This window comes from Myotis lucifugus, unplaced genomic scaffold, assembly GCF_000147115.1.
Source record: "Myotis lucifugus unplaced genomic scaffold, Myoluc2.0 scaffold_21, whole genome shotgun sequence".
Taxonomy (NCBI): domain Eukaryota; kingdom Metazoa; phylum Chordata; class Mammalia; order Chiroptera; family Vespertilionidae; genus Myotis; species Myotis lucifugus.
The window spans coordinates 830,261-895,014 of record NW_005871069.1 but is presented as its reverse complement, the minus strand read 5'-3'; the positions used below and the strand labels follow the sequence as shown (position 1 = coordinate 895,014).

The 64,754-nt window shown below is 42.8% G+C and overlaps 3 protein-coding genes across 8 annotated transcripts in view; all 3 read right to left on the bottom strand.

Moving 5' to 3' along the window:
- Window positions 1-7,911: 7,911 nt before the first annotated feature.
- On the bottom strand, window positions 7,912-37,326 carry LOC102426776 (leukocyte elastase inhibitor-like). Of its 4 annotated transcripts, XM_014453124.2 has the most exons (8): window positions 17,120-17,138; window positions 16,493-16,566; window positions 15,750-15,924; window positions 13,447-13,584; window positions 12,800-12,917; window positions 10,098-10,240; window positions 9,846-10,013; window positions 7,913-8,429 (listed from the first exon to the last, which is right to left on the bottom strand). In XM_014453124.2, the coding sequence occupies exons 3-8, from the start codon at window positions 15,915-15,917 to the stop codon at window positions 8,022-8,024; spliced, it is 1,143 nt and encodes a 380-aa protein (XP_014308610.1). In that variant the 5' UTR covers window positions 15,918-15,924; window positions 16,493-16,566; window positions 17,120-17,138; the 3' UTR covers window positions 7,913-8,021. The 4 variants fall into 4 exon arrangements, with proteins under 4 accessions (XP_014308611.1, XP_014308610.1, XP_014308612.1 ...); XM_014453125.2 differs by lacking the exons at window positions 16,493-16,566; window positions 17,120-17,138 and adding an exon at window positions 37,305-37,326 and having other exon boundaries at window positions 7,912-8,429; XM_014453126.2 differs by lacking the exon at window positions 16,493-16,566.
- LOC102426469 (leukocyte elastase inhibitor-like) lies at window positions 27,170-37,429 on the bottom strand. Of its 3 annotated transcripts, XM_014453128.1 has the most exons (8): window positions 37,305-37,336; window positions 36,688-36,761; window positions 35,944-36,118; window positions 33,406-33,543; window positions 32,745-32,862; window positions 30,189-30,331; window positions 29,936-30,103; window positions 27,170-28,112 (listed from the first exon to the last, which is right to left on the bottom strand). In XM_014453128.1, exons 3-8 carry the CDS (start codon window positions 36,109-36,111, stop codon window positions 27,705-27,707), a joined length of 1,143 nt encoding a protein of 380 aa, XP_014308614.1. In that variant the 5' UTR covers window positions 36,112-36,118; window positions 36,688-36,761; window positions 37,305-37,336; the 3' UTR covers window positions 27,170-27,704. The 3 variants fall into 3 exon arrangements, with proteins under 3 accessions (XP_014308614.1, XP_014308613.1, XP_023607166.1); XM_014453127.2 differs by lacking the exon at window positions 36,688-36,761 and having other exon boundaries at window positions 37,305-37,429; XM_023751398.1 differs by lacking the exon at window positions 36,688-36,761 and having other exon boundaries at window positions 35,944-36,138; window positions 37,305-37,341.
- Window positions 37,430-45,147: 7,718 nt separating this feature from the next.
- LOC102428762 (leukocyte elastase inhibitor-like) overlaps window positions 45,148-64,754 on the bottom strand; it is a 20,360-nt gene continuing 753 nt past the window's right edge. The window contains 7 exon segments of the mRNA XM_023751367.1: window positions 45,148-45,708; window positions 45,710-46,048; window positions 47,274-47,443; window positions 47,749-47,889; window positions 51,102-51,219; window positions 51,756-51,893; window positions 63,669-63,850. Coding sequence (XP_023607135.1) covers window positions 45,646-45,708; window positions 45,710-46,048; window positions 47,274-47,443; window positions 47,749-47,889; window positions 51,102-51,219; window positions 51,756-51,893; window positions 63,669-63,850 — 1,151 coding nt within the window. The 3' untranslated portion in view covers window positions 45,148-45,645.

Here is a 64,754-nt window from a genome sequence, read left to right as displayed (position 1 = left end):
ATCTTTTGTGTGAGGGTTCACACCTGGTAATAACAAAGTGGGGATGCTCTAGAATGGCAGTCCTGCCGTTGGAGACATTGTCTCAGGTGTCACCCTTCCTTGGGGGGCTGGTCTACCTCAACTGTCCTGCAGCTTGCCTTTTCTTTCTCTTCATGATCTGTTCTACAAAACTGAAGTTCTTACAATTTTTTTGGTTCAATTTACATTAAAAATGTCAAATGTTTAGGAACAAATCTAACAAAAAATATGTGTGTGTGTGTGTGTGTGTGTGTCCTGCTAAGAAATCATTCTCTCCACAAGTACATGAAGATATCTTTTCTAATAAAGAGGGTATATGCAAATTGACTGTCACACTATAATAGTCAAGGTGGCTGCGCCCAGAGCGAAGGCAGGGATTCCGTAACACAAGATGGCTGTACCCACAGTGGAGGTCTAGTTCTTATAACGAGCCTTACTGAGCAATCATCAGGGACCTGAGTTTGCGTGGCAATGGGCCGGGACAAGGGGCCTGAGGCTGCACCTCCTACCTGGTGGGGCTTGATAGCAGACATCAGGCCATGCCCTCCTCCTGGCAGGGCTTGACGGGAGACCTCAGGCCACACCCCCTGCCCCGGGACTGGGCCAGGGGACCTCGGGCCATGCCCCACACCCCGGCACCAGGCAGTGGGGCCTGAGTCCCCAATCTTGCCTGGCAGGACTTGACAGGGGAACTCAGGCGGGGCCCACCGCCCGGTGGGGCTTAATGGGGACCTCAGGCCATGCCCACCACCCTGTGGAGCTTGACGGGCGACCACAGGCCGCGCCCTTACCAGAGGGCGGGGCCAGGGAACCTTAGGACTTGCACCCTCCTGGCGGGGCTTGATCGGTGACCTCAGGCTGCATCCCATGTCCCAGGCCAGGGGACCTGAAGATGAAACCCCCACCTTGGTCCTTGGCCCGGTGATCTGAGGTCACACCACCCTCTCAGCAAGGATTTATAGGGTAGGGCTGTCCGGGTCAGGATCTAGCCCAGTGTCCGTGGGACTGGCCGGGTCTGGATCTAGCCTAATGGGGGTGGGCCGGCCCGGTCTGGGTCTCCCATGATTTGGATGCACATTTGGGTGGGTAGGGACTGACTCTGATTTCCGTAGCATGCCCCAAACTCAGACAGGAGGAAGATTTTCATATACATTTTACTAATCTTCTTTCATCTCTGACACTTCTATTATCGAGAAAGGGCAAATAGAAATACTAAAATATTTCCTCTAATTAATTCCCTTAATATGTGCACAATTTTCTTGCACCAGGTCACTAGCATTTTTATATTTTCTTCTAAAAGCTTACTGTTTTTCTTTCACAATTAAGTCTACTGTTCATCTGATTGGTTTAATGCAGAAATCAACTTTAACATTTTTTTCATATGGTTCCCAAAGGTTCCAGAACAATTTATTGAAAATTTCCTCCCTTCACTTCAAACTTTGGAGACCACATTTGTCAGAAATATGATGGCCATAGGATTTATTATTCAAATTGATTGGATTTTGAGAGTAAAAAAGGGGCATTGCTAATTATTGGAGTAGAACAAGAGACTTAAACAGGCTGTTTTGAGCAAACTGGGATGATGCTCATCAGAAAGCAGGGTTTATATTCCCTGGGATCTCTGTTTTATTCCATTTCTAACCATCTTTGCACAAAAACCCACTTTATCTTATTTCCACAGCTTTAGAATAAGTTGTTATTCTATTAAGTATGTCCTCTCATCTGATTCTTCAAGATTGTCTTTGATATTCTTGGCCTTTTACATTATTATATAAGTACTATTGGCCCCATGCACAAAATTCATACACATTAAAAGGGAATTAAGTAGAGGAAATATTTTAATATTGATATTTGCCCTTTATAATAGAAGTGTCAGAGATGAAATAAAATTAGTAAAATGTATATGAAAATCTCCCTCCTGTCAGAGTCTGGAGCATGCTGCAGGACCTAGAGTCAAGTTCCCACCACCCGCATGTGCTTAGAAAACACAAGAGACCCAGACCCGGCGGGCCCCACACCCATTGGATAAAACCCAGACTCAGCCAGCCCCACCCCTTGTCAAGCTACTCTGGGCAGAGAGCAAAACCTCAGGTCCCCCATCCTGGCACCACGTGGGGGTGCAGTCTCAGGTCCCCTGTCAATCCCTGTCAAGCAGAGGGCATGGCCTGATTTTCCAGGCTGGCCACACCATCATGGGTTGAGTGTCCCCACTGGGGGGCTTAGCCAGCCTGAAAATGGCCCTCAGTCCCTCATCCAGACTGGCCAGGCACCCCAGCAGGACCTCCCACCCTGAAGGGCTGTGGCCATCCTGAAAACTGCCATCAGCTACTCACCCAGGCTGGCCAGGAAGCCCAGTTGGGACCCCTACCCTGAAGGGGTTGTGGCCAGCCGGCAAACTGCCATCTACCACTCACACAGACTAGCGAGGCAGCCCAGCAGGACCTCCCCCACCTGAAGGGAGTGTGGCCAGCCTAAAAATGGCCCTCAGCCTCTCACTCATGCTGGCCATGTACTCCTATATAATAAAAGGGTAATATGCAAATTGACCCATCAGCACAACGACTGGGAATGACTGGTCACTATGACACACACTGAACACCAGAGGAAGATGGTCAATACAGGAACTGCCCCCTGGTGGTAAGTGTGCTCCCACAGAGGGAGCTCTGCTCACCCACAAGCCAGGTTGACGACTGCCAGTACAGCGGTCATGGTGGGAGCCTCTCCCGACTCCTCAGAAGCACTAAGGATGTCCGACAGCAGCTTAGGCCTACTCCCCGAAGGCTAGTGGACATTCCCTGAAGGCTCCCAGGCAGCTAGAGGAATGTCTAACTACCAGTTTAGGACCTATTCCCCAGGGAGCGGACCTAAGTCAGCAGGTGGTCATCCCCTGAGGCATTCCAGACTGCGAGAGGGCACAGGTCAGGCTGAGGGACCCCCCCCCCAAGTGCACAAATTTTTGTGCACTGGGCCTCTAGTCTATATATATAAAAGCTTAAGTGACCATTACCACTGGATAACTGGATGATCGGACCACTGGCTGGTAACTATGATGCACACTGACCACCAGGGGGCAGACTGACCTGGTGGTCAGTTCACTCACAAAGCCAAACTTATGTGGCTGGCCAACCTCCCACAGTACCTCCCTGCTTCTGGTCCCAATTGGGACTGGGTCAGACGGCTCCAATTGGCCAGGAGAGACCCCACCTATGCAGGAATTTATGCACTGGACATCTATCTAGTCTAATATAATTGTACAGATATGTGATACCTACCTTTGTGATATGTTTTAAGAATCATGTTGTTAGGCAAGATTGTTGTAGAGCAATCATCATAAAGTGCACTTACACACACCTAGATAGTACAGTGTAATCTGGGTTTCAGCAGTGTGATATATCCTATTTTTCCAAAGCTAAAACTCTGGACAGAATTTAACTGTAAAAAGAAGCATGGGATTAAGTCCAGCACAAGAGAAAATTATTCAATCAAGAAACACAACTCAAAATGTATGCGGCTGCTGCCATTGTAATATTTCATACTGTTTTAAGCACATTGTTTTTTCATAAATAGAAAAGTTATCCACTCTAAAATAATGATAAAAGTTATACTATAATAACTAAATTTACTATCATTATCAAATACAATGTACTGTGCTTAATTGTATATGCTACACTTTTTTCTATGACTGGCAGTGCAGTAAGTTTGTTTATACCAGTGTCACCACATAAGTAATGCCTTGCACTATAGTGCTATGGTGTCTACAATCACCAGACAATAGGAAATTTTCAGCTCCATTATGATCATGTGGGACCACCAAGATAGATGCACTCTGCTGTTGACCAAAATGTCATTAAGCAGCTAGTGATGGTAATTGTACTTTTATTCTCATCATGGAAAATTCAAGGACTCCAGAAATGTTACCTCTATTTTTCTTCCCCAACATCTTTGGTATAATTTATTTTAATTTTGTGTATGTTTGAAATTCTGCAGACATTATTACTATTGTTTTATACAGTCAATATTTATTTGAATTTATATTTAAATATTTTCTTGCTCTTATTCTTTCCCTACAACTCTTATGTTCCTTTTGCATAAATAACATTCTCTAGAATTTTTTTAAGTCTCTCTCAGTTTTTGTTTGAGTGAATAAATCTTAGGGAATATTTTTCCTGGGTATAGAATAATTCTGGATTGGCTGGAGTTTTGGTCGATGTTGTTACAGCATGTTAAATCAGTCTGTAATCTCTGGTTCACATAATTTCTGTTCATTTATATATTGTCCTTCTAACTATTGCTCCTCTAGAGGGTACTTTGTCTTTTTATATCTTTCATGATCATCTCTTTGGTTTTCTGTAGTTTCAGTGGAATGTGAGTAGAGATGGATTTCTTTGTAGTATTATGCTTGGTGGTTGAGTAGGATTTCTAAAATCTGTGAATTGATGTTTTAACAAATATGTTTTAGAATACACATTTTGAATGTTAGATCTTTATATACTATTCTGCGCCATATTGCCTCTTGACTCTTTTCCTGTTAAACATCTTCTTACTGACTATTTTAATTATTCTTATCCTTCGTTTTATATTTTCCATTCTTTTGTCTTTCTAGGCTTTATTCATTATAGTTGTCTTTTCTAGAAGAAATTATGGGTAATTTTTTCTGGTCTGACAATTCACTTTTTTCTATTTAAATTTTTGATAAATTTATCTATTTAGTTTTTCCTGTATTATATTTTTGAGTTATATAGTTCGATTTTATTTCTGATCTTTTGTTTTTAAATATATTTTATTGATTTTTTACAGAGAGGAAGGGAGAGAGATAGAGAGCCAGAACATCGATGAGAGACAAACACCAATCAGCCGCCTCCTGCACATCTCCCAAAGGAGATGTGCCCGCAACCGAGGTACATGCCCCTGACCGGAATCAAACCTGGGACCCTTCAGTCCGCAGGCCGACGCTCTATCCACTGAGCCAAACCGGTTTCGGCATATTTCTGATCTTTTTTAAAGAAATATTTTTATTTTTTTTATTTTTTTTTTTAATATATTTTATTGATTTTTTACAGAGAGGAAGGGAGAGAGATAGAGAGTCAGAAACATCGATGAGAGAGAAACATCGATCAGCTGCCTCCTGCACATCTCCTACTGGGGATGTGCCCGCAACCCAGGTACATGCCCTTGACCGGAATCGAACCTGGGACCCTTCAGTCCGCAGGCCGACGCTCTATCCACTGAGCCAAACCGGTTTCGGCAAAAGAAATATTTTTAAAATAATTTCAGAGAGAGTGGGAGAGGGAGAGAGAAATAGAAACATCAATGATGAGAGAGAATCATTGATTGGCTGCCTTCTGCACACCCTCAACAGGGGTCGAGCCCATAACCCAGGCATGTGCCCTGACTGGGAATCGAACCGTGACCTCCTGGTTCATAGGTCAGTGCTCAACCACTGAGACATACCTGGCTGGGCTCTATTTCATTTTTACTCAAAAATGCAGTATCTTTTAAATTTTTAGTTATCTGCTGAGATGGTTAACCTTGGTTTTTATCAACTTAATAAAACAGTGTTGTTTTATAATTTGTGTGTGATTATTGCAATATTTAGAGCCCCTGTACTTGTTTGCATTATCTGTTTTTTCGTGCTGATTTTTTTTCATGTTGTCATAGCTACTCACCCATCCCACTTATCTTTGATTATCTGTGAAATAGGGTACTTAGAAAAGCTGACTCTGAAAATAACTAGTGGCCCGGTGCACAGATTCGTGCACATTGAAAGGGAAATAATTAGAAGAAATACTTTAATATTGCTATTTGGCCTTTCACCGTCAGCACTTGGGAGCTGGGCAGTGCTCCTTTGTTCCCCACCTCAACTGGTCACACCAGCCTTGGACTGGTGCTGCCCACTCACTGCTCCACCCTCCCACCATGGTCCTGCTCTTTCTCGAGTTGGAGCCCATTGGGGCAGCAGCCCCTCCACTGCTGCCTGCTGCCAGCACCACATGGCCAATGCCCACCATGATCCATGCCGCCCCCTGGTGGTAAGCACACGCCATAGTGAGCGGTCAAACTCCTGGTCTCCCTGTTGAACTCCCAGTCCTGAACTACCTCTAGAGGGGACAATATGCATATTTGACTTTTATTATGTAGGATTTGAGGAGTAAGGGTAATCTTCCCCTAGGGATGATTTTTGTTTGCATCTTCCATATGTCTCTGGATAGTAGCGAACCAGAATAGATGTAATCCAATCCCAGGGACTGGAATTGGGGGGGACTGTCCAAGTGCTTACATCAGGGCTACATTCTGAGCTGCTGCAGTCATACTCCTAGAGTGTAGTTCTAATGTTGCCATGTGAAAGCACAGGGTCACAATGGGGCCCCCATACTTGACAGGCCAAAATTCTGCCTGCCTAACCGTGAACATCATCAAAATCCCTGCTTCATGCCCTATAACCTCAGTTGGATTGGGAAATGACCCTGGGGTAAAGGTGGCCCCAGTTTCCATAGTCACCAATTTACCCAGGATTGCTGAGTACTTCATAATCATGGCAGCTCCCTTGCCTTTGGGCTCAGGGTTGCTTGGTTTGGTGTTTTGGTTGTGTTAAAAGGTCTGAGTTACCTAGTTCACATTGCAGTAAAGAATTAGATGTTCTCCAAGTAAAATATTTATTGAATTCTAGTTTCTGCTCTGATATTTACTACTTTTTTCAACCTTCAATAATTTATTTGTAGTCCATGAGCCTGCACCCTTATATATAAAAAGGATTTGAGCAGAGTAGCATGGGGCCCTGCAGTTTGGTTTCTACCTGATTAGCACAATTTACTCTAAATCACTGTGTAGATTTTAGCATAAGATCCCTAAGAGAACTATTAAATAATGCAGTGACTTGGTTTTTTTGTTTTTCCTATACATGAGAGAACCTTCAAAATTGAAGCTGCCAGTAAGCATATTAAAGGAAAAAAGGAAGGAAAGCTTGCCAACAGATTTGTTAAAATCTTCTATTTCTTTCATGGAGTCACTGACTATCATCATGGATGTCAGTATTGTCAGTCCAAGAACCCCATTAGTCCTCTCTTTTCTGAGATCAGATAGAAACAACTAGAGGACTGAGATCAGTCTGGCTAGCAGAATCTTAGGAAATGTTATTAGACAGCCCACCAGCTTTGTGGGAGCAAGAAAATGCAGCATTTCAAGCCCCATTCCAAGGAGTGCATTTGACTAAGGTTTATATTGATCACAGAGGCCCTCCCCCATCCAGCATTGCATAAAGCCATCCCATTGCTATCAGTATCTGGACTAGATGATGGAAATCAAGAGCTTTTATCAGAAAACACACAAGAAGCTGGTAACAGTGTGATCTTTGCACCCCCACCTAGTTTAATAGTCTCTCCTACTTCACTTCTCTTTTGTAGTTTCATGGCATCTTTTAAGGTAAGACACTTACTTCTTCACTCCTTGTGATCCCAAACAAACTACAAACCAGGTAGATAAAGGATAATAAGCTCTTTAATTGTTTGAAGTCAGAGGAACTATAATAGAATACTAATCCTGTGAAACAAAGGGTCAGAAACACGGGCCAAGTCAAATTTATCTTCATAATCCAACCCTTAATTGGGCTGCTCTCCTATATTTCACTTGAATGTCAGTTTTTAAGCCTCCCTTCAACAATGACTGTATCTCTATCATAGCTTCCAGAAGTCTATTTGTGAAACAAATTACAGTACTGTAATTTTTCTCATGGCTTTCAATAGAGTACAGCAATTTCTTAGTTTACTACACTGTCAAGAGTCTACATATCTGCTTGGTGCATTCAAAAGCAATCACTCAATTTTTCAATATAAAGAAAAGAATATAGATACCTCTGCCAAAGTTAATGGGTGTAAGCAGCCAACAGAGCTGACATTAGAAAGGAAGTTACAGATTTTTTGGGGGGTGGTAGATTTATTGTAGAAGATATATAATTTTCATATATTTTTGAAAGGGCCAGTGACAGCTCTGAGCTCGACCTTGGGTTTCTAAGGGGAAGAAAGTCTGCCTAAGAACAGGATGTTAGTTGAGGGATTGTGTCGAATGAAAAAAATGAATGGATGGTCTGCCACAAAATTTTCAGTTTTTGGCATACGCACACAAACCACTGAAATTTCTTCTTCGGTAGCCGCCGCTGCCTCTGTGCCTTCCTCATTAACTTCCACAAAAGACTTGTGGATAATTTCTGATACAAAAAGATCTCTGGCTCTTGACATGCCAGACAGATCAGCAGTGCTATCAAAGAGATCCTCTATACCCAGGCTGGTCAGGTGAGAGTTGAGGTTGTAGCTCTCTTCCAGCTTGAACCTGGGTAGGTGGACTTTGACTTGAATGGAACGCAGATTCTCAGGTTTGGTCCACTCATGCAGTTTTTCCAGGGTCACTTGTTCTTCGATCTGAAATGAGAAAGGGCAAAAGAAGAAGTGAGAACTCTTCCACGTAAGCAAGGCAATACACATTATTTACATGAATGGATTCATCTTATCAGTTCCTAATCAGTTTCCTTCATGTTTTGTACCAAAATAGATTCCATTTGGAGGATTTCATTTCTTTTCAGCAATTGGTGAGAATAGAACAGAGCTGTGGTCCAAGCCATCTAGTGCCCAAGTAACAGGGACTTTGGATATCAGAGGCTTCAACTACCCATCCATCCACCCAACCATACACCCACCCAGGCTTTCTTAAACCCCTACCACACTGGATTACTGTGATAGGCCATAATGGCTGTTAAAGCTTTAACTGGTTGATTGATGCAAGGTAAAACTCAAAAGTTTTCTTCTATTTCTTCTATTCTGAACCCTACTGATCACTGTGGTTATTTGTGAACTCACTGTGCTGAAGTAATCTCTAATAGATTTAGCTTGTGGGTAAAAAAAGAAAAGAGACAAGTTCCTCATCTAAAATTGGAAGAGGGTTAATAATAGTATCTACCTTACAGCATTGTTGTGAGCATTAAATGACTTAATGTATGCAAAGCACTTGGCACACAGTACTAGTAAGAGTCACAAGATTGTCAGCTATTATCATTACCATATTACTACTGCTATTAGACTAGAATGGACCCATCATTCCCCTTGTTCTACTGATGCAAATTATCTCTTTTATGAGGCTGGAGAATTTCTCTTTATAATCAGAGAAGAGACAAATATGAAAATACGATTAAAAGAAGGAACATACTGATTTTATTACATACTTTATACATGTCAATAATTAATATTGGACCTCTTCCTGATAACAAGTTTGGTTAGGGAGAGGGTAGAGATAAACCACACAGCAGGCTAGAGACACTAAAGAAAACAATAATCTTCACAGTTTTGCCTAGTCCTAGCCTGAAAAGAAATGTCTTTGCCTTTAACCAAAGTTCCTTTGAGTAAATAGGCTTAACTTTCAAGCTAGTGTGTCATATGCTTCTTTTCTACCACGTAGCTGTGAGAAATTTAATTCACAATCTATATGAATTGTGATGAGAAGGAGCAGTGTAATAATGGGATCTCATTGTACAAGGTGAAGCTACCCAGTATAAATGTTTTGAGATTTTTAATTTTAATAAATTTGTTTCAATAAAACAATTCTAATTTTACTGCACTTTCCTCTAAAGTTTATTTAAGAAAATTCCTGTGAGCTGCCACTGACATGTTAAATTTAATATAGACTCTTATGTACCCACCACAACTGTTCACTGACAGTCCCTGCAAAGTTAATCTTAGGGCTTCAGAGTAGCAAACATTGATGACCTACTGCCACAGAACATACACACACTCTGAACTGATCTGTTAGAAGGAAACGTGAAGCATGGGTGTGGGAGCCGTTACCTTCTTCAGACCTGTGGCCTCGTCCTCGATGTCATCTGGCAGCAGGATGACCATGCTGAGGTCTCTGCCTTTGTAAGGCAGCTCCAGCACCCGGCACTTAAGGTCCTCGATGTAGCCAAATGGAAATGTGCTTTTCTGATACATCATTTTCACTGTTTTTGTGTCTTTCTGAACAGTTGGAAAAACCAAGTCACTCACATTATTATCTGCATTCTCGTAGAGCAAAGGAAATTTAAAATTACTTCACCTTACCTTATTCAATCTGAACGGTGTATCAGTTGTGGCCTCTTTACAGAATATCTTCTGCCAGTTTCTATTGAAATAGATGGCATTAACTAGCACAAGTTTGGTCATATTATCAACCATGCCTGCAGCCAACAATTCTGGAATTTTCCCTAAAGAAATAAGGTAAGTGTTTTTTTTTTTTTAAAAAATTCACATATTTGTATCCTATTCTTGAACTGCATTTAAATGCAACTCAAATTCATACTTTTTATTTAATACCCATTAAGGTGTTAAGTTAGGGAAGCCCTACCAGTATGTCTTGACTGTAAATAAACCAACTAAAGGGTTTAAAAGCTAAAAACAGGACAATCTTTTCTGCATTGTATGAAAAACAATGAGCCTTCTTTTGTGAATGGCTATTCTTTGGCAGGCATAAAAAATGTTTTCTCATGAAAACGATCTATACTAATAAAAGGGTAATAAGCTAATTAGACCGAATATCTTCCAGATGACCTTGCGGACGTTCTTTGCTACGAAACCATGGTGGCAGGGCTGAGGCAGAGGCAGTTAGTCGTGATCAGGCAAGCAGAGGAGAGCAGTTAGGTGATCAGGACAGAAGGGGAGAGCAGTTAGTGGGCTCAGAATGGCAGGGGAGAGAAGTTAGGGAGATTTTGCCAGCAGGGGAGAGGAGTTAGGAGGATCAGGCCAGCAGATCAGAGCAGTTAGGAGGATCAGGCCAGCAGGGCAGAGCAGTTATGGGGATCAGGCCAGCAGGGGAGAGCAGTTAGGGAGATGAGGCGGCAGGAAACAGTAGTTAGGGCGATCAGGCCAGCAGGCAGGTCAGCAGTTAGGAGCCAGTAGTCCCGGATTTCAAGAAGGATATCCGAATGCTGCAGGGATCTGGCCTAAATCAGCAGTTGGATATCTCCTGAGGGGTCCTGGATTGAAGATGGTACAGGCCAGGCTGAGGGACCCTACCCCATGCACCTATTTGATACACAGGCTTCTAGTTGTTAAATAAGTCACTTCTTCAAAGCCTCCAAGTGGAAGCTGCTCTCATAGAAAATATTTTAACAGATATCTGAAGGCTAGGACAGTTACTTTTCTGAAACAGAAGTTCCCATGTGACTGCGGCATGGCCATGAAGAATGCCTTGGATGGGAGACAGGTGTTGGGTAGGTGCCTTGATTCAGACCTAAACAAGGTTAGAGAGAGTGGTGGTGGAGAAACAGATGAGATGGAGCCATCCCTGACAGCTTGGACAAGACATTTGCCAAAATACTTATGGCCACAGCAATCTGTGTCACAAGTATGAGAATATTAGAGGCCCGATGCATTACATTTGTGCCAGGGGCTCAGCCTCTGCCACCACGGCTTCATCCTGAAGGTCGTCTAGGAGGTGTCCAGTCTAATTACATATTATGCTTTTATTATTATAGACTAGAGGTCCAGTGCATGAAATTTGTTCACTTGGTGGGGGCTGGGGGGCCCTCAGCCTGGCCTGCACCCTCTCGTAGTCTGAGAGCCCTCGGGTTATGTCTGACTGGTGGCTTAGAGACCACTGACCTTCGGTGGGGAACAGGCCTAAGTCATCATTGGGACATCCCTAGCACTGCTGATGAGGAGGGAAAGGCTCCCGCTACCACTGCTGTGCTTGCCAGCTGTGAGCCCGGCTTCTGGCTGAGTGGCATTCCCCCTGTTGGAGTGCACTGAACACTAAGGGGAAGCTCCTGGGTTGAGCAGGTTCGGGCCTAAAGTGGCTCTCCGACATTCTCTGAGTGGTCCCAGATTGTAAGAGGGTGTAGGCCAGGATAAGGGCCCTCACAGGTGCATGATTGTGGCCAGGAGTGATGTGGGAGGTTGGCCAGCTGGGAAGGGACTGTGAGAGGGTGCGAGGACATGTCTGGCCCATCTCACTCGGTCCCGATTGGCCAGACCCCAGGAGCAAGCTAACCTACTGGTCGGAGTGTCTATCCCCTGGTGGTCAGTGCACATCATAGCGACTGGTTGACCCATTGACAGTCTTCCCCCTGGTGAACAGTGCACGTCATAGCAAGTGGTTGAGTTGCCTTAGCATATCATTAGTATATTGCCCTCTGATTGTTTGAACAGACAACCGAACAGATAACCTGACACTTAGCATATTAGGCTTTTATTATATAGGATTCTTTTCCATAATCTGGGCCAGAATGGATTTTCCTCAAAGCTTCATCTTTTTTATCCTACATTCAATGTTACTTTTAATTTTAAAATGTGGCTTTGTGAATTTATGGGGGAGATATTTAGCTACTTCAGTGAAAGCCTTTTGAAGTTCCCACTTTGAGGAATTTCCACATTTAAAAGCTGTCTGGGATTCCCTAACTGGTTTGGCTCAGTGGATAGAGCATCTGCCTGCAGACTGAAAGGTCCCAGGTTCGATTCCCGTCAAGGATATGTACCTTGGTTGGGGGCACATCCCCAGTAGGAGGTGTTACTTTTAATTTTAACATGTGGTTTGGTGAATTTATGGGGAAAATATTTAGCTGCTTCTGTGAAAGCATGTTGAACTTCCTACTATATATTCTAAAAAGAAAAGAGCTGTCTGGCACTGGGCACTGGCAAAGTTTAGCCCCAGTAAGAGGGTGAGGGCAGAGGAAAAGGGCAGGGAATCATCTGCAGGTTGGGAAAGTGGAAGGAGGAAAGGAATGGCCAGTGTGTAATGAATGCCTACATTCGGCCCACTCTCTCACCTTCAGTCTGCCCTTTGACCCACTCGTTTATCACCTTTCTTGCATCTTCAGAGGCTCGCTGAAAATCTACACTGGCCAGTTCAGCACCATACATTTTCTGGGTTGAAGCTAAGAACTCCTGTTAAAGACAAAAATGGTAAAATAAACCCAAAACACAAATAAGTCCTACTACATACAGAGATGGTTTTCTAAAATCCTTAAAAGCAGTAGAAATTGTCCTAAAAGACATAAATTTCATTGTAACAAAAAAATTCTAACCCTTATACTTTTTGCATTATGGTAAAAAACAAATAACACTAAATTTACCACCTTAATCATTTTAAGTGTACAGTTCAGTAGTTTTGGTGTCACATAAAATTTACCAATTCTTTTCTGATCTTTGGCTAACATTTACATAAATAAGTGTACACTGGTTGTTCTTGGAAGTGAATTATGGAATTCACGCTTGCTTTAGTAACACAGCCAGGGTCAGTCTTTTCCTGTGAAGATTATCAAATGAAATCAGATCCTTAATGGGTATACTGCCATATGTTTAAATTCTGTATCATATTTCTGAATGTATATAAAAATGAAAACTGAGTTCTATGACTTGATTGTGCTGTCTGCACTTTTTCGTGAGTTTTAGAATGTGAAGGTAAAGTACTCACCGGGAGGAACTCATAGGTTTTCTCTCCATATAACCGATTAGCAAGTTTCAGAATATAGGGAGCTCCACGCTTGTTGATATCAGCATTCAGACTCTGAAAACTTGAATGAATCTCCTTAACTGCATCGAAGTGAAGAGTCTAAAATAGAGAAAACATTCCTTCTATAGGAATTTATTTTGAAACGGATTCCTTGACATTTGCTTCTATCAAATAAGTTAATGCTTTTATTATTAATTATCAATAATCCCCAGCCCAATACTTTATTAAACTTTCATTGGAGAACAAAAGAATAGAGAATCTAAAATTAATAGCTTTTTGAGACATAATTACATTAGAAGCTCTTTTTATACCATTTTTATAGTTATAGTCCCATGAATTTAAGTGGTTAATAGGTAAAATATTTATCTAAGTCAGCTTTTTCTCCAGAAAAAATCATAACTGGTATATTCATATATAAATTCTGTATCAAATAGAGTTTTACTGAAAGTTCTCAGAAATTAACAGTAAAATTAAGAATCATCCCCTATGTGGGAGCACAAAGATATTACAGAATTGAGGGGGTTTTTAAATCATACTATCAGCATCAGGAACTTATAAATAACTCCTAAATCCTTATTTCAACACAAAACGAATAAACCTACACAATGTAGAAAGTCCACTTACACACCAAGATATGGAATGTTTGCACAGTTACTATGATAGATCTGCTTTAATAGAAAAACAGGGGAAAACTTAAAACGACTTTTTGCTGAGGTAATACAGTCCCCTGATAAACCTCAAAATAGAAGCTGACTTTATCCTGCAGGAAGCTACTAACTATTATTACCAGGGGATAAAATTAAAAGTGGTTTTTGAAATAGAAAAATGCTTTCATGTCTGCAGCAGAAAAGACCATTGGATTTTCATAAAATTCAATATAATAAAGAGGTAGTATGAAAATTGACCATCATGTCCTCGCACAAGATGCCTGCCCCCATGTGGTCACAAGTTGGCCACACCCAAGTAGTCACAGGATTGTTATGCCCATGTTGTCACAAGATGGCCTGCAAGGGAGGGTAGTAGGGGGCGTACTGGCCAGCAGGGTAGGGAAGTTGAGAATGATATGACTGGCAGGGGAGGGGAGTTAGGGGCGACCAGGTCAGCAGGGAAGGGCAGTTGGGGAGAGACCAGGCCTGAGTAGGAGGGCAGTTAAGGGCGATTGAGCCCACAAGGGAAGGAACAGCGGGGCAATCAGGCTGGCTGGGAAGCAGTTAGGAATCAAAAAGTCTGGGAGGCTGAAGTTGTTAGAGGAAATCAGGCAGGAAGGAAGGCTAGCAGTTGGGAGGCAGCAGTCTCCTATTGTAAGAGGGATTTTCCCTGTGGGATGGGCTAACCCAGGATTTGGACATAACCTGAGGGGTCCCTGATTGGAGAGGATGCAGGCTGGGCTGAGGGACAAACCCCACCCCGCAACCCCCCAGTGCATGAGTTTTGTGCACCGGGTTCTAGTGTGGAAGTAAAATATTTGCAGTTAGAACAGATGGATAAACTTGAATCCAAAGCAGGACCTTCCCCAGTAACTGGCACCTTGTAAACTTTCCCTTATGTCAAGGAGAGTGGGAGTTCCCCTCTAAGAATTCAGCAAAGACCATATAGCACAGTGGTGCTCCCCACACCCATGAAGGCCAGGTGGAAGGCCAGGCATTACTGCTTCTTCTCCCTGTAACAGGGACCTGCCATACCACCCAGGGCTTGCCCCTGTCCCTACAGCCACCACACCTCACTTTTTTCCTCTGCTTCAGGCCCCCCTACCCACACAGGCACTTGTTCCAGGCACATGACTAGTTCTCCACAATATAACCGCATGATCTCCTCTTCCCTTAAAAAGGCAACACCACCAACTTCCTCCATAACCTGTGTTATTTTGTGCTGAAAGGTAACATTACATAGCAGATATCTATTAATGAGTAGCGGATTACCTTGGTTGCGGGCACATTCCCAGTGTGAGATGTGCAGGAGGCAGCTGGTCGATGTTTCTCTCTCATCGATGTTTCTAACTCTCTATCCCTCTCCCTTCCTCTCTGTAAAAAATCAATAAAATATATTTAAAAAAAACAAACAAAAAAAACAAAAAACTCAATCATGAGTGAAAGCCTGCATATAAATGAACTGCTCTTGGGGCTTTTCTGAAAGTCTGGCCTCATCGTGTGTAGATGTGGAACACACAAGCACAGTGTTTAAAACTCCCTGTAAGAGCTCAAAGGCACAGCTTTTTAGGAGGGACTTTCAGGGAACCCAGACACCTTTTGTTAGTTTCTGCTGACCTTGGACATCTGTGCCTCGGTAGTGCCTCTGGCCCCCAGAAAGACCATGGCCAGCGCTGAGGAAATGCTCATGGGGGAGATGAAGATGTTCCCAGAGGGGTTGTTGTCCTTCAGGGTGCGGAAGAGGTCCACTGCGAACTGGGTGTTGGCCAAGCTCAGCTGCTCCATGGTGAGGCTACAACACAGGACAGAGGCCTAGCACACCAGCAAATATGGCAACGACATTTCTCCACGTCTCCCTCGCCCTGAAACACCCAGAAACTTGTACTTCCTTTTCTTTTTCCAGGAGGGCAAGAGCACTGTCTCATGAGCACACAGGTGGGAACTGAACAAGGATCTATCAGCGACCCAGGACCAGGACCCAGGGAGCCGAGAGGGCTCTGACTTGCAGACTCAGCAGCCAGCACTGGGCCTTTCCTACTCAGCTGGGGAGCACACACAGTTCCCACCCTTTACCTGAAATGATAATTTTCTATTAGAAAATCATAGCTACCTACTCCGCATTAAAGCAAATTTCAGCACAGTGGTAGATTTTCCTCATTTTCAAGATTCAGTTGCTAACGTTTAGAGAGGTGAGGTGTCCCAAGTCCTGAGGCTGCTATAGGATGTGAGAGTTTGAAAACCCAGCACAGGCCTTAGGGTCGCGGTGCAGCCCACCAGCAGCAGGGGACAAGCATCCTCTCTGACACCCACCCCTCAGGTGCAGGTGACTGGCCTTCCACCTCAGCTCAGAAGCTGCTTACCAATCCTGACTCCTCTCAGAGCTTGTTTCCACAGAGATGGGCAAGGAAGAATAATAGTGGTGCTAGCTGCTTCCCTGTCAGTAATACATTGAATTATTACTGTTGTTACTGGAAAGTAACCTCTAGGATCACATTCGCCTCCCCTGGATTTTTCCCTTCCTCCCTCCCTCCCTCACTCCCTCCCTCCCTCCTTCCCTCCCTCCCTCCCTTCCTGTTCAGCATTGAAAAGCTATACCCCCTTGGGCTGCCTAAAAACTGTCACAAACTGCTCAGGGAGGCAGGGAGTTGAGAAAGGAATAAAAATATTATGATCTCAGGCTTGGTTCTGGATTCAGGCCAAAGGACTAGTCCAGTCCATCACAGGCCAGCTGGCCCTCTCACCCCCACCCCCCTCGCATTAGGGTGTTGGGTGGAGGATTTTTCCAGTGTTGCTCCCACTCAGATGAGCAGTGTAGGTAGCAATCCCAGGGGTGCAGGCAGCCATCCCAGGGAAAGGAAAGGGGTGCTGGTACCCAGGCCACTGATGGCCAGGGCGGAGCCAGAAGTAGGCAGCTGGCAAATCCCAGCCCTGGGCAGCCCCACTGGTTCAGTCCCACTTCCCTAATGGGCCTGGTGCCCAGATCTCACCCTTTGCTGGCTGCTCCTGGGAGGGGCTGTGGATCTGAAGATGCTGCAGCCTCAAACACCCCCCTTATATAGTCTCTAAGATGGGTGCAGCTTGGGAGGGGCTCAGGATCTGATGATCCTTATATAGTCCCTGAGGTGGGTGCAGCAGGAGGAGGAACCGGGCGTTGGCCAGAGGGGTTGGGTTAGGGGGAGAGAAGGGTGGGGCTGAGGCAGGGTGCTGTGGCAGAGCTGCAGAAGGAATAGGTGGGGCAGCAGGGTGGGGCAGCAGGGCAGGCACAGCCAGTAGAAGCCTAGAGGGGGATTACTCAGGAGATGAGCACCTTTTTGAGTCTGGGCAAACTCAGATGTCTGGCAAGGACCTGATGGCCTAGGTCTTGCCTAAGTGTGAGTCACTGAGGTGACATAATGTATCACCTCTGACAGTGCAAATCAGTCCCTCTGAATCTCATTTATATGCTCCAAAATGGTTTTGTTTTCCTGTGTTTTTGTTTTTGTTTTGTGGGGTGCAGAGGGACCTCCAGTATAAGATAAAACAGTCCTGTCAGCTGATGGTCGTTGGTGCCAGTGCAGTGCCACCAGGATTCCCCAATTTAGGGTGCAGTGAAGAAGGACACTTTATTCAGTGCAAACAGTTCAATTGTGATACAGCTCAGTTACTAGCATGAAGCAGCAGGTGGCAAGGTGGCCCTGTCTGGCTAGTCAGCTCTGCTCTGGTCTGCTCCACCTGCTCCATTCCCATCTCCCTCTTCCTGTTTCTCCAGGAAACAATCTTGAGTGGAAAGAGAAAGTGTGCCCCCAGAGCCAGAAAGAAGCTGGCTTAGAGAGAAGTCCCCACCCCTGGTCTCTGATTGGTCCATCCTCATGCAAAGGAAGACTCCAAGTCCTCAAAGTTTCATTGCTCCAGAAAGCACTGTCCTGATTGGTCGGAATGGAGCTGCTCTGATTGGTTAGTGAAAATGCTGATAAGGATAGAAGTGCACAGTTCCAATTAAATGGGGAAAGCCTCAGTCTTAAAGATTGAAATATATTTTCGGGATTCCTTTCTATGGGCTGGCTCAGATGCAGGAACACAGTGCAGGCAGGCAGTTCAGTGCAGTCTTCTCCTTGAAGTGCCCTCCTCCCATAGCAATGGCTACAAGGGTCTGTCTTAAATTTGAGTCTATTTAGCCAGCAGGAGTCCTTCTTGGTAGTTATCCTCCAGGGTCCCCAGTTCCAAACAACCTTGATGTCACTATCTTTAGAGACCAAAATGAATTTACCCCAGTATTCTTCTCACGGTGATGGCTACACCACAATTTCTGTGGGTTCTTTGTTTGTTTCCTACTTTAAATGCCTGGGAATGTAACTTCACCAAAATTAATAGTAGTTGAGGGTCTCAAATAATTCTGCATTCATGAAACTAGTCCCCTGTTTTCTTACAAATCTCAACATGAAACAGCAACAAATAAAAAGTCCTATTTTGTGTGTGTGTGTGTGTGTGTGTGTTAGTATGGATAATAGAGTGTGAAAGGGATTGTAGATTTTTGTTTGTTTGTTTTTTACTCTGAGAACTTGTTTATCATGAAAAGAGTCAAGGAAGATCCAATAATGAGTGACAAAAATATTCTCCATAGATTTCTTTAAGCAAGGAAGAGTCTAATAGCCCTGACAAGTTTGGCTCAGTGGATGGAGTGTCGCCCTGCGGACTGAAGGGTGCCAGGTTTGATTCCAGTCAAGGGCATGTACCTTGGTTGCGAGCACATCCCCAGTGGGGAGAGTGCAGGAGGCGGCTGATTGATGTTTCTCTCTCATTGATGTTTCTAACTCTCTATCCCTCTCCCTTCCTCTCTGTAAAAAATCAATAAAATATTTTTTAAAAAAAGAAAGAGTTTAATAACGAAGATTTTAGACTGATTTACAGTTTATAAAATAAAGAAACAAACACTTATTGAAAGCCAGTTATTGCTAAATTCAAGTAGTTTGTTCAGATCTGGTAAGCTCTCCACCATTTCTCACAGAACCAGAGCACCAACACTGGCTTCTTCAAAGAGGTCAATGTGAGAAAGTCAGGAAAGAGAGGCTGCTCCAAGAAGTTGTTAAAGTAAAATCTGAGACACATTAGTTGAAGAAAAAAGTTTTCTGAATTTTATTTTTTCTCCTGCCATGCTGTATTTGTGCTTAATGGGAGTTAGCAATCTGGGTTAAATAGAAAACAAAGCCATTTGTATACTGTATATAAGGTTCAGAGAAAATTGATCATTATACATTAATCAAGCAATACATTTACTGTCTAAGTTTGAGGCAAAGTAACTGTTCTGCCAAATAACATTGGAGTGTTCTCCTTGTGAATTTAAAATATAAATGACCACAATCAAAGCTCAGAGATACTTACACACTCAGGAAGGTACAGTGTTTGGTATATCTACCAAATGAGCACATGCTTACCCGAGCTCCAAGCAGGAATGTCTCCCCAGAATGAAATGTGTGTGAGCACGTGCACCTGCAGACATGTACAAGAATGTGCATAGCAACGTGCTGTGTATTAGACCCACATTTGGAAAACGCATAAATGCCCATCAGTAGAACAGACTAATAAATACAGAAGAATAATATACAGTAATAAAAATAAGCAAACTACAGCAATGCACAGCAACACGGTTACATCTCACAGCTGCACTGTTGAATGAAAGAACAGACACAGGAAGCTGTGTGGTTTGGTTATACAAAGTTCAACAACAGGCAGAACTAACCCTTAGGGTTTGAAGTCAGGGGAGAGTTCTCTTTGGAGAGCAAGGGGCATTGTACTAACTGTATTTTCTTATTTTCTGTGTTCTCCATGCTCTGGTAGTTGGGGCCTTGATCTGCTAATTCCTAGAGATAGCGAATGGCTCCCTGATGCCTCTGTGAGTGTACCTTTGATATAAATTCAGTGACCACACTCTCAAATATCTTCTTTATCAAACTCTTAGAGGCCAAGTCCATAGTCACCCTACTCGAAACTATCCCCGCACAGGTACCAAACCACTAGAGACTGCTTTTTATAGACAGCTCATAGCCCAAAATTATTTACACCGCCTAATTTAAACCTAGTGAACCTATCCTGCCTTGCCCATTACTACCTGCAAGAATTCCAGAAGGCTTCGCCTTCACCCCTGCGTGCCTCCTGGCAGACTAGGTGCTTCCCAGGTCCCATGTGGTGTGGTGCCAAATGCTTCCTATTTCTAGGGATCTGTACCAGTTAATAATGAGGATTTTATAATTAAAGAAAACACCATAGTTTCGAGAGAAACAACAAAAGTGCTTTATTCAATGCAACATCCATCACTAGCTACACATTTCCCCCATCTTTCAGGAAATTTGTGGATACCGTCCCAATAGAACTCATCTTGTTTTGAGGCAAACCATCAGGGATCCAATTTTCCACTTCTTCGTATGTTTTGAAGTGCTGTTCAGAAAGTGCATGTGCCATGGATCAGAACAAGTGGTAATTTGAAGGAGCAAGGTCTGGTGAATATGGTGGTGGGTTAATACTTCCCAGGCAAGATCTTTTAACGTGTCTTTAACTGGTTTTGAAGTGTGTGATGGTGCTTTATCATGCAGCAAATTACTTTGCCGTGTCTTCTGGCCCATTCTGGTCCTTTCACGATCAAAGTGTGGTTCAAATTGATTATTTGTTGTTGGTAGCAATCAGTATTAACGGTTTCACCTGGTTTTAGAAGCTCATAATACACCATACCTTCCTGATCCCACCAACACAGAGCATTGTCTTCTTTCTGCAGCTATTTGGCCTTGCAGTCCATGTTGACAGTTGACCTGGATCTACCCATGATTTTGTGCATTTGGGAATTTCAAAATAAATCCACTTTTCATTGACAGTCACAATTCAATGAAAAAAGACTTTCTTTTGTGCCATTGAAGCAACCTTTTACTGATGACTTTTTGGTTTTCCATTTGTCTTTTGTTCAGTTTATGTGGCACCCATTTTCCTTCCTTTAAAGTCTTTCCCATTGCTTGTAAACGATCGGAAATTGTTGAGCAATGTTTAATCTTTCTGCAAGTTGTTTTTGAGTTTGACATGCATCTTCATCCAATGATTTTTGCAATTGTTGGTCTTCAAACTTTTTTGGTTGACCTGGACGTTCTTTGTCTTTCCCATTGAAACCATCACTTTTAAAGCATTTAAACCAGCGTTCACAAGTATCTTGAGATGGAACATGTTCACCATAAGCTTCCCGAAGTGTATGATAACTTTTTTTTCAAAATAAAGTAATGAATTAAAACATACCACAAATGCTCTTTTTTGGCATGAAATTCTTTAAGCTTAAAAATATCTATGATGTTTAACACCTTCATCAAATTTGACATATGAAGTTTTGAAGCTTGCTGTCAATACAACAACATAGCATACATATCAAATCACAAATATATCAACATATGTGTAACTCCATCTATTGAAAAAAATCTGCATTATTACTGGTACACCTAGTAGGTAACCTAAGGCTGTGATTCTGGTATATAAAAATTCTGAAAATATTTGGAAACCAGTTCTCCCAAACTGTGACTTCACAAAGTCTGGCTGCCTTCCATATGTATTTTTTAGTGGTAGCCTGTGTCATCTGACGGGCATTGGTGCCAAGTCAATTACAACAGGATTCGCCAATATGTGTGAAGTGAACAAGGAAGCTTTATTATGACACAGCACTGTAAAGTGAGCACATCTTCAAGGGCCAGGCAGCCCTCTCCCTGTAGGTAGACAGCTCTGCTCTGCACCTCACTTGTTTGCTCCTTTTGTTGTTGTTTTAATTCGAGCCCTTTTTAGTAGGTATCTTTTGTCTCAGGGTTCACTCCTGGGAAATAACAAAGTGGGAAATGCTCTAGAATGGCAGTCCTGCCTTTGGGGACATTGTCTCAGGTGTCACCCTTCCTTGGGGGCTGGTCTACCTCAACTGTCCTGAAGCTTGTCTGTCCATTCTCTTCACGATCTGTTCTGCAGAACTGAAGTTCTTACAATTTTTTTGGTTCAATTTACATTAAAAATGTCAAATGTTTATGAACAAGTCTAACAAAAACTGTGTGTGTGTGTGTGTGTGTGTGTGTCCTGCTAAGAAATCATTCTCTCCACAAGTACATGAAGATATCTTATCTAATAAAGAGGTTATGTGCAAATTGACTGTCACACCATAATGGTCAAGGCTGCGCCCATAGCCAAGGCAGGGATTCCGTAACACAAGAGGACTGTACCCACAGTGGAGGTCCAGTTCCTATAACGAGCCTTACTGAGCAATCAGCAGGGACCTGAGGCTGTGTGGCAATGGGCCGGGACAAGGGGCCTGACGCTGCACCCCCTGCCTGGTGAGGCTTGACAGGGGACATCAGGCCATGCCCCCCACCTGGCAGGGCTTGACGGGAGACCTCAAGCCACACCCCCTCCCCAGGACTAGGCCGAGGGACCTCAGGCCATGCCCCACACCTCGGCACGAGACAGTGGGGCCTGAGTCTGCACTCCCACCTGGCGGGGCTTGACAGGGCAACTCAGGCGGTGCCCACCGCCCAGTGGGGCTTGACAGGGAAACTCAGGCTGCATCCCCACCATGGGGCCGGGCCAGGAAACCTCAGGACATGCACCCCACCCTGGGCTGTAGACCTTAGGCTATGCACCCTCCTGGTGGGGCTTTATCGGTGACCTTAGACTGCACCCCATGGCCTTGGCTAGGAGACCTCAAGATGCACCCCTCACCCTGGTACTGGGCCAAGTGATCTGATGTAGCACCACCCACTCGGCATGGCTTTACAGGGGTGGGGCCGGCCGGGTCAGGATCTAGCCCAATGGGGCTGGGGCTGGCCGGTTTGGGTCTTGTGCGATTTGGAGGCACATGTGGGTTGGCAGGGACTTGAATCTGATTCCTGTAGCTCGCCCCAGACTCTGACAGGAGAAAGATTTTCATGTACATTTTACTAATTTTCTTTCATCTCTGACAGTTCTATTATAGAGAAAGGGCAAATAGCAATATTAAAATATTTCATCTAATTTATTCCCTTTAAATGTGCATGAATTTTGTGCACCAGGACACTAGCATTTTTTTTAATATATTTTATTGATTTTTTACAGAGAGGAAGGGAGAGAGATAGAGAGTTAGAAACATTGATGAGAGAGAAACATCGATCAGCCGCCTCCTGCACATCTCCTACTGGGGATGTGCCCGCAACCCAGGTACATGCCCTTGGCCGGAATTGAACCTGGGACCTTTCAGTCTGCAGGCCGACGCTCTATCCACTGAGCCAAACCGGTTTCGGCAACACTAGCATTTTTATATCTTCTTTTAAAAGCTTACTGTTTTGCTTTCACAATTAAGTCTACTGTCCATCTGATTGGTTTAATGCAGAAATCAATTTTAACAATTTTCCATATGGTTCCCAAAGGTTCCAGAACAATTTATTGAAAATTTCCTCCCTTCACTTCCAACTTTGAAGTACCACATTTGTCAGATATATGATGGCCATAGGATTTATTATTTAAATTGATTACATTTTGAGAGTAAAAGAGGGCATTGCTAATAATTTCAGTAGAACAAGAGACTTAAACAGGCTGTTTTGAGCAAACTGGGATGATGCTCATCAGAAAGCAGGGTTCATATTCCTGGGCTCTCTCTTTTGTTCCATTTCTAATCATCTTTGCACAAGAACCCACTTTATCTTATTTCCACAGCTTTAGAATAAGTTGTTATTCTATAAAGTATGTCCTTTCATCTGATTCTTCAATATTGTCTTGGATATTCTCCGCCTTTTACCTTGTTATATAAGTACTAGTGGCCCCATGCAGAAAATTTGTGCACATTAAAAGGAAATTAATTAGAGGAAATCTTTTAATATTGGTAGTTCCCCTTTCTCTATAATAGAAGTGGCAGAGATGAAAGAAAATTAGTAAAATGTATATGAAAATCTCCCTCCTGTCAGAGTCTGGGGCATGCTGCAGGACCTAGAGTCAAGTTCCCACCACCCGCACGCGCTTAGAAAACACAAGAGACCCAGACCCGGCCGGCCCCACCCCCATTGGATAAGACCCAGACTCAGCCAACCACACCTCCTGTCAAGCTACTCCAGGCAGAGAGCAAAACTTCAGGTCCCCCATACTGGCACCAGGTTGGGGGCGCAGTCTCAGGTCCCCTGTCAAACCCTGTTGAGCGGGGGCATAGCCTGATTTTCCCAGGCCTGGCTCAGGAGTGAGCTTGGGGTCACAGCCTGAGGTTCCCGGTCAAGCACCACGGGGCAAGGGGCACGGCCTGATGTCCCTTCTGTTTGGTCGTGATGTTACAGCATTCCGGCTATTTTACATATCCCTCTATTATATAGATAGATTAGAATCACTTGCCATGTTTCAGCAAATAAAAAACAAAACAAAGAAAACCTGATTTTTAATTGAAATTGCATTGATTATGTAGATCAATTGACATTTCAATAATGAATCATGACCATGGTATAGCTTTCCATTTATTCAGATCTACTTTATTTTCTCTCAATAATTATTACAGTTTTCTGTATAGAATTTCTATATTTTGATGAATTTTTCCCTAGGCATTTGAACATTTTTTACATCATTATAAATGCCTTTTAAAATTTTTTTAAAATTTTGTAACTCACAGAAATACAAATTAGCTATGTAACTTGCACTTGTAACCAGAAATGCCTTACTTAACTCACTTTTAAGTTCTAAAAATTAAGACTGTAGATGAAAATATTCATCTGAAATATTATAAGATTTGCTCTGACTTTCAAATTTTTATATATTTTGTTTTTCTTGCGTTACCATATGAGCTAGGATCTTCATTAAATTTTGAATAAGTGATGGCAACATACATTCTTATCTTGTTAAATTGCTAACTAATTTATCCTTTAACTTTATTCTTTTTTACATATAATTTTGAAGGCTTATTATTGGGTGCATACAAATTTAGAATTGTTATATTTTCCTAGGGATCTGAATCTTATTACAATATGAAGTGTTTGTCTTTATCACTAGAACAGGAAAACCTACTTTACCTAATAATCACAGCTACAACTACTGTTATGGTTAGTACTTGCATCATATATCTTTCCATTCTTTTTTCCTAATTCTATTTTTTTATGTTATAGATATATTTTCTGTAGACACCATACAATATTTTTTCAATCTAGCCTAACCATTTTTGTCTTTAAACTGAAATATTTAGTCATTTCACATTTATTTTTGAAGAATATATCTTTATTGATTTCACAGAAAGAGGGAGAACAAGAAGGAGAGAGATAGAAACACCAATGATGAGAAAATCATTGATCAGCTGCCTCCTGCAGACCCCCTACTGGGGCTCAAGCCCACAACCCAGGCAAGTGCCCTTGACTGGAAACGAACACAGAACCTTTAAGTCCACAGGCCAATATGCTATCCACTTAGCCAAACTAGATAAAGCTAGTCATTTCACATTTAAATAATTACTGAAATATTTGGGATTTAATGTGATATTTTGCTATTTGTCATTCTTGTTCTGTGTATCTTTTTTCTTTCCCCTTTTTTGGATTGGTTGTATAATTTTCTTTGTTTTTTTCTTTTTTCTCTTTGGTTTATTATGGAAGTTATAAACCCTTTCACTATTCTTCTTTTGGTTACTTAGTACGAAATGCATCCTTAACTTATCAAAATCTATATATATAAAAACTTAAATGACCATTACTACTGGACAACTGGATGATCGGACTACTGGCCGGTAACTATGACGTGCACTGACCACCAGGGGGCAGACTGACCTGGTGGTCAGTTCACTCACACAGCCAACCTCCTGTGGCTGGCCAACCTCTCTCAGTCCCTCCCTGCTTCTGGTCCCAATTGGGATTGGGTGAGAAGGCTCCAATTGGCAGAGAGGGATCCAACCCATGCATGAATTTGTGCACTGGGCATCTAGTCTAATATAATTGTACAGATACGTGATACCTACCTTTGAGCTATGTTTTAAGAATCATGTTGTTAGGAAAGTTGGTTGTAGTGCAAACATCATAAAGTGCACATACACAAACCTAGACAGTACAGCCTAATCAGGATTTCAGCAGTGTGGTATATCCTATTGTTTCTAAGATAAAACTCTGTACAGCATTTTACTGTAAAAAACAGCATGAGATTAAGTCCAGCACAAGAGAAAATGATTCAATCAAGAAACACAATAAACACAAAATGTATGCGGCTGCTGCCATTGTAACATTCCATACTGTTTTAAGCACATTGTTCTTTCATAAATAGAAAAATTACCCAGTCTAAAATAATGATAAAAGTTATAATATAATAACTACACTTACTTCCATTATCAAATATCATGTACTGTGCATAATTGTATATGCTACACTTTTTTCTATGGCTGGCAGTTCAGTAAGTTTGTTTATACCAGAGTCACCACAAACCTGTAAGTAATGCCTTGCACTCTAGTGCTATGGTGTCTACAATCACCAGGCAATAGGAAATTTTCAGCTCCATTATGATCTTATGGGACCACCAAGGTAGATGCACTCTGTTGTTGACCAAAATGTCATTAAGCAGCTAGTGATGGTAATTGTACTTTTATTCTCTTCACAGAAAATGCAAGGACTCCAGAAATGTTACCCCTATTTTTCTTCCCCAACACCTATGGTATCCTTTATTTTAATTTTGTGTATGTTTGAAATTCTGCAGACATTATTACTATTGTTTTATACAGTCAATATTTATTTAAATTTATATTTAAATTTTTTCTTGCTCTTGTTCTTTTCCTACAACTCTTATGTTCCTTTTGCATAATTAATATTCTCTAGAATTTTTTTAAGACTCTCTCAGTTTTTGTTCGTCTGAATATATCTTAAGGAATATTTTTCCTGGGTATCGAAGAATTCTGGACTGGCAGGAGTTTTGGGTGATATTTTTTCAGCATGTTAAATCAGTCTGTAATCTCTGGTTCTCATATTTAATAGTCTCTCCTACTTCACTTCTCTTTTTGTAGTTCCATGGCATCTTTTAAGATAAGACAAATACTTCTTCACTCCTTGGGATCCCACACAAACTACAAACCAGACAGATAAAGAAAATAAACTCTTTAATTGTTTGACATCAGAGGGGCTATAATAGAATACTAATTCTGTAGAACAAAGGGTCAGAAACACTGGCCAAGGCAAATTTATCTTCATAATCCAACCCTTAATTGGGCTGCTCTCCTATATTTCAATTGAATGTCTGCTTTTAACCTTCCCTTCAACAATGACTGTCTTCTATCATAGCTTCCAGAAGTCTATCTGTGAAATAAATTACAGTACTATAATTTTTCTCATGGCTATCAAGAGAGTACAGCAGTTTCTTCGTTTACTACACTGTCAAGAGTTTATGTATCTGCTTGGTGCATTCAAAAGCAATCACTAAATTTTTCCATATAAAGAAAGGAAAATAGATACCTATGCCAAAGTTAATGGGTGTAAACAGCCAACAGAGGTGACAATACAAAGGAAGTTACAGATTTTTTGGGGGGTGGTATTTTATTGTAGATGATATATAATTTTGATATATCTTTGAAAGGGCCAGTGATACAGCTCTGAGCTCGACCTTGGGTTTCCACATTCTCTAAGGGGAAGAAAGTCTGCCTAAGAACAGGATGTTAGTTGAGGGATTGTGTCGAATGAAAAAAATGAATGGATGGTCGGCCACAAAATTTTCAACAGTTTCTGGCATAAGCGAGCAACCCAATCCAATTACGGCTGTGGCAGCCGCTGCCTCTGTGCCCTCCTCGTTAACTTCCACAAAAGACTTGTGGATAATTTTTGATATAAAAAGATCTCTGGCTCTTGCCATGCCAGACAGATCAGCCTTGCTATTAAAGAGATCCTCTATACCCAGGCTGACCAGGTGAGAGTTGAGGTCGTAGCTCTCTTCCAGCTTGAACCTGGGCAGGTGGACGTTGACTTTAATGGAACTCAGATTCTCTGGTTTGGTCCACTCATGCAGTTTTTCCAGGGTCACTTGTTCTTCGATCTGAAATGAGAAAGGGCAAAAGAAGAGGTGAGAACTATTCCACATAAGCAAGGCAACATACATTATTTACATGAATGGACTCATTTTATCAGTTGCTAATTAGATTCCTTCATGTTTTGTGCCTAAATAGATTCCACTTGGAGGATTTCATTTCTTTTCAGCAATTGGTGATAACAGAAAAGAGTTGTGGACTAAGCCATCAAGGGCCCAAGTAACAGGGACTTTGGACATCAGATGCTTCAACTACCCATCCATCCACCCACCCAACCATCCATCCACCCAGGCTTTCCTAAACCCCTACCATACAGGATACTGTGATAGGCCATGATGGCTGTTATTACTTTAACTGGTTGATTGGTGCAAGGTAAAATTCAGAAGTTTTCTTCTATTTCTTCTCTTCTGAACCCTACTGATCACTCTGTTTTTCTGTGAACTCACTGTGCTGAAGTAATGTCTAATAGATTTAGCTTGTGGGTAAAAAAAGAAAAGGGACTAGTTCCTCATCTGAAATAGGGAGAGGGTTAATGTAGGGCTTGGCTATAGGGCAAAGCCACAAACAAGTCTCAGCTTAGAGGGCCCAGTCCTGTTAGCATAATTAGGCTTGACATTATCATGCTTCCTAGATTTTATCTGGGTAGCTAATGGGCTGTGGGAGATACAGCAAGTGCTTCCAAAACATGTGAAACTCACAAGAACATTGTAACTATGGTGACCACTACCTTTTTTACCTCTGGCTATAAAATAAAGTCTCAGCTTGCCTCTGGATCTCTCTCTTGTGGCCTCAGCTAGGCACAGGAAGGTCCATTTAGACCCAGCTTATTTTCTTTGTCTGTCATTTCTTCATCCTTCACCACTCTCACTCAGGCTTGTGGAACCCTTGGCTGAGCTGGCTCGGCACAGGTTAATAATAGTACCTACCTTATAGCATTGTTGTGAGCATTAAATGACTTAATGTATGCAAAGCACTTGGCACACAGTACTAGTAAGTGCCACAAGAATGTCAGCTATTATCATTACCATATTACTACTACTATTGGACTAGAATGCACCCATCATTCCACTTGTTCTACTGATGCTGATTATCTCTTTTATGGGGCTTGAGAATTTCTTTTTATAATAAGAGAAAGGACAAATATGAAAATACAATTAAAAGAAGGAACATACTGATTTTAATACACACTTTATACATGTCAATAATTAATATTGGACCTCTTCCTGATAACAGGTTTGGTTAGGGAGAGTGTAGAGAAAAAACACACAGCAGGCTAGAGACACTAAAGAAAAACCATAATTCACAGTTTTGCCTACTTCTAGCCTCACAAGAAATGTCTTCGCCTTTAACTGAAATAAAATAGAAGCATAATACAAAGTTCATATGAGAAAATAAACTTAGCTTTCAAGCTAGTGTGTCATATGGGTCTTTTCTACCACGTAGCTGTGAGAAATTTAATTCACAATCTATATGAATTGAGATGAAAATGAGCAGTGTAATAATGGGGTCTCATAGTAGAAGATGAAGCTATTTAGTATAAATGTTTTGGAATTTTTAATTTTAACAAATTCGTTTCAGTAAAACAATTCTAATTTTTCTGCACTTTCTTCTAAAGTTTATTTAAGAAAATTCCTGTGAGCTGCCATTGACATGTTACATTTAATATAGAGTCTTAGGAGTCCCCACCACAACTGTTCACTGACAGTCCCTGAAAAGTTAATCTTAGGGCTTCAGAGTAGCAAACATTGATGACCTACTACCACACAACATACACACAGTCTGAACCCATCTATCATAAGGAAACATGAAGCATGGGTGTGGGAGCCGTTACCTTCTTCAGACCTGTGGCCTCGTCCTCGATGTCATCTGGCAGCAGGATGACCATGCTGAGGTCCCTGCCTTGGTAAGGCAGCTCCAGCACCCGGCACTTAAGGTCCTCGATGTAGCCAAATGGAAATTTGCTCTTCTGATACATCATTTTCACTGTTTTTGTGTCTTTCTGAACAGTTGAAAAACCAAGTCACTCACAGTATTATCTGCATTTTCTTAGAACAAGGAGCAATTTTATAATTACATCACCTTACCTTATTCAATCTGAACGTTGCATCGGTTGTGGCTGTTTTACTGAATTTCTCCTGCCAGTTTCCTTTGAAATAGATGGCATTAACTAGCACAAGTTTAGTCATATTATTAACGTCGCCTGCAGCCAACAATTCTGGAATTTTCCCTAAAGAAATAAAGTAAGTTTTTTAAAAAAAAAAATTCAGAAATCATCATTCCATTTTTTTAAAATATATATTTTATTGATCTTTTACAGAGAGGAAGAGAGAGGGATAGAGAGTCAGAAACATCGATGAGAGAGAAACATCAATCAGCTGCCTCCTGCACACCTCCTACTGGGGATGTGCCCACAACCAAGGCACATGCCCCGGCCGGAATCGAACCTGGGATCTTTCAGTCCACAGGCCAAACCAGCTAGGGCATCATTCCATTTTTGAACTGCATTGAAATGCAATTCAAACTCATACTTTTTATTTAATTCCCTTTAATGTCTTAAGTTAGGGAAGCTCTGCAAGTATGTTTTGACTGTAAATAAACCAACTAAAGGGTATAAAAGCTAAAAACAGGACAATCTTTTCTGCATTGTATGAAAAATAATGAGCCTTCTTTTGTGAATGGCCATTCTTTGGTAGGCATAAAAATAATGTATAGATCACTGTGGTGGCTGCCACAGTGTATACATACTTCTATACTTGTATAGATCACTGGCCCTTTCAGTGCAGATCATAAATGGGTAATATGCTAATTAGAACAAACATCTTCTGAATGACCTTTCGGACGGCCTTCCAGACAAAGTCATGGTGGCGGGGCCGAGGCAGAAGCAGTTAGGGGGATCAGGCCAGCAGGGGAGAGCAGTTAGGGAGATGAGGTGGCAGGGAAGAGCAGATAGGGCTATCAGGCCAGCAGACAGATGAGCGGTTAGGAGCCAGCAGTCCCAGATTGTGAGAAGGATGTCCAACTGCCACAGGGATCTGGCCTAAACTGGCAGTTGGACATCACCCGAGAGGTCCTGGATTGAAGAGGGTGCAGACAGGGCTGAGGGACTCTACCACCCCCACCACCCCCCATGCATGAATTTCATACACTGGGCCTCTAGTTTTTAAATAAGTCACTTTTTCAAAGCCTCCAAGAGAAAGCTGCTCTCACAGAAAATATTTTAACAGATATCTGAAGGCTAGGACAGTTACTGCTCTGAAACACCAGTTCCCTTGTGACACAGCAAGGCCATGAAGAATGCCTTGGATGGGAGACAGGTATTGGGGAGGTGCCTTGATTCAGACCTTGACTAGGTTAGCAAGAGTGGTGGTGGAGAAGTAGCTGAGATGGAGCCACCTCTGACAGCTTAGACAAGACATTTGCCAAAATACTTATGGCCACAGCAGTTTGTGTCACAAGTATGAGAATATTAAAGACCCAATGCACGAAATCATGCAAGGGGCTCAGCCTCAGCCATCGCGGCTTCATCCTAAAGGTCGCCCAGTAGGGCATCTGGTCTAATTAGCATATTATGCTTCTATTATTATAGACTAGAGGACCAGTACATGAAACTTGTGCACTCGGGGTGAGAGAAGGTCCCTCATCCCGGCCCACACCCTCTCCCATGCTGGGAGTGCTTGGGGGATGTCTGACTTGTGGCTTAGGGACCACCAACTTTCCATGGGGAGCCGGCCTAAGTCGTCAGTGGGACATCCCTAGCACTGCTGGGAGGCGGAAGAGGCTCCTGCTACCATTGTTGTGCTCGCCAGCTGTGAGCCCGGCTTCTGGCTGAGTGGCATTCCCCCTGTTGGAGTGCACTGACCACCAAGGGGAAGCTCCTGGGTTGAGCAGGCTCGTGCCAAAAGTGGATCTCCGACATTCCCTGAGTGGTCCCAGATTGTGAGAGGGTGTAGGCCAGGCTAAGGGACCCCGCTGGTGCATGATCATGGCCAGGAGTGATGAGGGAGGTTGTCCAGCCAGGAAGAGACCGTGGGAGGGTGCAAAGGCATGTCTGGCCCATCTCCCTCAGTCCTGATCGGCCAGAAACCAGCAGCAAGCTAACCTACCAGTCATAGTTCCTATCCCCTGGTGGTCAGTGCACATCATAGTGACTGGTTGACTGGTCGACTATCTGCCCCCCTGGTGGTCAGTGCACGTCATAGAAGCGGTTGAGTGGCCTTAGCATATCATGAGTATATTGCCCTCTGATTGGTTGAATAGACAACTGACCAGATGACCCGACACTTAGCATATTAGGCTTTTATTATATAGGATTCTATTCCATAATCTGGGCCAGGATGGATTTTCCTCAAAGCTTTATCCTTTTTATCCTACATTCAATGTTAGTTTTAATTTTCAAATGTGATTTTGTGAATTTATGGGGAAAATATTTAGCTGCTTCAGTGAAAGCATGTTAAAGTTCCTACTTTGAGGAATTTCCACATGTAAAAGCTGTCGGGCACTGGGCAGTGGCAGAGTTTAGCCCCAGCATGAGGGTGAGGGCAGAGGAAAAGGGCAGGGAATCATCTGCAGGCTGGGAAAGTGGAAGGAGGAAAGGAACGGCCAGTGTGTAATGAATGCCTACATTCGGCCCACTCTCTTACCTTCAGTCTGCCCTTTGACCCACTCGTTTATCACCTTTCTTACATCTTCAAAGGCTCGCTGAAAATCTACACTGGCCAGTTCAGCACCATACATTTCCTGGGTTGAAGCTAAGAACTCCTGTATAAAATAAGAAAGGTAGAAAAACAAACAAACAAAAAACACATGAATAAGTCCTACTACATACAGAAATGGTTTTCTAAATTCCTTAAAGGCAATAGAAATTGTTCTAAAAGACATAAATTTCAATATAACAAAAAAATTCTAACCCTTACACTTTTTGCATTATGGTAAAAAACACATAACACTAAATTTACCACCTTAATCATTTTCAGTGTACAGTTCAGAAGTTTTTCTGTCACATAAAATTAACCAATTCTTTTCTAACTCTTGGCTAACATTTTCATAAATAAGTATACACTGATTATTCTTGGAAGTGAATTATGGAATTCACTCTTGCTTTAGTAACACAGCCAGAGTCAATCTTTTCCTGTGAAGACTGTCAAATGAAATCAAAACATTAATGGGGATATTGCCATCTGTTTAAATTCTGTATCTTTTCTGAATGTTTATAAAAATAAAAACTGACTTCTGTGACTTGATTGTGCTGGAAAATGTCTGCACTGTTTCATGAGTTTTAGCATGTAATTGTAAAGTACTCACAGGGAGGAACTCATAGGTTTTCTCTCCGTATAACCTATTAGCAAGTTTCAGAACATAGGGAGCTCCACGCTTGTTGATATCAGCATTCAGACTCTGAAAACTTGAATGAATCTCCTTAACTGCATCGAAGTGAAGAGTCTAAAACAGAGAAAAGATTCCTTCTATAGGCATTTATTTTGAAACGGATTCCTTGACATTTGCTTCTACCAAATTAAATTAATGCTTTTATTACTAATTATCAATAATTCCCAGCCCAGTACTTTATTAAACTTTCATTGTTGTACAAAAGAATAGAGAATCTAAAATGTATCGGTTTTTAAGACATAATTACATTAGAAGCTCTTTTTCTATCACTTTTTTTATAATTATATTCCCATGAATGTAAGTGGTTAATAGGTTAAATATTTATCTATTTCTGCTTTTTCTCCAAAGAAAATCATAGCAGGTATATTCATATATAAATTCTGCATCAAATATAGTTTTACTGGAAGTTCTTAGAAATAAACAGTAAAATTAAGACTCAATCCCTTTGTGGGAGCACAAAGATATTACAGAATTGAGGGGATTTTTAAACTACACTATCAGCATCAGTAACTTAAAAATAACACCTATAAACTTAACATTCAGCAAAAGTTTAATTTTCATGTTACAAATCAAGAATCCCTTTATGGTTTTATGAGAACTGGGCGGGTTCCTTATTTCAGCACACAAAGAATAAACCTACACAATGTAGAAAGTACAGTTACACACCAAGATACGGAATGTTTGCACAGTTGCTATGATAGATCTGCTTTAATGGAAAAGCAGGGGAACCCTTAAAACTACTTTTTTGCTGAGGCAATTCAGTCCCCTGATAAACCTCAAAATAAAAAGTGGGTTTTGGGAAATATAAAAATGCTTTCATGTCTGCAGTGGTAAAGACCATTGGATTTTCATAAACTTCTATATAATAAAGAGGTAATATGCAAATTGACCATCATGCCCTCGCACAAGAGGGCTACACCCATGTGGTCACAAGATGACAGCCCCCATTTGGTCAAAAGATGGTCGTGCCCATGTCATCACAAGATGGCTGGCAAGGGAGGGCAGTTGAGGGGGCCAGGCCTGCAGGGAAGGAATGTTAGGGGTAACCAGGGCAGTAGGTGAGTGGAGTTAGGGGCGACCCAGCCAGCAGATGAGGGCAGTTGGGGTCGAACAGGCCTGCAGGGGAGGGCTGTTAGGAGTGATTTTGCTGGCAGGGGAGCAGTTAGGCATCGATGAGTCTGGCAGGCAGAAGGGGTAGGGGAAAACAGGCAGAAAGGCAGGCTAACGGTAGATAGCCAAAAGTCACCGATTGTGAGAGGGATTGTCCCTGTGGTATCAGGCCTAAACCAGGATTCAGAAATCCCCTGAGGGGTCCCTGATTGGAGAGGATGAAGGCTAGGCTGAGGAACAACCCCCTAACCCCCAGTGAACAAATTTCGTGTGCCGGCTCTAGTGTGGAAATAAAAGATTTGAAGCTGGAACAGATGGATAAACTTGAATCCAAGGCTGGACCTTCCCCAGTTACTGGCACCATGTAATTGTTCCCCTACTTTCATGGAAAACTGGAGTTCCCCTTTCAGAATTCAACAAAGACCACACAGCACAGTGGTGTGCTCCAAACCCATGATGGCCAGGAGGAAGGCCAGGCATTACTGCTTCTTCTCCCTGTAACAGGGACCTGCCATACCACCCAGGGCTTGGCCATGTCCCTGCAGCCACCACACCTCACTTCTTTCCTCTTTTTTTTAAAAAATATATTTTATGGATTTTTTACAGAGAAGAAGGGAGAGGGTTAGAGAGTTAGAAACATCGATGAGCGAGAAACATCGATCAGCTGCCTCCTGCACACCTCCTACTGGGGATATGCCCGCAACCAAGATACATGCCCTTGGCCAGAATCGAACCTGGGACCTTTCAGACTGCAGGCCGACACTCTATCCACTGAGCCAAACAGGTTAGGGCTCACTTCTTTCCTCTTAATCAGCCCCCCTACCCACACAGGCACTTGTTCCAGGCACATGACTAGGTTTCCACAATATAACAGCATGATCTCCTGTTCCCTCAAAAAGGCAACAACGCCAACTTCCTCCATTCCCTGTGTTATTTTGTGCTGAAAGGTAACATTACATAGCAGGCATCTATTAATGAGTAGCGAGTTGCATGCAAAAGAGAAAGTGAAAAATCTGAAGTGAGAGGAGATGCCTTCAAAGATTTGCCCACTGCAAGAGAAGCAGCACACCTCCCGGCCTTTGTAACTTTCTTCACCGCTGTATCCTCAGCCAAACAGAAAACAGTGCCTGGCGCATAGTATGTGCTCAGTAAAAGCTCAATCATGAGTGACAGCCTGCATATAAATGAACTGCTCTTGGGGCTTTTCTGAAAGTCTGGCCTCATCGTGTGTAGTTGTGGAACACACAAGTACAGTGTTTAAAACTCCCTGTAAGAGCGCAAAGGCACAGCTTTTTAGGAGGGACTTGCAGGGAACCCAGACTCCTTTTGTTAGTTTCTGCTGACCTTGGACATCTGTGCCTTGGTAGTGCCTCTGGCCCCCAGAAAGACCATGGCCAGCGCTGAGGAAATGCTCATGGGGGAGATGAAGATGTTCCCAGAGGGGTTGTTGTCCTTCAGGGTGCGGAAGAGGTCCACTGCGAACCGGGTGTTGGCCAGGCTCAGCTGCTCCATGGTGAGGCTACAACACAGGACAGAGGCCTAGCACACCAGCAAATATGGCAATGACATCTCTCCACGTCTCCCTCGCCCTGAAACACCCAGAAACTTGTACTTCCTTTTCTTTTTCCAGGAGGGCAAGAGCACTGTCTCTTGAGCTCACAGGTGGGAACTGGACAAGGATCCATCAGCGACCCAAGGCCAGGACCCTGGGAGCCGAGAGGGCTCTGACTTGCAAACTCAGCAGCCAACACTGGGCCTTTCCTACTCAGTTGGTGAGCACACACAGTTCCCACCCTTTACCTGAAATGATAATTTTCTATTAGAAAATCATAGCTACCTACTCCTCATTAAAGCAAATTTCAGCAAAGTGATCTATTTTCCTCATTTTCTAGATTCAGTTGCTAACGTTTAGAGAGGTGAAGTGTCCCAAGCCTTGTGGCTGGTATAGGATGTGAGAGCTTGAAAACCCAGCACAGGCCTTAGGGTCGCGGTGCAGCCCACCAGGAGCAGGGGACAAGCATCCTCTCTGACACCCACCCCTCAGGTGCAGGTGACTGGCCTTCCACCTCAGCTCAGAAGCCTGCTTACCAATCCTGACTCCTCTCAGAGCTTGTTTCCAAAGAGATGGGCAAGGAAGAATAATAGTGGTGCTAGCTGCTTCCCTGTCAGTAATACATTGAATTAACACTGTTGTTACTGGAAAGTAACCTCTAGGATCACATTAGCCTCCACTCCCTGCTCCCTTCCTCACTTCTTCCTCCCTCCCTTCTTCCTTCCCTCTATCCCTTCTTCAGCAATGAAAAGCTATGGCCCCATGGGCTGCCTAAAAACTGTCACAAACTGCTCAAGGAAGCAGAAAGTTGAGAAAGAAATAAAAATATTATGATCTCAGGCTTGGCTCTGGCTTCAGGCTAGAGGATGAGTCCAATCCATCTCAGGCCCCCCCGCCCCCCCACACACACACAAAGCCCCACATTGGGGGGTTGGGAAGAGGGTTTTCCCAGTGTTGCCTCCTGCTCATATGAGCAGTGTAGGCAGCAAACCCAAGGTACAGGCAGCAATCCCAGAGAAAGGGCAGAGGCTGCGGGTACCCAGGCCCCTAAAGGCCAGGGCAGAGCCAGGAGTAGGCACCTGGCAGATCCCAGCCCTGGGAGCCCCACTGGTTCAGTCCCACTTCCCTAATGGGCCTGGTGCCCAGATCTTACCCTTTGCTCGCTGCTCCTGGGAGGGGCTTCAGATCTGAAGATGCCCAGCAGCCACAAGCACCGCCCTTATATAGTCCCTGAGATGGGTGCAGCCTGGGAGGGGCTTGGGATCTGATGATGCCTGCAGTGCAAACATGTCCCTGAGGTGGGTGCAGTTCTGGGCCTGCAGGAGGAGGAATGGGGTGGGGTGGGGTGGAGGGAAGGGCGGCACTGGGTGCTGGGTGCTGGGGCACAGTGGAAGAAGGAGCAGGGTGGGTGAGCAGGGCAGGCAGAGCAGGAGTCTGGGCACTTTCAGTAGAATCCTAGATGAGGGTGGATTACTCAGGAGATGAGCAACTTATTGAGTCTAGGTGAACTCAGAGGTCTGGCAAGGACCTGATGGCCTAGTTCTTGCCTAAGTGTGAATCACTGAGATGACATAATGTATCACCTCTTACAGAGCAAACTAGCCCCTCTGAATCTCATTTATATACACCAAAATGATTTTCTTTTCCTGTGTTTTTGTTTTGTGGGGTGGGGAGGAATCTCCACTATAAGATAAAACAGTCCTGTCAGCTGATGGTCATTGGTGCCAGTTCAATGCCACCAGGAATCCCCAATTTAGCATGCAGTGAAGAAGGAAACTTTATCCAGTGCTAACAGTTCTATTGTGATACAGCTCAGTTACTATCATGAAGCAGCAGATGGCACGGTGGCCCTGTCTGGCTAGCCAGCTCTGCTCTGCTCTGGTCTGCTCCACCTGCTCCATTCCCATCTCCCTCTTCCTGTTTCTCCAGGAAACAACCTTGAGTGGAAAGAGAAAGTGGGCTCCCACAGCCAGAAGGAAGCTGGCTTAGAGAGAAGTCCCCACCCCTGGTCTCTGATTGGTCCATCCTCATTCAAAGAAGGACTCCAAGTCCTCAAAGTTTCATTGCTCCAAAAAGCACTGTCCTGATTGGTCGGAATGGAGCTGCTCTGATTGGTTAGTGAAAATGCTGATAAGGATAGAAGTGCATAGTTCCAATTGAATGGAGAAAGCCTCAGTCTTCAAGACTGAAATATATTCTCGGGACTCCTTTCTAAGGGGTAGCTCAGGTGCAGGAACACAGTGCAGGCAGGCAGCTCAGTGCAGTCTTCTCCTTGAAGTGCCCTCCTGGTGAACACCCTCCCCTCTTCATCCCATAGCAATGGCTGCAAGGGTCTGTCTTATAAATTTGAGTCTATTTAGCCAGCAGGAGTCCTTCTTGGTAGGTATCTTTTTTCTAAGGATCCCCAGTTCCAAACAACAACCTTGATGTCACTATCTTTAGAATCCAAAATGAATGTACCCCATATTCTTCTCACAGTGATGGCTATACAGCTATATCTGTGGGTCATTTGTTTCCCACTTTAAATGTATGGGAATTTAACTTCACCAAAAAATTTAGCGGTTGAGGGTCTGAAATAATTCTGCATTCATGAAACTTGTCCCCTGTTTTCTTACAAATCTCAACATGAAACGGCAACAAAGAAAAAGTCCTATTTTGCCCTGACTGGTTTGGCTCACTGGCTAGAGCTTTGGCCTGTGGACTGAAGGGTCCCAAGTTCAATTCCAGTCAAGGGCATGTACCTTGTTTGCGGGCACATCCCCAGTAGGAGGTGTGCAGGAGGCAGCTGATTGATGTTTCTCTCTCATCAATGTTTCTAACTCTCTATCCCTTTGCCTTCCTCTCTGTAAAAGATCAATAAAATATATTTATTTATTTATTTATTTTTCTTTTTTCGTAAGATGGGGAGAGATTTGAGGCCCAATATGGAAAGATAAAGATGAAATATATTTTCACTAATAACAAATAGAATCTATTTTAAATTCATATTTATTTTTCAATTGTGACATTTTTTGAAATTAAATCTTTATTGCTCAGATTATTACAGTTGTTCCTCTTTTTCCCCCCATAGCTCCCCTCCACCTGGTTCCCACCCCACCCTCTGCCCTTACCCCCCTCCCCACTGTCCTCATCCATAGGTGTACGGTTTTTGTCCAGTCTCTTCCCGCATCCCCCACATCCCTTTCCACCCCAAGAATAGTCAGTCCACTCCCTTTCTATGCCCCTGATTCTATTATAATCACCAGTTTATTCTGTTCATCAGATTATTTATTCACTTAATTTTTAGATTCACTTGTTGATAGATTTGTATTTGTTGCTCATAATTTGTATCTTTACCTTTTTCTTCTTCCTCCTCTTCTTAAAGGATACCTTTCAGCATTTCATATAATACTGGTTTGGTGGTGATGAACTCCTTTAGCTTTTCCTTATCTGTGAAGCTCTTTATCTGATCTTCAATTCTGAATGATAGCTTTGCTGGATAAAGTAATCTTGGTTGTAGGTTCTTGGTATTCATCACTTTGAATATTTCGTGTCACTCTCTTCTGGCCTGCAAAGTTTCTGTTGAGAAATCAGCTGACAGTCGTATGGGTACTCCCTTGTAGGTAACTGACTTTTTTTCTTTTGCTGCTTTTAAGATTCTCTCTTTGTCTTTTGCTCTTGGCATTTTAATTATGATGTGTCTTGGTGTGGTCCTCTTTGGATTCCTTTTGTTTGGGGTTCTCTGCGCTTCCTGGACTTGTAAGTCTATTTCTTTCACCTGGTAGGGGAAGTTTTCTGTCATTATTTCTTCAAATAGGTTTTCAGTATCTTGCTCTCTCTCTTCTTCTGGCACCCCCATAATTCGGATGTTGGTATGCTTGAAGTTGTCCCAGAGGCTCCTTACACTATCTTCATATTTTTGGATTCTTTTTTCTTTTTGCTTTTCCGGTTGGGTGTTTTTTGCTTCTTCGTATTTCAAATGTTTCACTTGATTCTTGCGATCCTCTAGTCTGCTGTTGGGAGTCTGTATAATATTCTTTATTTCAGTCAGTGTATGCTTAATTTCTAGTTGGTCCTTTTTCACAACCTCGAGGGTCTCACTAGATTTCTTGAGGGTCTCATTAAGTTTATCTGGGGTCTCACTAGACTTATTGAGGGTCTCACTAAATTTATTGGCATTTTCTAGAAAATTTTTTAAAAACCTTAAAAGTGTGGTTTTGAACTCTATATCCAGTAGTTTGCTTTCCTCCATTTCTGTCATTTGTGTCCTGTTTCTTTGTCTCTGCATTTTTTATGCTTCCCTGTGTTGATAGAGTGGCTTTCTGTGCTAGGTGTCCTATAGGGCCCAGTGGCTCAGCCTCCCCTATTACCTGAGATGGACACTCTTATTGCACCCCCTTGTGGGCTTTGTGCACAGTCTTGTTGTAGTTAAGCCTTGATTGTTGTAGGTATCACTGGGAGGAATTGACCTCCAGGCCAATTGGCTGTGAGAATCAGCTGTGTCTGCAGTGGAGAAGTTCTGTGCTGGAGACACCCCTCCGGGGCAAGACTTGCTTCAGTAGGGCTTTGGTGCTCACTGAGTCTGCCCCCTGAGTGTGTCCTTAATGGATCCCAGGAGCTGCAATCTGGATGGTCCCACTCTCACCACCAGGTACACTGGCTCCTGGATCTCTAAGGAGGTGCTAATCTAGCCTCTGCCTGAGGCTACCCAGCAGTAGCTCAGCTGTGAAGCAATGCAAGTTGCTGTGGGGCCTTGGGCCAGCTGCAGTTTGTTAGGTAATTTTCCAATAGAATATATTTTTTAAAAAAAGAAAGTAAAAGTCCTATTTTGTGTGCGCACTTGTGTGTGTGTGTGTGTGTGTGTCTGTGTGTGTGTGTTACTATGGATAATATAGTGTGAAAGGGATTGTAGATTTTTGTTTGTTTTTTACTCTGAGAAGTTGTTTATCATGAAAAGGATCAAGGAAGGTTCAATAACAAGGGATAAAAATACTCTCCATAGATTTTCTTTTAATCAGGAAGAGTTTAATAATGAAGATTTTAGACTGATTTACAGTTTATTAAATAAAGAAACTAACGCTTATTGAAAGCCACTTATTGCTAAATTCAAGTGGTTTGATCAGATCTGGTAAGCTCTCCACAATTTCTCACAGAACCAGGGCGCCAATCACTGGCTTCTTCAAGGAGGTCAATGTGAGAAAGTCAGGAAAGAGAGGCTGCTCTGAGAAGTTGTTAAATAAAAATCTGAGACACATTGGCTGAAAGCATTTTCCCAAACCTGAAAAGAGATTATTGCTTGGCTGCCAGACAGTTAAAGGGCATCTTAATCTACAGGTTATTGCCTCCTACTGGCCAAACACCTGAAAAGCCCTAGGCTAATTCTCCCATTCTGACAATGCTTGTGTATACCCTTTGAAGTGTATATCTTTGCCTCGCCTCAGGACAAGTGTGTTAATAAAAAGTATGGGGTCCAGAGACAAGGAGATCTTAGACCTGAGAACATAAGATCTTAGAACTTAGCTCCTTTAGCTATGCTCCTCTTACCCCCAAATGCCTTTCAAAATTATGCTTCGTTTTTGGACTCCTATTTAATCTATGCACAGCCTTCTCCAGATTTCCTGAATGCTTCTTAATCTGGGACAAGAACCCCGGCAGAAACATCAATGATGAGAGAGAATCATTGATTGGCTGCCTTCTGCACACCCCCACTGGGGGTAGAGCCCATAACCCAGGCATGTGTCCTGACTGAGAATTGAACTGTGACCTCCTGGTTCATAGGTCAGCGCTTAACCACTGAGCCATATATGGCTGGGCTCTATTTCATTTTTATTCAAATATGCAGTATATTTTAAAATTTTAGTTATCTGCTAAAATATTTAACCTTGGTTTTTATCAACTTGATAACACAGTGTTGTTTATACTTTGTGTGTGATTATTCCAATACTTAGAGCCCTTGTACTTCGGTTTGCATTATCTGTTTTTTCATGCTGATTTTTATTCATGTTGTCATACATAGCTTCTCACCCATCCCACTTATCTTTGATTATGTGTGAAATAGTGTACTTAGATAAGCTGATTATAAAAATAACGAGTGGCCTGGTGCACAGATTCGTGCACATTGAAAGGGAAATAATTAGAAGAAATATTTTAATACTAGAGGCCTGGTGCACAAAAATTTGTGCACTTGCGAGGGGAGGTCCCTCAGCCCTACCTGTACCCTCTCGTAGTCTGGGACCCCTCGGCGGATGTCCACCTGCTAGCTTAGGCCTGCTCCCCGGGGGATTGGGCCTAAGCTGGCAATCAGACATCCCTCTGGCAGCCTGGCAGCCCTCGGGGGATGTCCACTTGCCAGCAGGGAGCAGACCTAAGCTGCAATCATCTTTAGCGCTGCTTAGGAGGCAGGAGAGGCTCCCACCACCACCACTGTACTGGCAGCCATCAGCCTGGCTTGTGGCTGTATGGAGCTCCCCCATGTGGGAGCTCACTGACCACCAGAGGGGAGCTCCTGCATTGAGCATCTGCCCTCTGGTGGTCACTGTGTGTCATAGTGACCAGTCATTCCCAATCTTTCTGCTGTTAGGGTCAATTTTCATATTACCCTATTACTATATAGGATAGAGGCCTGGTGCATGGGTGGGGGCCGGCTGGTTTGCCTTGAAGGGTGTCCCAGATCAGGGTGAGGGTCCCGCTTGGGTGCCTGGCCAGCCTGGGTGAGGGTCTGATGGCTGTTTGCAGCTGGTCACACCCCCTTCATGGTGGGGGTCCCCACTGGGGTGCCTGGCCATCCTGGATGAGGGGCTGATGGTTGTTTTCAGGCTGGCTACACCCCCTTCATGGTGGGGGTCCCCACTGGGGTGCCTGGCCAGCCTGGATGAGGGGCTGATGGCTGTTTTCAGGCTTCCTGCACCCCCTTCACGGTGGGGGTCCTGACTGTGGTGCCTGGTCAGTCTGAATGAGGGGCTGACGATTTTCAGGCTGGCCAAGTCCGCCAGCGACTGAAGCTCCAAGCCACTCCTTTTTATCTTTTTTTTTATTCTGGGATTTATTTACCTTCTATAATTGAAACTTTGTTGCTGCTCCAGCTCCGAGGCCACAGCCTGCTGAAAGCAGGTATCTGGGGTTTGTTTAGCTTCTATAATTGCAACTTTGTTGCTTAGAGTGGAGCTCAGAGCCTGGCTGCAGGAGGGAGGAAGCTTGGCTTCCTCCATCACTGGAGCAAGCAAGCCTCCTGCTCGCATCAGCTGTGTGGCTGCCGGCCGCCATCTTTGTTGGCGGTTAATTTGCATATCTTGCTGATTAGCCCAAGGGAAGTGTAGCAGAGGTACGGTTAATTTCAATCTTTGTCTATTATTAGAGAGGATTGCTATTTGCCCTTTCTCCCTTATTACCTGGGAGCAGGGCGGCATCCCCACCCCGGTCCACCTTGGCTGGTTGCACCCACCTTCGCCTGGTGCACCTCCTCACCTAGCCACAATCCCACCGGGGTCCCACTTCTGCTTGCCTTGAGGCCCATCGGGCACCCACCATGTTCCATGATGCCCCCTGGTTATCAGCGCATGTCATAGTGAATGGTCGAACTCCTGGTCCCGAACCACCATCCGAGGGGACAATGTGCATATTAGACTTTTATTATGTAAGATTTGAGGTTTATGGGTAATCTTCCCCTAGGGATGATTTTTGTCTGCTTCTTCCATATGCCTCTCGGTAGTAGCAAACCAGAATAGATGTAATCCAATTCCAGGAATTGGAATTTGGGGGACTCTCCAATGACTTACATCAGGGCTACATTCTGAGCTGCTGCAGTCATACTCCTAGAGTATAGTTCTTATGTTGCCATGTGAAAGCACAGGGTCACAATGGGGGCCCCATACTTGACAGGCCGAAACTCTGACTGCCTGGCCTTGAATATCATCAAAATACCAGCTACATGCCCTTTTACCTCAGTAGGATTGGGAAATGCCTCTGGAGTAAAAGTGGCCCCAGTTTCCATAGACACCAATTTATCCAGGATTGTTGAGTACTTCTTCATAATCATGGCAGCTCCCTTGCCTTTTGGCTCATGTTTGCTTGGTTTGTTGTTGTGGTTGTTTTTGGTTGTGTTAAAAGATCTGAGTTACTTAGTTCACATTGCAGTAAAGAATTAGATGTTCTCCACATAAAATATTTATTGAATTCTAGGTTCTCTCTGAAATTTACTAGTTGTTTAACCTTCAATAATTCATTTATACTCCATGAGCCTGTTCCCTCACATATAAAAAGAAGGATTTGAGCAGAGTTGTATGGGGCCCTACAGTTCAGTTTCTACCTAATTAGCACAATTTACTCTATATCACTGAGTAGATTTTAGCATAAGAGCCCTAAGAGAAGGATTACAGAATGTAATGACTTGCTTTTCTTATTTTTCCCATAGCTAATAGAACCTTTAATATTGTAGTTGCCAGCAAGTATTTTAAGAAAAAAAGGGAGAAAAGCTTGTCAACAGATTTGCTAAAATCTTCCTTTTCTTTCAGGGAGTCACTGACAACCATCATGGATGTCAATATTGTCAGTCCAAGAATCCCATTAGTCCTGTCTTTTCTGAGGTCAGATACAAATAAGAAGAGGACTGAGATCAGTCTGGCTAGAAGAATTAGGAAACGTTATTAGCCAGCCCACCAGCTTTGTGGGAGCAAGAAAATGCAGCATTTCCAGCCCCATTCCAAATAGTGCATTTGACTAAGGCTTATATTGATCACAGAGCCCCTCCCCCATCCAGCATTGCAAAAAGCCATCCCATTGCTATCACAATCTGGACTAGATGATGGAAATCAAGAGCCCTTATCAGAAAACACACAATTAGCTGGTAACAGTGTGATCTTTGCACCCCCTCTTACTTAACAGTCTCTCCTACTTCACTTCTCTTTCGTAGTTTCATGGCATCTTTTAAGATAACACACTTACTTCTTCACTCCTTGTGACCCCCCACAAACTACAAACAAAGTTGATAAAGGAAAAGACGTTCTTTAATCGTTTGAAATCAGAGGGGCTATAATAGAATACTAATCCTGTAAAACAAAGGGTCAGAAACACGGGCCAAGGCAAATTTATCTTCATAATCCAACCCTTCATTGGGCAGCTCTCCTACATTTCAATTCAATGTCTGTTTTTAGGCCTCCCTTCAACAATGAACGTCTATCATAGCTTCCAGAAGTCTATCTGTGAAATAAATTACAGTACTATAATTTTTCTCATAGCTATCAAGAGAGTACAGCAGTTTCTTAGTTTACTATACTGTCAAGAGTCTACATATCTGCTTGGTGCATTCAAAAGCAATCACTCAATTTTTCAATATAAAGAAAGAAAATAGATACCTATCCAAAGTTAATGGGTGTAAACACCAAACAGAGCTGACATTACAAAGGAAGTTACAGATTTGTTTTGGGGTGGTAGATTTATTGCAGAAGATATATTAAAACTATCACCATTGAAAGGACCAGTGATAAAGCTCTAAGCTTGACCTTGGATTTCCACAGTCTCTAAGGGAAAGAAAGACTGCCTAAGAACAGGATGTTAGTTGAGGTATCGTGTTGAATGAAAAAAAATGAATGGATGGTCGGCCAGAAAATTTTCTTCTGGCATAAGTGCGCAACCCCTCGAAATGAGGGCTGTGGCAGCTGCTGCCTCTGTGCCCTCCTCGTTAACTTCCACAAAAGACTTGTGGATAATTTCTTATATAAAAAGATCTCTGGCTCTTGCCATGCCAGACAGATCAGCCTTGCTATTAAAGAGATCCTCTATACCCAGGCTTTTCAGGTGAGAGTTGAGGTTGTAGCTCTCTTCCAGCTTGAACCTGGGCAGGTGGAGGTTGACTTTAATGGAACGCAGATTCTCAGGGTTGGTCCACTCATGCAGTTTTTCCAGAGTCAATTGTTCTTCGATCTTAAATGAGAATGGACAAAAGAAGAGGTGAGAACTATTTCACATAAGCAAGGCAATAAACATTATTTACATGAATGGACTCATCAGTTCCTAAGTAGTTTCCTACATGTTTTGTACCAAAATATATTCCATTTGGAGGATTTCCTTTCTTTTCAGCAATTGGTGATCATAGAACAGAGGTTTGGTCCAAGCCAACTGTGGTTATCTGTGAAGTCACTGTGCAAAAGTAATCTCTAATAGATTTAGCTTGTGGGTAAAAAAAAGAAAAGGGACTAGTTCCTCATCTAAAATTGGGAGAGGGTTAATGATAGTACCTACCTTATAGCACTGTTGTGAGCGTTAAGTGATTTAATGTACGCAAAGCACTTGGCACACAGTACGAGTAAGAGCCACAAGAATGTCAGCTATTATCACTACCATATTACTACTACTATTGGACTAGAATGCACCCATCATTCCACTTGTTCTACTGATGCTGATTATCTCTTTTATGAGGCTGGAGAACTTCTCTTTACAATCAGAGAAGAGACAAATATGAAAATACAATTAAAAGAAGGAACATACTGATTTTAATACATACTTTATATATGCCAACAATTAATATTGGACCTCTTCCTGATAACAAGTTTGGTTAGGGAGAGGGTAGAGTAAAACCACACAGCAGGCTAGAGACACTAAAGAAAAACCATAATCTTCACAGTTTTGCCTAGTCCTAGCCTGAAAAGAAATGTCTTTGCCTTTAACTGAAATAAAATAGAAACATCATACAAAGTTCATATGAGAACATAGGCTTTGCTTTTAAGCTAGTGTGTTATATGGGTCTTTTCTACCACGCAGCTGTGAGAAATTTAATTCACAATCTATATGAATTGTGATGAAAAGGAGCAGTGTAATAATGGGACCTCATTGTACAAGTTGAAGCTACCTAGTATAAATGTTTTGGGATTTTTAATTTTAGTAAATTTGTTTCAATAAAACAATTCTAATTTTACTGCACTTTCCTCTAAAGTGTATTTAAGAAAATTCCTGTGAGCTGCCACAGACATGATAAATTTTATATAGATTCTTAGATGTTCCCACCACAACTGTTCACTGACAGTCCCTGAAAAGTTAATCTTAGGGCTTCAGAGTAGCAAACATTGATGACCTACTACCACACCACATACACACAGTCTGAACCGATTTGTTAGAAGGAAACATGAAGCATGAGCGTGGGAGCCACTACCTTCTTCAGACCTGTGGCCTCGTCCTCGATGTCATCTGGCAGCAGAATGACCATACTGAGGTCCCTGCCTTGGTAAGGCAGCTCCAGCACCCGGCACTTAAGGTCCTCGATGTAGCCAAATGGAAATGTGCTCTCCTGATACATCATTTTCACTGTTTTTGTGTCTTTCTGAAAAGTTGAAAAAACCAAGTCACTCACATTATTATCTGCATTCTCTTAGGCAATGGTTTTCAACCTTCTGACCCTTTAAATACAGTACCTCATGTTGTGACCCAACCATACAATTATTTTTGTTGCTACTTCATAACTGTAATGTTGCTACTGTTATGAATCGTAATGTAAATAACTGATATGCAGGATGGTCTTAGGCGACCCCTGTGAAAGGGCCGTTCAACCGCCAAAGGGGTCGCGATCCACAGGTTGAGAACCGATGTCTTAGAGCAAAGAGCAATTTTATAATTACATTACCTCATCTTATTCAGTCTGAATGGTGTTTCGGTTGTGGCCTTTTTACTGAATGTCTCCTGCCAGTTTCCTTTGAAATAGATGGCATTAACTAGCACAAGTATAGTCATATTATTAACATCGCCTTCAGCCAACAATTCTGGAATTTTCCCTAAAGAAATAAAGTAAGTTTAAAAAAAAAATTCACATATTAGCATCCCATTCTTGAACTGCATTGAAATGCAATTCAAATTCATACTTTTTATTTAATACCCATTAATGTGTTAAGTTGGGGAAGGCCTACCAGTATGTTTTGACTGTAAATAAACCAACTAAAAGGTTTAAAAGCTAAAAACAGTACAATCTTTTCTGCATTGTGTGAGAAACAATGAGCATTCTTTTTGATGGCTATTCTTTGGCAGGCATAAAAAATATTTTTTCATGAAAATGATCTATACTAATAAAAGGGTAATATGCTAATTAGACCAAAGATCTTCCAGATGACCTTGTGGACGTTCTTCGTGAGAAAACCATGATGACAGCTCCGAGGCAGAGGCAGTTAGCAGCGATCAGGGAGCAGGGGAGAGCAGTTAGTGGGTTCAGGCAGGCAGGGGAGAGAAGTTAGGGAGATTAGGCCAGCAGGAGAGAGCAGTTAGGAGGATCAGGCCAGCAGGGGGGTGCAGTTAAGGGGATGAGGTGGCAGGGAAGAGTAGGGCGATCAGGCCAGCAGGCAAGTGAGCAGTTAGGGGCCAGATTGCAAGAAGGATGCCCAACTGTTGCAGGAATCTGGCCTAAACTGGCTTTTGGACATCCACGGAGGGGTCCTGAATTGAAGATGGTACAGGCCAGGCTGAGGGACCCTACCCCCCCATGCACTAATTTTGTATACTGGACTTCTAGTTGTTAAATAAGTCACTTCTTCAAAGCCTCCAAGTGGAAGCTGCTCTCATAGAAAATATTTTAACACATATCCGAAGGCTAGGACAATTACTCCTCTGAAACACCAGTACCCCTGTGACCACGGCATGGCCATGAAGAATGCCTTGGATGGGAGACAGGTGTTGGGGAGGTGCCTTGACTCAGACCTAGACAAGGTTAGAGAGAGTGGTGGTGGAGAAACAGCTGAGACTGAGCCACCCATGACAGCGTAGACAAGATATATGCCAAAATACTTATGGCCACAGCAGTTTGTGTCAAAGGTATGAGAATATTAGAGGCCCGTTGCATGAAATTCATGCCAGGGGCTCAGCCTCCACCACCGCAGCTTCATCCTGAAGGTTGTCTAGAAGGGCGTCTGGTCTAATTAGCATATTATGCTTTTATTATTATAGACTAGAGCTCCAGTGCATGAAATTCGTGCCTCAGCCTCCACGGCTTCGAACTGAAGGTTGTCTAGAAGGTGTCCAGTCTAATTACATATTATGCTTTTATTTTTATAGACTAGAGATCCAGTGCATGAAATTTCTGCACTCGGTGGGGGGGTCCCTCAGCCCGGCCTGCACCCTCTCGCAGTCTGGGAGCCCTCGGGGGATGTCTGACTGGTGGCTTAGGGACCACCAACTTTCAGTGGGGAGCCAGCCTAAGTTGTCAGTTGGACATCCGTAGCACTGCTGATGAGGCGGGAAAGGCTCCTGCTACCACTGTTGCGCTCGCCAGCTGTGAGCCCGGCTTCTGGCTGAGTGGCATTCCCCCTGTTGGAGTGCACTGACCACCAAGTGGAAGCTCCAGGGTTGAGCAGGCTCGCGCCAAAAGTGGCTCTCTGACATTCCCTGAGTGGTCCCAGATTGTGAGAGGGTGTAGGCCAGGGCAAGGGACCCCACTGGTGCATGATCACGGCCAGGAGTGATGCAGGAGGTTGTCCAGCCAGGAAGGGACCGTGGGAGGGTGCCAGGACATGTCTGGCCAATCTCTTTCAGTTGCGATTGGCCAGACCCCAGCAGCAAGCTAACCTACTGGTTGGAGTGTCTATCCCCTGGTGGTCAGTGCACATCATAGCAACTGGTTGACCGAACAACTGTCTGCCCCCTGGTGAACATTGCACATCATAGCGAGCAGTTGACTTGCCTTAGCATATCATCAATATGTTGCCTTCTGATTGATTGAACAGACAACTGACCTGATGACCCAACACTTAGCATAATAGGCTTTTATTATATAGGACTAGAGGCCGGTTGCACGAAGAGATTCGTGCAATAGGCCTTCTTTCCCCTGGCTGCCAGCACCAGTTTTCCTCTGGCACCTGGGGCCCAGACCTTCACTCTGGCCACCGCCTTCCATCTTCACTCTGGACACAGTCTTCGCTGCAGCTGGAGCCTTCAGTCTTTGCTCCTGGCTCCAGCGGGAGTCTTCAGTCTCCAGCCAGAGCTGCTCCTATAGCTCCTTCTGCCCTCCACCCGTCCCCTCATAGCTTGATTGCTGCTTTGCCTGCAGACCTCGCCTACGGGCTCCTAAGTTCTCTTCGCTGCAGCTGGAGCCTTCAGTCTTTGCTCCACGCTCCAGTGGGAGTCTTCAGTCTCCGGCCAGAGCTGCTCCTGTAGCTCCTTCTGCCCTCCACCCTTCCCCTCATAGCTTGATTGCTGCTTTGCCTGCAGACCTCGCCTACAGGCTCCTAGGTTCCAGGGGGCCACCTTGCCTGTGGCCCGGCTTTCCAATCACGATCAGGATCACAGGCTGAAGGCAAGGCGGCTCCTGGGTCCCGGGGTGCGGCCTTGGCTGTGGCCCAGCTTTCTGAGCATGATCAGGATCACAGGCCACAGGCAGGAAGTCTCCTGGGTCCAGGGGTGCCGCCTTGCCTGTGGCCCGGTTTCCGATCACGATCACGATAACGGCCAGAGAGTCCAGCCACCCAGGGCCGCACACGGGGATTCCTGCTGGGGGCGGGCTTAGGCGGCACACGGGGGCTGGGATGGTGGCTCGTGCTGGCCCACCCTGCCTGCAGGATGCAAATTAGCCGCCATCTTTGTTGGAGGTAATTTGCACATCATGTTGATTAGCCAATGGGAGGTGTAGAGAAGGTATGGTCAATTACCATGTTTGTCTATTATTAGATAGGATTCTTTTCCATAATATGGGCCAGGGTAGATTTTTCCTCAAAGCTTTATCCTTTTTATCCTACATTCAATGTTAATTTTAATGTTAAAATTTCGTTTGGTGCATTTATGGGGAAAATATTTAGCTGCTTCAGTGAAAGCATGTTGAAGTTCCCACTTTGAGGAATTTCCACATGTAAAAGCTGTCTGGCACTGGGCAGTGGCAGAGTTTTGCCCCAGCACGAGGGTGAGGGCAGAGGAAAAGGGCAGGGAATCATCTGCAGGCTGGGAAAGTGGAAGGAGGAAAGGAACCGCCAGTGTGTAATGAATGCCTACATTCGGCCCACTCTCTTACCTTCAGTCTGCCCTTTGACCCACTCGTTTATCACCTTTCTTGCATCTTCAGAGGCTCGCTGAAAATCTACACTGGCCAGTTCAGCACCATACATATTCTGGGTTGAAGCTAACAACTCCTGTTTAAAATAGGAAAGTTAAAAAACAAAACAAAAACATGAATAAGTCCTACTACATACAGAAATGGTTTTCTAAAATCATGAAAAGCAGTAGAAATTGTCCTAAAAGAAATAAATTTCATTGTAACAAAAAATTCTAACCCTTACACTTTTTGCATTATGGTAAAAAAACACATAACACAAAATTTACCACCTTAATCATTTTAAGTGTACAGTTCAGTAGTTTTGGTGTTGCATAAAATTTACCAATTCTTTTCTAACTCTTGGCTAACATTTTCATAAATAAGTATACACTGATTGTTCTTGGAAGTGGATTATGGAATTCACTCTTGCTTTAGTAACACAGCCAGGATCAATCTTTTCCTGTGAAGACTATCAAATGAAATCAAAACATTAATGGAGATACGGCCATATGTTAAATTCTGTATCTATTTCTGAATGTTTATAAAAATAAAAACTGACTTCTGTGACTTGATTGTGCTGGAAAATGTCTGGACTATTTCATGAGTTGTAGAATGTGAGTGTAAAGTACTCACCGGGAGGAACTCATAGGATTTCTCACCGTATAACCTATTAGCTAGTTTCAGAATATAGGGAGCTCCATGCTTACTGATATCAGCATTCAGACTCTGAAAACTTGAATGAATCTCCTTAACTGCATCAAAGTGAAGAGTCTAAAATAGAGAAAAGATTCCTTCTATAGGCATTTATTTTGAAACGGATTCCTTGACATTTGCTTCTATCAAATTAAATTAATGCTTTTATTACTAATTATCAATAATTCCCAGCCCAATAATTTATTAAACTTTCATTGGAGAACAAAAGAATAAAGAAACTAAAATGTATCGGTTTGTGAGACATAATTACATCAGAAGTTCTTTTTATATCACTATTTTATAATTATTGTCCCATGAATGTAAGTGGTTAATAGATTAAATATTTATCTATGTCTGCTTTTTCTTCAAAGAAAATCATAACTGGTATCTTCATATATAAAATCTGCATCAAATAGAGTTTTACTGAAAGTTCTCAGGAATAAACAGTAAAATTAAGACTCAATCCCTTTCTGGGAGCACAAAGTTATTACAGAATTGAAGGGATTTTTAAACTACACTATAAGCATCAGTAACTTAAAAATAACATCTATAAACTTAACATTCAGCAAAAGTTTAATTTTCATGTTACAAATCAAGAACCCTTTATGGTCTTAGGAGTCCTGGCCTGGTTCCTTATTTTAACACACAAAGAACAAATCTACACAATGCACAAAGTCCAGTTACACACCAAGATACAGAATGTTTGCACAGTTGCTATGATAGATTTGCTTTAATGGAAAAGCAGGGGAACCCTTAAAACTGTATTGCTGAGGCAATACAGTCTCCTGATAAACCTCAAAATAGAAGCTGACATTACCCTATAAGAAGCAACTAACTATTATTACCATGGGATAAAATAAAAAGTGGGTTTTGGGAAATATAAAAATGCTTTCATGTCTGCAGTTGTAAAGACCATTGGATTTTCATAAAATTCTATATAATAAAGAGGTAATATGCAAATTGACTATCATGCCCTCGCACAAGCTGGCCTCCCCCATGTGGTCACAAGATAGCCACACCCATGTGGTCACAAGAAGACCGCCCCCAATTGGTCACAAGATTGCTACGCCCATGTTGTCACAAGATGGCCAACATGGGAGGGCAGTTGGGAGCGAACTGGCCAGCAGGGGAGGGAAGTTGGGGGCGATATGGTTGGCAGGGGAGGGCAGTTAGTGGAGACCAGGAATGCAGAGGAGGGCAGTTTGGGGGACCAGGCCTGAATAGGAGGGAAGTTAGGAACAACCAGGCCTGCAGGGGAGGGCAGTTGGGGGTGACCAGTTTGGCAGGGGAGGGCAGTTGGGGGGACCAAGCCTGTTCAGGAGGGAAGTTGGGGGTGATTGGGCCTGCAGGGGAGGGCAGTTGGGGGCAATCAGGCCGGCAGGAGAGCAGTTAGGCATCATTCAGTCTGACAGGCAGAAGCGGTTAGAGGAAATCAGGCAGGAAGGAAGGCTAGCAGTTGGGAGGCAGCAGTCCCGATTGTGAGCGGGATTGTCCCTGTGGGATCAGGTAAAACCCAGCATTTAGAGATCCCCTGAGGGGTCCCTGATTGGAGAGGATGCAACCTGGGCTGAGGGAAAACCCTCACCCCTCAACCCCCCAGTACATGATCTTCATGCACCAGGCTCTAGTATAGAAATAAAAGATTTGCAGCTGGAACAGATGGATAAACTTGAATCCAAAGCTGGACCTTCCCCAGGTACTGGAACCATGTAATCTTTCCCCTACTTCAAGGAGAGCTAGAGTTCCCCTCTCAGAATTCAAAAAAGAACACACAGCACAGTGGTGCGCCCCACACCCATGAAGGCCAGGTAGAAGGCCAGGCATTACTGCTTCTTCTCCCTGTAACAGGGACCTGCCATACCACTCAGGGCTTGGCCCGGTCCCTGCAACCTTCATGCCTGACTTCTTTCCTCTGCTTCAGGCCATCCTAACCACACAGGCACTTGTGCCAGGCACAGGACTAGGCCTCAACTGTATAACCACATGGTGGCCTGTTCCCTCAAAAGGACAACACGGCCAATTTCTCCACCGCCAACTTCCTTCATTCCCTGTGTTATTTTGTGCTGAAATGTAACATTACATAGCAGGCATTTATTAATGAGTAGCAGGTTGCATGCAAAACAGAAACTGCAAAATCTGAGGTGAGAGGAGATGCCTTCAAAGATTTTCCCACTGAAAGAGAAGCACCACACCACCCGGGCTTTCACAGCTTTCTTCACCGCTGTATCCTCAGCCAAATAAAAAACAGTGCCTGGCACATAGTATGTGCTCAGTATAAACTCAATCATGAGTGAAAGCCTGCATATAAATGAACTGTTCTTAGGGTTTTTCTGATGATGCCTGCAGTGCAAACATGTCCCTGAGGTGGGTGCAGTTCTGGGCCTGCAGGAGGATGAATGGGGTGGGGTGGGGTGGAGGGAAGGGCTGCACTGGGGGCTGGGTGCTGGGGCACAGTGGAAGAAGGAGCAGGGTGGGGCAGCAGGGCCCGCACAGCAGGAGTCTGGGCACTGGCAGTAGAATCCTAGATGAAGGGGGATTACTCAGGAGATGAGCACCTTTTTGAGTCTGGGGGAACTCAGATGTCTGGCAAGGACCTGATGGCCTAGTTCTTGCCTAAGTGTGAATCACTGAGATGACATAATGTATCACCTCTTACAGGGCAAACTAGCCCCTCTGAATCTCATTTATATACACCAAAATGATTTTCTTTTCCTGTGTTTTTGTTTTGTGGGGTGGGGAGGAATCTCCACTATAAGATAAAACAGTCCTGTCAGCTGATGGTCATTGGTGCCAGTTCAATGCCACCAGGAATCCCCAATTTAGGGTGCAGTGAAGAAGGAAACTTTATTCAGTGCAAACAGTTCAATTGTGATACAGCTCAGTTACTAGCATGAAGCAGCAGGTGGCAAGGTGGCCCTCTCTGGCTAGCCAGCTCTGCTCTGCTCTGGTCTGCTCCACCTGCTCCATTCCCATCTCCCTCTTCCTCTTTCTCCAGGAAACAATCTTGAGTGAAAATAGAAAGTGTGCTCCCAGAGCCAGAAAGAAGCTGGCTTAAATAGAGAGAAGTCCCCACCCCTGGTCTCTGATTGGTCCATCCTTATGCAAAGGAAGACTCCAAGTCCTCAAAGTTTCATTGCTCCAAAAAGCCTGTCCTGATTGGTCAGAATGGAGTTGCTCTGATTGGTTAGTGAAAATGCAGATAAGGATATAAGTGCACAGTTCCAATTAAATGGGGAAAGCCTCAGTCTTAAAGATTGAAATATATTCTTGGGACTCCTTTCTAAGGGCTGGCTCAGATGCAGGAACACAGTGCAGGCAGGCAGTTCAGTGCAGTCTTCTCCTTGAAGTGCCCTCCTGGTGAGACCCCTCCCCTCCCCTCATCCCATAGAAATGGCTGCAAGGGTCTGTCTTATAAATTTGAGTCTATTTAGCCAGCAGGAGTCCTTCTTGGTAGGTATCTTCTTTCTAAGGATCCCCGGGTCCAAACAACCTTGATGTCACTATCTTTAGAGACCAAAATGAATGTTCCCCATATTCTTCTCACAGTGATGGCTATACCACTATTTCTGTGGATCGTTTGTTTGTTTCCCACTTTAAATGTCTGGGAATTTAACTTCACCAAAACTTATAGTGGTTGAGGGTCTGAAATAATTCTGCATTCATGAAACTACTCCCTTGTTTTCTTACAAATCTCAACATGAAACAGCAACAAAGAAAAAGTCGCATTTGTGTGTGTGTGTGTGTGTGTGTGTGTGTGTGTGTGGTAGTATGGATAATATAGTCTGAAAGGGATTGTAGATTTTTCTTTGCTTTTGTTATTTGTTTGTTTGTTTGTTTGTTTGTTTTCGCTGAGAACTTGTTTCTCATGAAAAGGGTCAAGGAAGGTCCAGTAATGAGAGATAAAAATACACTCCATAGATTTTCTTTTAATCAGGAAGAGTTTAATAATGAAGATTTTAGACTGATTTACAGTTTATTAAATAAAGAAACCAACACTTATTGAAAGCCACTTATTGCTAAATTCAAGTGGTTTGATCAGATCTGGTAAGCTCTCCACCATTTCTCACAGAATCAGAGCACCACTCACTGGCTTCTTCAAAGAGGCCAATGTGAGAAAGTGAAGAAAGAGAGGCTGCTCTGAGAAGTTCTTAAATTAAAATCTGAGACACGTTAATTGAAGAACAAGTTTTCTGAATTTTATTTTTTTTCCTGCCATGTTGTATTTGTGCTTACCTGGAGTTAGCAATCTGGGTTAAATAGAAAACAAAGCTATTTCCTATGTCAATGTGTATACTGTACATAAGGTTCAGACAAAATTGGTCATTATACATCAATCAATCAATACATTTATTCTGTCTATTTGACAGAACAGGCAAAGTAACTGTTCTGTCAAAAAAACATTGGAGTGTTCTCCTTGTGAATTTAAAATATAAATGGCAAATGACATTTCAATTTTTCAATTTTATTTTTTTATTATTATTTTATTAGCTTTTGGGGGGCTTTTTTCTTTGTTTCCCTTTTTTTGTTTGTTGCTTTATTTTCTACTTCTTTTCACATTATTTTTTCATCATTCAATTTTATTTTATTTTTACTTGTTATTTTCTATTTTTATACCATTTTTTAAATCAATTTTTTGTAAATATATTATTTTGTTCCCTTTCTGTCTCTTCTTATCCACTCATCCCTTTTCTACTATATATCCGCTATACTGAAGTGAGGTCCTCACCATATTTATCCAATTCTTAACCTTATTTCCTGTATATCAGCTCAGCCTCTACAGATTATGCCCCCACCCTCTTTACTGGGTGTTTGTATTTGTTTGGTTTATCTATTGGTTCTGTGGTGTTTCTCTCTCTCTCTCTCTCTCTCTCTCTCTCTCTCTCTTTCTATATATATATATATTCTCCTTTTTCTTTTCTCTCCTATCTTTTTCTTTCTTTTTTTTCTCTCTCTCTTAGATATCATTTGTACTCTCTTTTCTCTCCCTTAATTCTCTTTTCTCAGGTGGTCACTTATATAGGGGTTATCGCTGTCGTGAGTACATTCATGCTTTGTTCCCCTTGAGTCATGTCTTGTTAAGCTGAATTTTATCCTGTCTGGCTAAAGTGCTTGATAGCAAGCCACATAACCAGACACCTGGAGAGGAGGAGCAGCGACACGTACAGCTCACTCCCGTCCAAAGAGCAGCAGCCGTGCAAGCAGCCCACTCCCATCCAAGGAGCAGCAGACTTGCAATCAACCTGTCCAAGTCCAAGGAGCAGTAGTCCCACAATCAGCCAACCACATCAGAGGAACAAGAGCAGCGAGCAGCCAGTCCCACATCAAGGAACAGCAGCCACATGAGCAGTCTGCCCCAGTTCAAGGAGTAGCAGCTGCATGGGTAGCCCACCCCCATCCAAGGAACAGCAGCCTCGTGATCAGCACACCTTCTGTCTGAGGAATAGCAGCTGTGTGAGAAGCCTCCCCCCACCAGCCAGAGGAGCCACTACGGCTGTGAACAGCACCAACCAGAGGAGCTGCTGCCAACTGAGGAGCAACTGCTACCACAACTGCCCGAGGAGCAACCGCAGCCCGAGGAGCCACAACCACCCAAGGAGCAGCCCCTGAACGACTCAACATGTAGATCTGTCAGTGAGATCTATCAAACATGGGTAGACAAAGAAACCCCCAAAGGAAAGAAGAGGAGGACTTGATAGAAAAGCAGCTAAATGAAACAGAGGCATGCAACATGTCAGAAAAATAATTCAGATATAGGGTCCTAGAGTGCATAAACCGGATGGAGAAAAAAGTCAACAACTTATGCAAGAATCAAGAAGACACAGATGAAAAAATCAACAACTTATGTAAGAATCAAAAAGAAATGGATGAAAAAATCAATAACTTATGTAAGAACCAAGAAGAAATGAAGAGTGATATAGCTGCAATAAAAAAACACCATTGAAAGTTTCAACATAGACTAGGAGAACCTAGGACCGAATTAGCGAATTAGAAGACAGAGAAATAAAACACACCCAAACTGAACTGCTATTAGAGAAAAAAAATTAACACTTGGAGTGCGGGAAACGAGTTAAGTCGGCTCGCGTGAATTGCGCGTACTCCGCGGGAGCCGTCTTTAACTCGGTTCATATAGATTTGCGGTGGAGTGCGGGAAACGTGTAAACACGGGCCGATTGTAACTGCGTATTACCAAATATTTGTTTGTAATCCACCCTTTTGGTGGATGGAACAAAACCAAAAGACAGAGCCATCTTATATTTTGGCGGGAAATTCACCCACACTCCAAGTGTTAAAAGACAGGAGGAGAGCCTAAGGGAGCTATGGGACAACATGACATGAAACAACATATGAATAATAGGGGTGCCAGAACAACAGAAAGAGGAACAAGGGTTAGAAAACCTATTTGAAGAAATAATATCAGAAAACTTCCCTGAGGTGGGGAAGAAAAAATTCACACAAGCACAGAGAGTCCCAAACAAGATGAACCCAGAAAGACCCACGCCAAGACACATCATAATTACCATGGCAAATGTTCAGGACAAAGAGAGAATCTTACAGGCTGCAAGAGAGAGACGGAAAGTTACATACAAGGGATCTCCCATTAGATTATCAAATGATTTCTCAACAGAAACACATCAGGCCAGAAAAGAATGGACAGAAATTTACAAAGTGATGCAAAGCAAAGGACTGAATCCAAGAATTCTCTATCCAGCAAGGCTATCATTCAAAATTGAAGGGGAAATAAGAAGCCTCACAGACAAAAAAAGGTTAAGGGAGTTTGTCACCACCAAGCCAGCAATGCAAGAAATGCTAAAGTGACTGGTGTAAAAAGAAGAGATAAAAAGCTAAGAAAGTGAAGGAATTTCTTCTCTGATAATGCTCCTAGGGCAATGGAAACTAAAGAGAAAATAAACAAATGGGACTACATCAAAATAAAAAGCTTTTGGACAGCAAAGGAAACCATCAACAAAACAACAAGAAGACCCACTACATGGGAGAACATATTTGTCAATGATATCACTGATAAGGGTTTAATCTCCATAATTTACAGGGTACTCATGAAACTTAACAATAGGAAGACAAACAATCCAATCAAAAAATGGGCAACGGTCCTAGATAGACACTTTTCAAAAGAGGACCGAAAAGAAGGCCGAAAGACATATGAAAACATGCTCAAAGTCACTAATTATACTAGAGATGCAAATCAAAACGACAGTGCGGTATCATCTCACACCTGTCAGAATGGCTATCATCAATAAATCAACAAACAACAAGTGTTGGAGAGGATGTGGAGAAAAAGGAACCCTTCTGCACTGCTGGTGGGAATGCAGGCTGGTGCAGCCACTGTGGAGAACAGTATGGAGCTTCCTCAAAAACCTGAAAATGGAACTCCCATTTGACCCAGTGATCCCACTTCTAGGAATATGTCCCAAAAAACCAGAAACACCAATCAGAAAGGATATATGCACCCCTATGTTCATAGCAGCACAATTCACCATAGCTAAGATCTGGAAACAGCCTAAGTACCCATCAGCAGATGAGTGGATTAGAAAACTGTGGTACATCTACACAATGGAATACTATGCTGCGGTAAAAAAGAAGGAACTCTTGCCTTTTGCAACAGCATGGATGAAACTGGAGATCATTATGCTAAGTGAAATAAGCCAGTCAGAGAAAGATAAATACCACATGATCTCACTCATTTGTGGATTATAGAGAACAACATAGACTGATGAACAGGGACAGATCCAAGGACAGAGAAACAGCGATCAGACTATCAATCCCCAGAGGGAAAGTAGGGGAGGGAGGGGGTCAGGGGAAGAGATAAACCAAAGGACTTGTATGCATGCATATAAGCCAAACCAATGGACATGGACAACAGGGGGATGAGAGCATGAGTTAGCAGGGGGGAAGGATAGGGGTTAATGGGGGGGGGATAAGGACACATTTGTAATACCTTAACTAATAAAGAATTTAAAAAAATAAAGTCTGGGTTGGATAAAAGGATAAAAAAAAGAATTCCTGTTTATAGAGCTCAGAATTTGTGTATAAAGCCTTTAAATGAAAAGAACACTGTTAATATTTACAATTGAGGCTTAATGTGTTGGCATTTTTGGAATGAAGTGGTTTAAACCCTTTTAAAAAAGCTAAGAAAGAAAAGAGGCACAAAAAATAGAAATGGCTACAAATATGTACCTTTCAATAACTTTAAACGTAAATGGACTAAATGCTCCAATCAAAATACATCGAGTGGCTGAATGGATAAAACAACATGACCCATACATTTGCTGTCTACAAGAGACCCACCTCAGAAGAAGGGACTTACACAGACTGAAAGTGAAGGGATGGAAAAATATCTTTCAGGCAAATGGAAATGAAAAAAAAAAGCTGGGGTAGCAATACTTATATCAGACAAAATAGACATCAAAGTGAAGGCCATAACAAGAGATAAGGAAGGCCACTTCATAATACTAAAGGGATCGATACAACAAGAAGATATAACCCTGATAAACATATATGCATCCAATGCAGGAGCACCCAAATATATAAAAATAAAAACTCCTGGAAAATAACAAGGGAGAGATCAACAACAACACAATCATAGTAGGGGACTTAAACACACCACTGACATCACTGGATAAATCCTCTAGACAAAAAACCAGCAAAGAAACAGCAATCCTAAATGACTCGCTAGATCAGATGGACTTAATTGACATCTTCAGAACATTTCACCCCAAAGCCACGGAATATACGTTCTTCTCAAGTGCACATCGGATATTTTAAAAAATAGACCACATATTGAGTCACAAAGTCTCCCCAAATTCAAGAAGATTGAAATCATACCAAGCATCTTCTCTGATCACAATGGCATAATATTAGAAATAAACTACAATAAAAACAACCCAAAATACTCAAACAATTGGAAGCTGAATAGCATGTTATTAAATATTGATTGGGTTACCAATGAGATCAAAGAAGAAATTAAAAACATCCTGGAAACTAATGACAATGAAAACACAACAATCCAAAACCTATGGGACACAATGAAAGCAGTCCTGAGAGGGAAGTTTATAGCCCTACTGGCCTATCTCAAAAAACAAGAAAAAATGGTAGTAAATCAAGCATCTTTTCAGATCACAATGGAATAAAATTAGAAATCAGCTACAGTTAAAATACTCAAAAACATTCAAACACATGGAGGATAAATAGCATGCTATTAAATAATAAAGGGTTACCAATGAGATCAAAGAAGAAATAAAAAACATCCTGGAAACAAATGAAAATGAAAACACAACAACCCAAAATCTTTGTGACACAGCAAAAGCAGTCCTGAGAGAGAAGTTCATAGCATTGCAGGTCTACATAAAAAAAAAAAAAAAAAAAAAAAAAAAAAACACAAGAAAATTAATAATAAACTATTTAACCCTGCAACTTTAAAAACTAATAGAAAAAAAAAACAACAAGAAAAGCCAGAGTAAGTAGAAGGAAGGAAATAATAAAGATTAGAGGAGAAATAAAGGACATAGAGAATAAAAAGACAATAAAAAAGATCAATGAAACCAAGAGCTGGTTCTTTGAAAGGATAAACAAGATTGATGAACCATTAGCCAGACTCATCAAGAAACAGAGAGATAGGTCCAAATAAATAAAATCAGAAACAAAAGTGGAGAAGTAACCACTGACAGCAAAGAAATACAAAGGATTATAAGAAAATACTATGAGCAACTGACATGCTAAGTTTGAAAACGTGGATGAAATGGACAAATTCCAAGAAAAATACAATCTTCCAAAACTGAATCAGGAAAAATCAGAAAACCCAAGTAGGCCAATAATGACTGATGAAATTGAAGCAGTAATGAAAAAGCTCCTAGCAAACAAAGCCCAGGTCCAGATGGCTTCACTGGGTAGTTTTACCAGACATTCAAAGAACTAATACCTATCCTCCTCAAACTGTTCCAAAAAAATCCAAAAAGAAGGAACGCTTCCAACCACTTTTGATTAGCCCAGCATTATCCTAATTTCAAAACCAGATAAAGACACTGCAAAGAAAGAGAATTATAGGCCAATATCCCTGATAAACATAGATGTTATGTTCAACAAAATATTAGCAAATCAAATCCAACAATATATTGAAAAGATCATACACCATGAACAAGTGGGATTTATTACAGGAATGCAAGGCTGGTACAATATTCAGAAATCAATAAATGTGATACATCACATAAAAAATTGAAATTAAAAAAAATCACATGATTATATCAATAGATGTAGGAAAAGCATTAGACAACATCCAGCACACAGTTTTTATAAAAACTCTCAGCAAAGTGGGATTCAAGGGAGTATATCTCAACATAATAAAGGCCATATATGACAAACCTATAGCCAACATCATACTCAATGGGCAAAAATTAAAACCATTTATCCTAAGAACAGGAACAAGCCAGGGATATCCCCTTTCACCACTCTTATTCAACATTTTTAGTCTCTAGTACTGGAATTTCTAGCCATAACAATCAGACAAGAAGAAATAGGATGCATCCAAATTGGAAAAGAGGAAGTACAACTCCATTATTTCCAGATGACATGATATTGTCCATAGAAAATTTTAAAGATTCTACCAAAAAACTCTAGATTTAATAAATGAATTTGACAACGTATCAAGATACAAAATCAATATCCTAAATGTGATCTTTTTTTAATACACCAATAATGAATTCTCAGGAAGAGAAACTAAACAAACAATCCCATTTACCATTGCAACAACAATAAAAATAAGATAGTTAGGAATAAACTTAACCAAGGAGGTAAAAGACTTGTACTCAGAAAACTACAGGACATTTTTTTTTCTAACTATATTTTATTGATTTTTTACAGAGAGGAAGGGAGAGGGATAGAGAGCCAGAAACATCAATGAGAGAGAAACATTGATCAGCTGCCTCCTGCACGCCCCCCACTGGGGATGTGCCCGCAACCAAGGTACACGGCCTTGACCGGAATCGAACCTGGGACCCTTGAGTCCGCAGGCCGACGCTCAACCACTGAGTCACACTGGCTGGACGTGTGCTTATTCTTGAAGATGAGAAGACATTGCTACAAAGTAACAAGATTGACAAATTAAGGGCTCACAGTACAGCCCCAAGAGGGAAAGGTCAGCTCAGGGAATCCACATCCTTGTGGAGAAGCAGCTTCACAGGAGATGGACACAGGCAGAGCCAAGGGCTGCAGGCCCCATCACTCAGCCCTCAGGACACGGGACATCGCCCGCCCAGGTGCTGGGCCAGAGCCTATTGGCAGCAGTAGATCCTCTCACCCGAGGACCCATGCTCACAGAAAACAAGAGGGGGTCAGGGTGGTGAGTGCCAGTGGGGGCTGTTCCTGGCTCTGTGCCCTGAGGGCTGGCCCCATCCTCCTTGCCTCTCCCTCCTTAGGTTAATGCCTAAGCTTGTTCCCACCCACTGCTTCAGGTTCTGCATAAAGACAAGGCTCTTACTCTTTAAAATATACCACTAACAACTAACTGATCAGGACAGTAACAAGGACCCCATTTAAAGTGGGCTTATAGTACGAGGTAATGTGCTAAGCTCGTCCGTGGGTCACCCCCATTTTATCCTCATCAAAACATTCAGGCAGATGTTCTTGTTATCCCCAGTTCAGAGAGGAGAAAAGGGGAGCGGGGGTGAGGTAATGATTGGGAGAGGTCATACTGGAGAAGTGGGTCTTGAGTCCAAAGCCTGCATACTGCATGCTGTGCTCCACAGCCTGTGGCCCATGTCACCAGCTTAAAGGGCAGACACAATCGGTGAGAGCTCTATCCTATGAGGAAGGGCACAGAGGGTGTCCCTGGGCTCACCTCACCTGGCTGAGGTCCACGTTGTGTTTGCCTAAACACAGAATGAGCATGCTCAGCTCCTTGCCCGCGTAGGGCAGCTCCAGCACCTGGGCCTTCACCTCCTTTATGTAGGCGTGGTTGACCATGGCCTCCTGGAACATCATCTGCGCGGGCCTCTGCTCCTCCTGAGGGGAACAAACAAAGGAGCCTGAAGGAAAAGCACAGGATGGAAAAGGCAATGACCTTTCCAGAGGAGCGCAGTGACTCCAGGAGAGTGCTTAGCAGCTGTGGTGGAAACAATATTCCTGCGCTAGAGCGCACTTCGGGAAGTCCACCACTCCTTCCGTCATGAGGGCACAGCATCTGCTGTGAGCAGGTGTGGCAGCACCATGAGGAGATGTGTAATTCAGCAAGATCAGTGTGAAACTCTGCATTTTCCAGAGGAACAAGCCAGATTTTCCTCATGTAAAATATGCTCTGCAAATGTATTTAAAGAAACAATGTGATCAAAGGATTCTAGCTAATTAGAAAAAGGGTTTATGAAAAAGTGGGGAAAAACTTCTAGTTTCACAGCAGTGTGACTGCAGTAAGATGGACCTGCCCTGTCATCCTGTACAAGACCCGGGTGTGTCTTCATGCATTTACATTCAATTTTCCCCAGTCTGATACTCTACTACCGGGAGGTGATTTCTAAATTATTGAAAGGTATATGCATGCAGAAGTTAGTGGACGTATTAGACTTATTAAACTGAATTTTTAAAGTTGCTACAGACCATCCACTATAAAAATTAACATAGTTTCTAAAGTCAATGCTAAAAAAGTTTTCCACTCCTTGTGTTGCAACAAGAGAGCTGATTATTTAAAGTACACCTTATCCAAAAAATAAAACAGGGAGATAGTAACTGTATAAGTTTCCAATATTTTGAAATGGTATTGTTCATGGATTGCAGGATTGGAAAACTATTTCAATGTCTGCCTATATCGAAGTTATACCTCAATGTCAAGACTAACGTCTTAGTTGTTTTAATATTAACAATTTATAAATACTTTACAAATAATGATACATTAATTAACAGCAAGTCAAGTCTATACGTAAGTTTTAAAATACATGA

Excerpts from the sequence above, each read along its gene's own strand:
- LOC102426776 (XM_014453125.2), bottom strand. The coding sequence starts at position 15,917 with ATGGAGCAGCTGAGCTTGGCCAACACCCAGTTCGCAGTGGACCTCTTC. Across the intron at positions 12,918-13,446 it reads AAACCTATGAGTTCCTCCCG|GAGTTCTTAGCTTCAACCCA; the intron begins GTGAGTACTTTA and ends TGTCTTTAACAG. Across the intron at positions 10,241-12,799 it reads GGTCAAAGGGCAGACTGAAG|GGAAAATTCCAGAATTGTTG; the intron begins GTGAGAGAGTGG and ends TTATTTCTTTAG.
- LOC102426469 (XM_014453127.2), bottom strand. The coding sequence starts at position 36,111 with ATGGAGCAGCTGAGCCTGGCCAACACCCGGTTCGCAGTGGACCTCTTC. Across the intron at positions 33,544-35,943 it reads CCAAGGCACAGATGTCCAAG|ACTCTTCACTTCGATGCAGT; the intron begins GTCAGCAGAAAC and ends TCTCTGTTTTAG. Across the intron at positions 32,863-33,405 it reads AAACCTATGAGTTCCTCCCT|GAGTTCTTAGCTTCAACCCA; the intron begins GTGAGTACTTTA and ends TATTTTATACAG.